Source organism: Panthera onca, chromosome A2 (assembly GCF_046562875.1).
Source record: "Panthera onca isolate mPanOnc1 chromosome A2, mPanOnc1 haplotype 2, whole genome shotgun sequence".
Taxonomy (NCBI): domain Eukaryota; kingdom Metazoa; phylum Chordata; class Mammalia; order Carnivora; family Felidae; genus Panthera; species Panthera onca.
The window spans coordinates 124,873,249-124,945,337 of NC_138340.1; the positions used below are offsets into that span (position 1 = coordinate 124,873,249).

General features: G+C 40.9%; 1 long non-coding RNA gene across 6 annotated transcripts; it reads left to right on the forward strand.

The window, feature by feature from the left end:
* Positions 1 to 1,027: 1,027 nt before the first annotated feature.
* Positions 1,028 to 59,298, forward strand: LOC132679372 (uncharacterized). Of its 6 annotated transcripts, none has more exons than XR_009610120.3 (9): positions 1,028 to 1,809; positions 5,937 to 6,116; positions 7,267 to 7,365; positions 12,410 to 12,716; positions 33,088 to 33,219; positions 40,020 to 40,085; positions 48,911 to 49,087; positions 53,799 to 54,192; positions 55,916 to 59,298. It is a non-coding gene; the product is annotated as an uncharacterized LOC132679372 (long non-coding RNA). The 6 variants fall into 6 exon arrangements; XR_009610115.3 differs by lacking the exon at positions 1,028 to 1,809 and adding an exon at positions 5,157 to 5,601; XR_009610117.3 differs by lacking the exon at positions 1,028 to 1,809 and adding an exon at positions 5,157 to 5,601 and having other exon boundaries at positions 12,413 to 12,716.
* Positions 59,299 to 72,089: the final 12,791 nt, after the last annotated feature.

Sequence of the window (72,089 nt, forward strand, 5' to 3'; positions counted from 1 at the left end):
ACTGACAGCACAGAGCCTGCTTGGGATTCTCTCTCTTCCCCTCCCTCACTCACACTCTCTGTCTCTCAAAATAAATAAACTTTAAAAGAGGGGGAAATAGGGGTGCCTGGGTGGCTCAGTTGGTTAAGGTCCAACTCTTGGTTTCAGCTCAGGTCATGATCTCACAGTTCCTGAGTTCGAGCCCTGCATCAGGTTCTATGCTGACAGTGTAGAGCCTGCTTGGGATTCGCTCTCCCTTTCTTTCTGCGCCTCTCTGTCTTTCTCTGTCTCTGTCTCTCTCTCTCAAAATAAATAAATAAACTTTTTTAAAAAGTTAAAAAAATAAAAGAGGGGACAAAACCCCTAACCTACATGCAGTTACTTTGGAATGTTAAGAGAATAAAGGTTCCACATGACTGCCCTGCCCTTGCACACTGCTCTGTGCTTCTAGTCACGGTTGGGAGGAGGAAAGCCCTCCTACTTTGACCTTAAGCCCAGCCTAAAAACTTAGTCAGAGGCTTGGGAAGTTGTCAAGGCAAAGCTAAAGTGGAGAACCCAGAGACTGCTCATTTGGTCACGGAAAGTGTATTACCAATTCGTTCACTATGGAATGGAAGAGATAGGAGGTGATACAACACAGGAGGCTAAGTTGCTACCAAATAAGTTAATAGGAATTTTGAATGTTTCCTCTGGGCAGCTGACATGACAGGGCTTCAAGACCCTGGGACACGGAGAGAAAGGAAGATAGTAGAAAGATCTTAGCAGAGAGAGGAAAAGTGGGCCCCCAAACAGCAAAGAGGGACAGCTGGGGCCTTAGGAAGAAGATGCCACCAGTAAGAGTCTGTTTGTAAATGTGCATTGTAGTTAAGCTCTTTGTTATGCTACGCTTTTGTAGCATGTATGAATTTTAGAAGTTATAAAGCAAATGTGCAAAATAAATCCTTTAATTTTTTCTAAAATAAAAATTAACTCGTTTTTTTGAACTTCCCTCTCACTGAGGTCCAGAAATGTTGTCTAATTCAATCTGATAATCGAGAGAGAAAAAAACATAGTTTCATCATATCTCTCCATCCCTCTCCCACTGTCTCTCTCTCTCACTCCTGATTGGCATCTAAGTTTCGGGGGGGGGGGGGGTTGGAGCCTCAAGGCATCAGGACAGTAGAGACACTGCGTCTTGTAGGGACTGCATTTGGTTGCAAGTAGGAGACAATGCCTTATATGACAAAGAAAGACTGGAAGTAGAAGTCCAGGGTTGATAGGGTGGTTCTGTGGCCCTAGCAAGGACCCTAGCACTGTCTACCTTTTTCCTAGCATTGTGAATTTTGTCTCCATGCGTGTCTCCTGGTCAGTGCCAGGTAGCTCCTTCACCTTCAGCATCTTGTTTCCATTCCAGAAAGAAAGAAGAGGAAGAGCAGAGGTCAAAAGGCACAGATTAGCTGCACCTTTTGGAAAAAATTTCCCAACTTCTGCTTATGTCTCAGCAGCCTGGATTGTGTCCTACCATCATTCTTAGCTTGAACAAAGTTTGACAATGTAATTTTGTGTTCTTTAACATCTCAGAACAAAACGGCTGTGTGGTACTACAGAAGAGATGATGGCTTTCATCAGGCACCCGGCCGTGTCTCTCACAGATGTCAACTGTCCACACCAGCATCCTTGGAGACACAGTTTCTCCTCAAATCCCTATGAATCATCCTGATTTCCACTGACATTTACCTTCCTTCTTCACAGATTTTATTCAGGAGACGGTGGATGGAAGGGTGACCTTACTGATTTGGGCATCTAACACCAGAGGAGACCCAAATGCTGTTTCAAAAGCTCCTCATTTGGGTAAGTGAATCCGCTGTAGCATTTAGATTACTCTCTTTTATTCTTACTCTTGGGACCTGGGCACTGTGGTAACATCTGCAATTTACTAAAGGCTGGAATAGATCTAAATCCCACAGAAAATAAATGTTTCCATCTCATGCTACTCTCTGATAAATTTCAGTGCTTAATTAACCCCGGAACCTCAACCAACACTCTGTAAATTCTCCGTCTCTGAGCAGTGGAATCTTGACAATGTCCTTTTGTTCTGGAATGTGAGTTTCTTTGGTGAAAAAGACACAAACACATCACCCCTTTTGTCCAGCTATTGAAAAGCAGGTCTCCAGATAATTTAAAGATACAATGAAGTAAGTAGCTTTTGCCTTTTGTCAAGATCAAAAGCTGATTTGAAGATGAATGAATTACGATTCATTCCTAATGACTATCAGTCAGCACATTACCCCAAACTTTCTGTGAGTTATTCTATCTGTTGTGTCAAAGGAACACTTTGGGGTCAACAAGTTTGCACTGTGTTTCATGAGTTTCTCTTGGGTTAGTGATGATTTAGGCTCCTTTAGGATTCTCTGGCAGACTGCCTTTTCAGACATCCAGCATCCTCTTCGCAGAACACTGGATGCGCAGCAACTTTGGGGAATCTTCCCTGAGACACTGGTGTCTGCAGTTCCTGGTCTGACAAAAGGGAAGACTGTCCAGGGAGTCGATAAAAAAAAAAATTGTCACTCTTAGACGTCTGAAAGGAATAAGATCGCTCTGGGAGGGCTTGGGGGAGCAGTGAGGACTGGAGAGACTAGAGCAGCTACTATTCGCTCCTTTTCAGTCACAGACCTCTCCGAGAAGCTCATGAAACCTACAGATCCTCTATTCAGACACACGGCGCTCTGCAGCCCCTTTTTATGTGTGTATTCATTCAGGGGAGGCAAAGAAGGATTTAAGCTCAGGTTAACAGCCTTTACTCCAAGAAGACAATTGTTGTCCTGGCAGAAAGTGTGGCCATGCCTCTCCCATCGTGGTAGAATCTGAGGCGCAGCAAGAGGAAAGGCTGAGAAACAGCAGAAGATACAGCAGGGAGCATCGGATCCTAGCTGATTTCTTCCCACATGGCTACTCATCTTCAAAGCTGGAGATCTCAGCCCCTCCTCCGGTCCTGTCCAATCTCAGATGTATGGACCAAGCCTGGCATTTTTTCAGCTCTGTTCTTTCACTTGCGGGTCTAGATCAAGAAGCCAGGCTTTTGCCATGCTCTTATGAAACAATCCTTGCTATATATTCTATTTTCAGGCTTGGATCTCATCTTTTGCCCTTCTGAGTTTCTAGAGTCCTGTCCCCAAGATGTGAATGGGCCTTGGATTTTTTCTCACAGCCCAGCTCTAACCTTTCTGTGCCGTTGGCCGTGATTACAGGCTGATTATAGTTCATATTATTTCCAGATGACTCCAGGAGAAAGTGTCAGCAATGAGTGATGGGCCTTTCTTAGGTCCTCTGGAGTTTTTCAGGTTCAAGTTCATCAATGAAATAGGTGCCCTTCAATACCTTTGTACCTTCTCTCCTTTCCTTCGTGAAACATTATTTTGTCAGATTCTATTAGATTCAAGGTCATATCTCCTGTCTTCAAGAAGTTTATGCTCTAGGGGCGCCTGGGTGGCGCGCAGTCGGTTAAGCGTCCGACTTCAGCCAGGTCACGATCTCGCGGTCCGTGAGTTCGAGCCCCGCGTCAGGCTCTGGGCTGATGGCTCGGAGCCTGGAGCCTGTTTCCGATTCTGTGTCTCCCTCTCTCTCTGCCCCTCCCCCGTTCATGCTCTGTCTCTCTCTGTCCCAAAAATAAAAATAAAAAAACGTTGAAAAAAAAAAAAGAAGTTTATGCTCTAGTGGGACAAAAAGAGAAATATAATGTGATATGCATCATAAAAGTAAGATAAACAGTGAGGAGACTGTGATACACAATGCTCAGAGGGAAAAAAATACTGGTTTTGATCCAAAGGGTCTAGGAAGTCAGGGATTTGAACAGAGTTCTGATAGATGGTGATGTTTCCTACAGGACAGGCATTCTCAATCTTCTCTTTTATAGACCTTTGAGAATCTCGTGAAATGGGAGAAAAAAAAGGCTAAAAAGGTCTCTGAGAACTGTGGTAAAACTAGCTCAGAATTAGGTCCTGGATTGTGGCCACAAAATTGGAGTGACCTGTACAAGTCCTTCTTCAAGATGCATCTTGATGACTGTATCTATAAAATAGCATTGAAGGACATATGATTAGATGATAATCCACATCTCCATTTACTTTAAAATTATATCACTATATAATTCTATGACCTAGTTCATCACTCTGGATACTTAGGTTATTTTAAAGAAATTATATATTTTCCTAACAAAAGACACAAATATAGCCCTTTTTCCTCATCCAAAAAATCATAAAATTGTTGGAAAGTGCATGATACACACACTGGGATTTTAAAGAACCTGACATTTTACACATGTTTAAAGGGGTTCCTCAGAGTAATAAAGTCCAACCTTTACTGAGTCAATTATGTGTCAGGAAAGTTGCTAAGAGCATTATATACATTGTATCATTTAATCTTTGCATTAAGTCAGTGGATTAAATGCTATGGTTATCATTCCCATTTTACAGATGCAGAAACTGAGGCTTGGAGAGATAAAGTTACTTTCCTAATGAATCTCAGTTGGATCTGAATTTAGACATTCTGACTCTTACAGCTTAAGTACCCTATGGCTGCTGTGGCTAGTGGAGTGAGATTTCCAGTGAAGTGAGATTTTTCATCAGTGTTTTATAACGTTTCTTAGGTCACAGATACTGTGACAAATCTCATGAATTCCCAGTGTGTAAGCTTTCATCCAAAAAGACAAACACATCCACACACACACACTTACAAAAGTGCACTTGTAGATATATTTAGAATCCCAGAAACTCTTTTGAGGGCCATCCGTAGATTCAGGTTTCCCTACTGAAAGTCAAGAATGGCTGGAGCAGACTATGGAAGGGCTGGTCAAGATCAGTCAAGGACATAGATGACTCACCTCATCTATCTTTTAGGAAGAGTAGAGGGCATGGCTATTGGTTCAAACAGAGGTAGAGTTGGCAGAAGAGGCCCATACAAGGACGCCCCATGACAGACTGTCAGTCTGGTGAGGTTACTGACATACCATTGTACAAGGGGCAAGGACATCAGGACTCATACCGTCCATGACAGCAGGATCATCTTTCCCCAATCACTCTTTATTCGCCAGAGACCTCCTTGGCTTGTCCCAGAATATAGCACCCCCTTGGAAGTGACGTAGGCCTTTCAAAACCAATTCTAAAAAAGCGCATTCTCTCTGCTTACCCTTCCTCATGGTGAGGCAGGCAGTCAAATCCAGCTGTTGAATAACTAGCACGCGAAGGGTAAAAATTCTCAAATGGTGTGTAAAAACTCCAACTCAGTTGTGTTTTCCCACCGAAGAGAACCCCTTGGAAATCAAGACTGAAATGTATGTCACAATAACACATTTGCTGCTTCCTTTGCTGCTTCTCTTCCGGATGTTTGTGAATTTTTGTTTCACCCGGACGAGGCGGGCTTGCGAGGGAAAGGTGATGCCGTTCGTCCACTAGGGGGAGACTCGCCCACATTTATAACCTCCACTCCTTGGGGCGGCCTGCCCCTGGCTTTAGGTAAGAATTGGAACTTGATTACCGCAGCAGCTCATTTACTCCGTTTCCTTGGCTGAGCGAGGCATTTGAGTTTGATTAACAAGATTTTCTACTTGACGTTCAACTCTCATTTTCCGAAGCGCTGAGGACGGGAGTAAGGACTAGTATGCAAATAAGCTAGTGACTCCCCCTGCCCCTCCCTCGAGGCGGGGAGTGGGGGGGCGCTCAGAGATGAGTGGCTTTAACTGGACCCTGGGGGTGCCCGCAGCCCGTGCCTTATTTAGGGAAAGCGCAGCTGCCGCACCGGGAGCTCCAACGTGGGCAGGGCTGCGGACCCAAAATACGCACTCTGCACCCGGCCCTACCGGTGCCTTTTATAGCTTGTTTGCGGCCAGGCTGACTCACACAGCCAAGACAGCAAAATGTACCTGACGCGACGTCTGATGGTATTCAAATATCCCTATTTTCTTTTCTATTTTTCTCTCCCAGCTTCCGTCCCTCTCCATCACCTCTGCCAACTTACGCCTCCGCCTCCGGGCCTCGGAGCCGCCTTGGCAATGGCCAGTCCTGCGATTGGTTCCCAGCGGTGAAGGAGCTACTGACTCCGACCTTGTCTGAAGGTTACTTCTCAAGTTCATGCATTTTCTCAGCGATGTGCATTCAAATTAGGTCTGGAATTGTGTGTCTTCTATCAAGATTTGCAACACTCATAAACACACACACCCTTCGCTGAGTTTCATTTTTCTGACTTTGGAAATCATTTGAATCAGAAGAGTTTTCTTTGTTAAACCGGAAGATGGAGGGCCTAAGTGTCATCTAACGTGTCCACCCTTCTTACTCCTCCTTGAATTTGAATTTGTAGTGGGCCTATGCAGTTAAAGAATAGCTAGGGAGCTCAGCTATAGATCTTTATTTTCTTTTATTACCCTTAACATGTACTATTTGATTCAGAAGAGGGACGACCATCCTTACCTGCCACTATTCTCCATATCTGGGGACACCTTCCTAATTTAATATCTACCTAAAAGCAATAAACTAATTTTTTTAAATGTTTTAAACTGAAACCAATGGTAGGTATTTTGCCTTCTAAGAAAAGAAGTATAGTGTATATTGTTGGGGGAAACAAACCCTGTCTGCTGCTACTTTTCCATTGCAGAAGAGAGGGGAGGTTGATAGGGGACAGTTCTAGGAAAATAGGAGCACTGATAAGTGTGGGTATACAAAGGTAAGCCCTGAGCTGAGTGTGGATGTGGGGGGCAGGGAGGAGAGGAGACTGTTCCTCCACAGGATGAATTTGGGTAGTGCCCTGAAGGGAGGTGCTGTGGAGGGGGCTGGAAGAGGAGGGAATGGAGAGTGAATAATACAGTGTCTGAAAGACATAAAGAAGATACGGTCTCTAAGCTGCAAACCTCCTCCGTCTCTCCCACACCATCAGTAAAGTCCATAGGTCCAAAAGAATTCTGTTGATAATTTTTTAAGTGTGGACCAAGAAAATGTCCAAGTCTCATTTTCTTTTAAAAAAAATTTTTTTTTACATTTATTTATTTTTGAGAAACAGAGTGAGACAAAGCATGAGCGGGGAACGGGCAGAGAGAGAAGGAAACACAGAATCTGAAGCAGGCTCCAGGCTCTGAGCAAGAGGTCAGCACAGAGCCTGATGCGGGGCTCGAACCCACAAACTGTGAGATCATGACCTGAGCCGAAGTCGGACACTCAACCGACTGAGCCACCCAGGCGTCCCCAAGTCTCATTTTTACGTGTATTCATTCTTTCCACAAATAGTTCTTGAACATCTACTATGAGGCAGATTTTATTCTAGGTGCTGGTGATACAAGGGTGAAGCTGGCAGTAGAAGAATCCTCCTGTCTCAGTCCTGCCTTCAGAGGGAGGAAGAGAGACAACAAACAAGTGAACAAAAGTAAGCAAGATCATTTCAGAGAGAGCTCAGTCCTGCCAAGACTCACCCAGTGGTACTGGTTACAGAGTAACTGGGGCAGGGAAGAATGTGCATGTCCCTACCCAGTCAGGAAATTGGAAACCACTCCAGGATACTGAAGCAAGGAAACTTTGATACAGAGTATTTATTCCACATTTATTGGAAGGACTGGAGGAGCAAAGGGAAGATTCTGTCCATGGGAGGCAAGGAAGAGATAGGAAGGGAGGGACGGGGAGAAGAAATGCCTTCTCCTGCGTTTGCTGGAGACATTGGCGGTGGCTTGCAGCTTTGTAGACAGCAGTCCTCAGTTCCTGCTCAGGCATCACATGTGCAAAAACCCTCAGAGGCTGTTTACCTTGGCTTCTTCGTCGGATGGGTGATAGCAGCTTCTTGTTCTTAATCTCTAGGTGCCTCCACCCAGAGGTGCCAGACTGGCTTGAAATTCTGTAGACAGCAGGTTCCTCTTCACTTTTCCACACAGCCAGATGACAATTCTAGCCTCCTCCAACATATTCCATAGGAGAAGGGGAATTTTTTGTTTCTAAAAAATAAGACCAAAGAGACTCTAGAATAAGAGACACTAGGCCATGTGAGGGGTTATCATGTTCTCTAAAAACCTGAGCATTCGATACTGACGTCTCAGGGGTCCCCAGTGACAAGACCAGCCCCGACAATTTCTTTACACTATATGCATCTGTTAAATAGGAAGAAGGGATGTAAGGAAGTGGAGACATCGAGGACAGACAAATACTGAATACTTTTCCACGGAGAGGAGCACAGAATAAGCCAGTAGCTGGAGCAAGACATTGGGTGAAGGGTTTTCAAGTATGAAGGGTCTGTAGTATGGTTGGAATAAGGCAGCAGGGAGGGCGAGATTGATGATGCAGGAATGAGTGGAAACTTACAGGAGCCCGCTTCTTGGGGACACGAGAAAGGCTGGGGGAGGGGGGTGGAATACACATAGCAGAATAGCTGGAAGGCGCTATGTGAAAACAAGGATTCAAGGGTGGTGGAAAATCAGAGCCAGAAGTGAAGATGACTAAGTACCCGGGAATTAGCAAACCCCTCGAGAAAGACATGGGACATTTAATAAGGTGTGGAATGATGGCTTGAGCAAATCTTCACTAGATCTTAAGGCACAGGGTGATCTGTTTCACATCATTTCTCGAATAGAGGGTTTATTCATTTCTCAAACAGAGGTGGACTATTTTAAAGCTATTTCTAACGAAAGGTTTGTCTAACCAGTGTTTTCACCTTAGCCTTCCCTTTTGCAGTTTTGTCTTTTACTCTTTTATATGCATACCTTGTGTTCTTGCCAAATTGGCCCATAGGAGGCCCTCAAGTATTTATTGAATTAATAACAAAATTGGACTTACTCTCCCTGTCCCTGCTGGAGCTCCCAGTTCCTGCAGTCCGTGTTTTCCTAGATCTGCACTTTCGTTTATGCATCTTTGTACTGTTCTTTCCTCCCCCGATACCCTCTTCCCCCTCTCCCTTTTCTGCTTCTTGAAATCTTATTCCTGTTTCCTGATCCAGCTAACATGCAACTTTGCCAAGTCCTCTTTGACTTTCTCGCTCAACTATGATATCCCTGCCCCCTTTCCTCCTGTGGAATTTTCTTTATCTGGCAGATGTCTCTTAACATTCTGTGTCCAGGGTGATGGTTATTTGTGGAATTATGTTCCCCACTAGACTGTGAGCGCATTGAGGACAGTAACCATATTTTATTCACCTTGTTCACATTGAGCCGCCCAGCACAGCCTCTGGGAATAGGGAGTATTCAACAAATCATAGTTACGTTTTAATTTGACTTCTTTTCCCAAGTGTTAGGACTCATTAGTACACGGACAGAAACCTACTGGTGCCCTGTTGCACTGGTGCTGCCTCTTTTAGCTGTAGAACAACCTCCTAATCAGCCCAGACTACAAACAGACGGCTTCTTCTTTTCATCACTTCACTTTCATGTTTAAAGACTTTTTTTCAAATACAACCGCCTTCCTCATAGCCTCTGCAGAAAAACACAGAATGGCAAGTGCCCATGGACACAGGCACGTTCATTTGCACACCCGCACGTGTACACTTTCTCTTTACCTCCTACCAACTGAATCCTGATAAATATTGTGAATCAGTTTTTTGAAAACCAGATTCATTGTGATATAATTTGCATACATAGAACACATCATTTAGGTGACTATTTCTATGCATTTGGATAAACACATTGTACGAGTTAGGTCCTTAAGAGAAATAGAATCAGTAGGAAATCACATCGAGAGAGAGAGATGGATAGAGAAATTTATTTCAAGACATTGGCTCACACGATTGTGGGGGCTGACAAGTCCAAAGTCCACAGAAGAAGGCCAGCAGCCTGGAAATCTTGGCAGAAATCAATGCTGCAGTCTTGAGGCAGAGTTTCTTCTTCCTCAGGAAAATCCCTGTTCTGCTCCTAAGGCATTTCAACTGATTGGATTAGGCCCACCCACACTATCAGGGATAATCTCCTCTACTTAAAGTCAAATGGTTGTAGGTGTTAACCATATCTACAAAATACCTTCACAATAACACCTAAGTTAGTGTTTGACCCAATGTCTGGATACTATAGCTTAGCCAAGCCCACACATAAAAAGTACCATAGGAGGCATACAGCTCTATAATCACAACCTTAATGAAGATACGGAATAGTTCAATTATCCCAGAGAATTCCTTCATGCCTCTTTGTGGTCAATACCACCATGCCCCCAGCCCTGTCAAAGCCCTGATCTGCTTTCTATCCCTGAACTTTTGTCTTCTCCGGAACACCATATAAATGCAATCACTCAATATGTGACCTTTTGAAATTTGCTTTTTCTGCTTAATATGATGTATATGAGATTCATCCACGTTGGTGCATGTATCAGTAGATTGTTTCTTTTTATTGCTGAGTATATTGTCTTGTATGGAAGTACCATGATTCTAAATAAGTTTTGTGGATGGGAGAGGTATGCCTCCTACATTGTTCTAAATCACACATTACCAAAGTTTGAAATTTTATAGGCATGCAAATCAAATTAAAAAGACTAGAAAGCCCTCCTAGACATAACTCAATGAGAAGTCAGTTATGAAGTACACTCCCCCAATGCCTGCACAGGTATTTGGCCTTGAAAAAAAAATAAATGATTTCATTGGCCACACAGAGTCAAAGCCAAGGTGTATTTTAAAAGCATCAGTTATCATAATCTTTTTATTGGCCATATGGCACAACGAACTATTTTAGGCTAGACTCCGTTAACTCTGATTTTCATAATGGCTAATGTCTAAGCCACAAAATCAGATCAGGGAAAGGTTGGACTCCCGAAGTAGTCATGAAGAATGCTAAAAGGTATAACACTGATGGTCAGACATGACAGATGGTCAGAAATGACAGAATTGTGTGTTTTGGAGTAGGTGTCAATCACTCTGCATAAAAAGGAAGTGTGACTTCTATCCACTTGATCTGACATAACAAAACTCCCTAGGACCCATGCTTAAGAAGTCAAGTTGAAAGTCTATGATCTGGTCTGGTCCATTTGGGCCAGCCCATCTGGATTTAATGGACCTCAGTCTGCTATGACTAAAATCTCTCCCTCCTCATCTATGATATTCATGACATAGGATGAAGGCTTTAAAAAATTTTTTTTTAAAAAATAGATGGTAGGATCTGGAACAAGATTTGAATGCCTTATAAGCTCAATACCAAAGTTGACCTATTTTCCATCGTCTATTGTGGAAACAGGTAAACAAGTACAAGCAAGTAATTGGACAAAGAACTAAAAAATTATTAATTGTGATAAGTCCAAAGAAGGAAGTAAATAAGGAGCTGAGGTTCAGAACATTCTAGATGGGTGAAAAGGAAGTCTTCTCTAAGACTTTTGAGAAAATACGGCAGGGGGATGAGTTTGGGGAAAGAAGTTACTGACAGAAGGAACAGCATGTGTAGAGGCCCTAACAGAGATTCAGGGTAACTGAAACAGGGTAAGCAAGCAGGTGAGGGACACAGGACAGGGTCAGAGGAGATGTCAGATCACCTGCAGCTTGTGGGCATGATAAGAAGTTTGGGTTTCCTTTAGTGAAAGGGGAAGCTTTTGGAGGGTTCCGAGAACATGGGGGTCAGATGATCCGATTCATGTTTTAATAGGATTATTTTTGCTGCTATGGGACAGCGTTTTGCAATGAGACAGGATTGGGAGAAAGGAGAACAGCAGGATGCAGCTTGCAAAAGTCTAGGTGAGAGAAGATAGTGAGAATGGAGATAAGATGAGAGGCAGATTAGAAGATAGTTGCACTTTTGGAGACGCAAGCAGGCCCTGTTAATGGATTGTGACTAAGGAGTAGAGGTGAAGGGAGAAAACAGGCTGATTTGCAGATTTCTGGCTTGAGTGATGTGGTAAGGGTTTTTGACATTTAATTAAACAGGAAAGACTGGTTCAATATTGGTGCCCGGAGCTCAACAAAGCTGAACTACTATTTGGGGATTTCAATATCACTAATATTTAAAGGTATGGGAATTGCTGAGATTACCTGGGAAGAAAGTGTGAGAGAAGAAGAGCCCCAGACAGAACGTGGAGGAAAGACAACATTTCATTCAAGTGAAGAAGAAAGAAGAGACCAAGAATACTGGGGACAGTGAGATAAAGAAACCCCAGGAAATATGCTGGAAAGGAAGTGGAGAGAGTAGTGCTTTAAGAATAGGGGAGTCATCTGTGGGATGGAGCTCTGTTGAGGGAATAAAAGAAATAAGGGGAAGAAACTGGGCACTAATTTGGGGAATAGGAAAGCAACTGTTGACCTTGACAAGTTTTAATGGAAGGGTCATGGGTGGGACTTCAGAAACTGGGAAGCAGAGAAGCGGAAATATTGTGCATATGGACAACTTCGTTGGAAGTTTTGCTGTGGGGTCGAGCAATGGCATGTCCTCTGAGGGCAGAGGGAGCTGGGAGGGAGAATGTGGGGTTTAACAAGATGGGAGATATTAATTATAATTACAATTATATGTGAAAAGAATGATTCCTAGTAGGTGGCACCGGTGGTGCAGGAGAGTGAAAAGACGATGCCCGAAGGAGGCAGAGGGCATGAACTTGGGGAATGCACCTGCGGCAGGAAGGGAACCATTTCCTCCACTGGGGCCGAAGGAAAGGAGAAAATGGATGCCCGTGCTTCTGATGTGGCACCTGGTAGGATGAATTAAGGACCATGGCCGGCACCTGGTAGGATGAATTAAGGACCATGGCCAGCACCTGGTAGGATGAATAAGGACCATGGCTGTTATCTGAGAGAGGAGGGGAGAAGGGAACCTGGAACACCTCAGCAAAGAGGACAAGGTAGGAAGTCATTTTTTTTTTTCTTTCTTTCTTTCTTTCTTTCTTTCTTTCTTTCTTTCTTCCTTCCTTTCTCTCTCTCTCTCTTTCTTTCTCCTCTCTCTCTCTTCTTTCTTTCTTTCGCAAAATCCAAGCCTGGAGAAACGAAGCATATTGATCAGCACTGTTGAAGGCTCATGTGAGATATGGGCCGTGAATTTATGGTGAAACCAATTGTCTAGTCTGTAAGATTTTGTGCAGCCATAGTATCTAATTTTTTCAGCTGTTTTGTTCAGCTGTTCTGGTGTAGACACGGGAAAGGAGGATGTGGGGTTCAGGTAGGATTGGTGTTTTATTAGGTAGATAAAAAGGAAGGAGAATGAAGGAACGGGATAAGGTTGGAAATGATGAGCCACAGATTCTAGGTTGGACATTGTGGGAAATAAAGCCAAAGCAGTGGCTAAAGAACAGTGAGGAAATGATGGCACTTATTATTCTACTTGGGTAATATCTGCAGCCTAGGAAGCAAAATGAAAGCTGGAGATTTCAGGTTTAAGAGGTCACATTGCCATGCTAAGAGAACAGGGACCACTGCTGTAAGAAATTTATAAGCTTTTAACAACCTCCTGTTAGAAGTGGTCATGAGCTGACTCTTTCTCTGTAAGTTACTCATAGCTTCAGGGAAGAAGAGCCCTGTGTTTGTATTTGGGACAGCAAGGCAGGGGAAACCTGGGGAGAATGTGCATAACAGTGGTGAAGCCCTAAGGGATAGACCAAGGTGGGGTGGGCAGCTTCCTTGAGGAAGAGAGGAATGCCCAGGGCCTGAGAAGGATCCTGGGTCTCAAAGCAGTTGGGTGGAAAATTCCAAGTAAACTTCTCCCACAAGGAACCTGAGACCCTGTGATGGAGGTCTGATTTTGTTATCGTTAAATGTGGATTAAATTAACTCAGTTATATTTAAATAACTCCAGCAATCTCCTCAGGAGCACCTAATGAATGGTATTCGTTTCCCTATTAGAAAGGCAGCATGTCATATTGAAAAAAAGAATGAAATTTAGGGGCAGATGTATCTACCCTTGATTCTTGACCTTGCCACTATTTGGCCATGTGTTCTTGAGCAAATTGTGCCACTTCTCTGAATTTCAGTTCTCTGATCTATAAAGCAAGGCTGATAATAGTGCTTATTCATATATTTATTCTAAGGCGTAAGTAATTAAGGTAAGGAAACAATTTTGAAAGTTGCAAAAGTATGTGCAACGTTAGTGTAGTAGGAATGAATACTAGTCCACAAATATAGATGTGTAAGGAAAATTGTGTTTCATAATTTTCCTTTATATCATTTGTTTAAGTTTAAAAAAATTAATATTTTATTTTATTTTATTTTATTTTATTTTATTTTAATTCCAGTGTAGTTAACATACAGTGTTGTTAGTTTTGAGTGTACAATACAGGGATTCAGCAATTCTGTATGTTACTTAGTGCTCATCATGGTAAGTGTACTCTTAATCCTCTTACCCTATTTTGCCCATCCCCTCACCCACCTCCCCTGTGGTAACCAGTTTGTTCTCTATAGTTAAGAGTCGGTTTTGGGGGGGTGTCTTTTCTTCCTTTGTTCATTTGTTTTGTCTCTTAAATTCCACATATGAGTGCAGTCCTATGGTATTTGCCTTTCTCTGACTGACTTATTTCACTTAACATTATACTCTCTAGCTCCATCCATGTTGTTGCGAATGGCAAGATTTCATTATTTTTTGGCTGAGTAATTCTCCATTGTGTATATTCCTTGCATCACTTCAATTCTGAATCTGAGCTCCACCCACCCCTGAAAGTGCTCAAAATTCAACTTTGACATTATTCAACTGCCATGTCCTCCTACTACCTCCTAATATTCAAGGTTCTTGGTGTTTCCCATGACACCACAACATTGCTTTGGTAGATAGCCCCCACCGGTTACTACAGAGACACCACATGACTCCATCAAGCCCAGCATCGTCTATGGCAAAATTGGTGAGGTCAGCCTTCGCAGATGGACTATGTAGCCATCCTTGCAGAGAGACTCCTACAAGGGAGAAATCCCAGGCCTACTTGAGGGAAGGGGCCTCTTTTCCTCCTCAACCTTGGGTGATTTTTCTTCTCTTTCCTTACCCTCAAAACGAAAACAAAAACAAAAACAAAAATAAAAATCTTTCAATCACTATACTCTCCTTCTGGGACACTTAATGTCATTTTCTCAAAGGGCTTTGGCTTTTACAAGTTTGGGAAAAACCAATACTTGGGAGTCTCTTTGCTTTCAGCTCTACCAAAATTCCTAACATGGGGATATCCCAAAGGACCTGGATACCTCTGTGAAAAGAATTAAGAGGAGAAAGTAGAGAAAAGACAACCAAAGCTCTTTTAATAAATTATATTCTGTAGTGGTTATTTTTATTAATTTATATGCAATCTTGGCATGGCGATCTTGTTGGATAGTTTGCCTCATTAAGGGACTAGCCAATTCAAGAACTTGGAAAACATTGACTTTAGCAGTAAATGAGATACACATGAAAATTTTAATTCTTTCAAGGAAGATGCTATCTAAATACCAGGCACTGAATGAATAGGAAATATTGGCCCATTTGATAATGCAGGTACTACCTTCTCTTAACTGGGAAAAGTATCCATAACTAGGCACCATTTAGGAGATCCGTACATATTAACTGAACACACAAATGGACACTTATAAGCCACCTTTTCCCAGGAATGGCTTGAAGCACTGAAGCAAATTTCCTATTGAGGGTCTGGTTGCCATGTTCAGCCAGCTGGGGAAATGAGACTCACATGGACTGTTAGAGTCAGTCCTATTTGACTAGATAGCGGTCCATCTGGCTGAGCACACAGTTCCATCCCCTCCCATGTTCCTGTGCCTGAAACGGCAACAATAAACACCTCATTTAAGACATTGCCCCTGTGAATCCAGAAGAACAGTGGCAAATTGAATGTCACTACATGATGTGTGCAATTCATCAACAAAAAGGCTCTAAGGAGATGACAGACCCCAGCAGAAATAATGTGCATGAATGAAAATTCTTACTCATTATTCCAAAATCAAAACAAGGAATCTTAAAGTATTATCTAGTTTTATTCCCTGCCTCCACACAGCCTGAACCCACTACAGCATTACCAATGTTTACCCTAAATATCCAGACAAAGGAAATCTGTTGAGGTACAAAACATCCCTCCCTTTGCCTTTTAAGCCATCCTTTTCTACCACATTCTTGTTCACTCAAATGCTGGAGTGAAGGGTCCCAAAACTTAATGTAGGAGATAAGAACAGGTGGATAATGAGATAAAGATCTAATAAACCAGCATTCAGATTTGGAGAACTTAGTTATATTTTGGAGGCAGATTATTTAATTTGCAAAGAGAGCAACAATGTAATACATTTACTTTGCAAAATAATGGAGTGCTCATCTTTCTCTAATTTTTTAAAAGTAATCTCTACTCCCAACATGGGGCTCAAACTCACAACCCCAAGATCAAGAGCTGCATGCTCTACTGACTGAGCCAGCCAGGCACCCCTCTGCCTTATTTTTAAAATATGAAACTGTAAATAATAAAATATTTAAGTATAAAGCCAATAGTACATTTGTCTTATGAACTCCAACACATTTCAAAAGGAAAGTGAAGCCCCAAGTAATAAAGAAAATGGCCCAAGGTCACACAGACAGACGTGGGAAAACCTTGATTTAAACCTAGTGACTAAACGCTCTATGGTGACTGAGCATTTTAAGAATGTTCCAAAATGTTTTCTTTTTCTGTCTCTCCCCCTTTGTCCTTAGTTTTGATTCATCAGAGTTTGAATGTTATAAAGTATTCCCTTTTATTTGCTAAAAGAAAGAATGAATCTCTTGGCTTCCCTTATTGCTCCTGAACTAGTGGCCGGGGTCCTCACATCTGTGCCAGATGTGAGACATGGAAGCCCACCAGGTCTACAACTTTGGCCTAAATCTGACAACGTTTGTTCTCCAATTTACAGAAGTTAATTTTTTAAACCTCAAAACATTTCAGCTGAACCAGTGTGTCAATTCCAACTATGACAGTAGATAAAAACAATGTGAAATGGAATGAATGGGTGAAATGTGGTGTCTGGGTAGGAGGAAAGAAAGCATAGTCAGAACCTGCTTCTAGAAAGAGTAAGGACTCCACACACACACCTAAATCTTTACAACTCTACAGCTCTGGCTGACCTCATTTTGCTCAGTCCGTTAGCACCTCTTCCTACGGCTGAAGACTAGTCTAGTTTAGAACTAGTGGACATCACCAGAACTGTCCTACCACCATCTTGACATCCCTTGATGTCCAAACTTCAGTGACTTGCTTTGCTAAGCCCCAGATCTGTGTTCGTCAATGGACATCTTTCTGCTCAATCATGCGCAGCTCTTTCTACTCCAAGCACACATCGTCCAAGGTGAGACACCTGATGCCTCGGCAATACTTTAAATCACCTCTTGTTGATTCCATGGTTTAATGGTCTTGTTCTCCACCCTATCTCAACCACTCATATCTGAAGATAAACCTTAGACATTGTCCTTAGTAACAACTGTATGATCTCAATTTCCATCATCCCAATTCTGACAATCTCTACTTCCTAAGTTTCCAGCCCACTTCTTCCACTACTCCCACCTTCGTCATTTTTCAACCCTTCAAAGCACTCAATCCATTAACCTGAGCACATTTTCTCGGTTAACGTCCTCATATCCTCGTTTCCCTCATTACTCCACTTAGATTCCATAGCTCATTACACTCACTCTTGTGCACTATCTCAAGAGTATATTACGTTCACTTGGAAAATGCCAGGTGTGGTTCAGTCTCCACCTGCTCTGCACCTGCATCAGTGGGCTGAATGAAAAACATAAAATATTTCACTTTAAATGTATGACCACCAACCTCAGGTAGGCTCTTTTCCTGTCATGTTGTCATTCTCCCAAGGATACTGTACCATTCACGCTTCCCTTCTCAAACCTCCCCAAATTTCTTCTTCCACCTCATTCTTAGATGATGACTTCAGTTTTATTCTATTGAGAAAATAGAATAATTTGGAAAAGGATTTCCATACTCCTGCCTCTGAAACTCTGCACTGCCTCCTTGTTAAAATGGTTGAATTCTAAGGAAATCCCCTCTGCCTGAGATCCATGATCTCTCCGTCGTCCATGGAATTTGCCCCTGCAGTCATCCCCTCTCTGTTCTGCATCATTTAACTCTATAATTTTTTTTGTTGAGATATAATTAAAATACCATAAAATGCACCTCTTTAAAGTCTAAAGTTTGGGGCACCTAGGTGGCTCAGTCGGTTGAGCATCTGACTTTGGCTCAAGTCATGATCTCATGGTTCTTGAGTTCGAGCCCTGCGTCGGGCTCCATGCTAACAGCTCGGGGCCTGGAGCCTGCTTTCAATTCTGTGTCTCCCTCTCTTTCTCTGCCCCTCCCCTGCTCATGCTCTCTCTCTCTCTCTCTCTCTCTCTCAAAAATAAATAAACATTAAAAAAATTTAAAGTCTACAGTTCAATTGCTTTTAATTTACAAAACTGTGCAAACATTACTACTATGTAATTCTAGAATATTTTCTTCATGCCCAAAGAAGCCCTTTACCTGTTACCCCATCCCTCCATCCCCCAGTCCCTAGAAACCACTAACCTACTTTTTGTGTCTATGGATTTTCCTATTATGGGTCCTTAATATAAAGGAAATCATACAACATGTGATCTTTTGTGACTGGTTTCTTTCACTTAACCATAATGACTTCTAGGTCCATCCATAATGTAGTATGAATGAGTACTTCATTCCTTTTTTGGCAAGGTAATATTCCACTGTATGGATATACCACATTTGTTTAACTAATCTTCAACTGATGAGCAATTGGTGGTTTCCACTTATCGGTACTATAAATAACTCTACTATGAATGTTCATGTACAAGTTTTTGTACACATATATGTTTTCAATTACCTTGGGTATATATAGCTAGGAGTGGAAATGCTGGCCTCATTGTAGCTCTGTAACTTTTAGGAACTGCTGAAATGTTTTCGAGTGCAGCTGCACAATTTTGCATTCCCCTCAGCAATGTGTGAGAGTTCCATTTTCTTTGCATTCTTACCAACACCTACTGCCCATCTTTTTTATTATAACCATTCTAGTGGGTGTGAAGTGATATCTTATTGTGATTTTGATTTGCATTTTCCTAATGATTAATTATATCGAGCACATTAAGAAACAATGCATTCTTTCTAGTTCCCTTTTCTCTGGTTCCTTCTCTGGATGCCTTATCTGTCTGTCCTGGGACAATCTGCTGCCCAGAATATTTCTCATCTCCTCCACCCCCACCCAACCCCAGCCAAAGGTCTCTGTCCTATTTGCCATTTCTCTTCATCATGCCATCTCTTTAAGGAATACTGGTAAATGTTGATGTCACATTTCAGGTAACATATCTGCATTTTCCCAGAATTCTTAGATGACATAAAGTTTTACCCTAAAGCAATGGGTATATATAATGATGCTGTAGCAGATTGCTAAGGGAGTTATTTGGGGACAAACAATCCTTTCTTCAATCCTGGATTTGAAAGCCTAGTCAATTTCATCTCAGGAAGCCACTTAAATATGTAAGCTCCATTTTCATGTTCATTCAAAGGAGATATACTAAGTAATCATTAATTCCAATCGAAACATTCTTTCTCTGTGATCCTAGCTGTTTTGTTGTTTTTACCAAAACATGAAGATAAGTTCTAAAAATCATTTAAGCCTGTCAAAGGAAAATTTAATAAACTAGATGAAAGAGGCTTTCTTGGACATATTAATATCTAAAGTCTTCCGAATCCATGCTACTAAATACAAGTTGTATTTCAAACGGCCTCAGGTTATAAGGACGGTGACTAATGAATTACAAAGAAAGGTAATTAACTTCCTACATTCCCTAAAAGCTTGCTTTGTGAGACCCTCTGACACTCTTTTAGTGGAGACTGTAACTTCTGATTAGCATTGTTAGGAAAATTGCCCACTTCTTTTCTATTTTCAGACTCCTTTCAGACTGGGGGTGTAGCTACAGCAGGCTGTGGAAATTTGGGAGCAGATCAGGAAAGGAAGTGTGATGTGTCAGAAGTTGCTTTGCTATTAACTAGCAGTGGTGTTGGGGCAAGTCATTTAAATGCTCTATGCCACGGATTTCCTTATCGGTAAAGTGAGGGATAAGACACGACTTGTGAGTTTCCCTCCACACCTTATGTTCAATGATCCAAGCTGTCTCATCCAAAGGCATATGAAATATTGTAGAATGTTCCATGGCTCATGGGGGTTTAAATAACATTTGAAATAAAAATCAAAGCCAAATAACCTTTTTGACCTGGACAACTTCTTTTCATGACTTACTGGAGCATTAAGAAAGGAGACTGACTGGGGTTCCTGGGTGGCTCAGTTGGTTAAGCGTCTGACTTTGGCTCAGGTCATGATCCCATGGTTCATGAGTCTGAGCCCCATGTCAGACTCTGTGCTGACAGTTCAGAGCCTGGAGCCTGCTTTGGATTCTGTGTCTCTCTCTCTCTTTCTACCCCTCCCCTGATCATGCTGTATCTGTCTCTCTCCTCCCAAAATAAATAACAAAACATTTTAAAAAAAGAAAGGAGACTGACTGATATTCCTTATGCAACTGGCATATCAAACAAGCTCGATGTGTGCATTGGAATCAAAACACAGTTTAATTTTTAGCCCCCTCCCCCCTCCCCATCCTTTAAAATGTTACCCCGTGGTGGTAATCTTTTGCCTGTGGTAAGCTTTTTCCTGCAAACTCCTGACTTTCTCTTCACTCTTAGGAGCTAATGCAACATTTACTTTAAGTGACAAATACCTTCCATTGAGAATATATGAAGTTCAGCTCTTTTTAATCACCAAAATGCCCAAATTAATTTAGTATAACATTTTCTTCCCTCCACTAATGTGGACCTGCTTCTCAGAACAGGGAGCATGGCCTTGGACTTCCTACTGCCTATATTACTCCTCAGAAAGGCCCTAGTGGGAAAGGCCTAGAGGAGGAAGAGGACAATTCTCTCTAGGATGGAGAAATCATGTTTTATGGACCAGGCCCCAGAGTTGGTGAAAGCCGTCTTCTGTTTCTCCCATAAAGTGCTTTGGAGGACTCTTTGGAGGTTCTGTGTCCAGACCCTCTCTCTTGCAGTTTCTTTGACTCAAGCAGAAGAAAATTTAACCTGTGTTGCCAAGTGAGACTCCTTTCTCAGACTTCAATCACTTGGTGTTACGCCCTCCAACTCCCACCATCCCTCCAGCTTCTCTCCTTACCCCCCCAGTTGGCCCTGTAGGACAGGATCCTCAACAATCCCATTCCAACTTAATGTCCACCATTTCTGTCTCCACTGTGGGGAAACTCATGTATCCCTTGCCTCTCTAAACCCTGGGAGACCAGTCTAACCTCAGCAAAGCAACTGTTTGGGCCTTCTCTTTTCCTCAAGATTTCTGTGGCAGGCTCAGACGACATCCCACACTTGGCCTTACTTGCTCACTTGTAAATCAGGAGCTAGTTTTCTGTGTATCCTCATGTCAGGGCACATAATTTCAGTACTTTCTGAGTGGACATCTTAGAGGCAATCTAGCCCAAGGGCTGCTGCCCTGCAGGCCTTTAAGTAGATGGCCCATTTTTTGCCCTCTGACAGTCCCACCTGCTCCCGAAAGACGGGTATGAGGAAGCAGAGCAAGGCAACAGGTCTGTCCAAAAAGAAAACAAAAAATGTTTCACTGAACTCTTCTCCAAAGCTTTTCGCTAATGCTTTATATACCTTGATCTCATTGAACCATCCAAAATTTGAGAGATTTTATTAACTTTATAAATTCTGTGTTTGAGAGTGATGGACAGGTTTATGCCTCCGTTACTAGAATCTAATATTTATTGTGTTGATGCTTCAGTTGAAACCAATTACAGGAAGAGTCTTCTACCATCCTGTGACAGTCACTTTAAACCCATGGGTGACATGCTGTTACAAAAAAACAAACAGCTGGGGCTCCTGGGTGGCTCAGTCAGTTAAGCGTCCGACTTCAGCTCAGGTCACGATCTCACGTTCCGCGAGTTCGAGCCCTGCGTCAGGCTCTGGGCTGATGCCTCAGAGCCTGGAGCCTGCTTCCAATTCTGTGTCTCCCTCTCTCTCTGCCCCTCCCCCGTTCATGCTGTGTCTCTCTCTGTCTCAAAAATAAATAAACGTTAAAAAAAAATTTTTTTTCAAAAAAACAAACAGCAAAACAAAAACCCTCAAAACAAAACAAAACAAAATTTGGAAAGATAACGCAACAAGGGAAAATATTTTAATCGCTCTAACATGAACACATACTTTGATGGTTTTACTTTCGAGTCTATAAAGCCATGGTTCTTTTATAGCTGTAATCTAATTGTACAGACATGTTTGCAATCTATTTTTTCACAACCTATTCCTCACAAACGTTTTGTGAAGTCACGCTTGGAATTTAAATGTGTACAACGTTATTCCCTACATTGACGTGCCATTCGTTCGTCAGAGACTCTGAGGGCCCACTCTGTGCCTGGTGCTGGTTGAGGTGCTGCAGAGTTGCTAAAGTTAAAAGAAGTACTCTGCTTAGGGGAGTGCAGATGATTACAAGGCAGTACTGTATTTGTGACAAGACAGTAGCCCATATGAAGTGGGAGTAGAGAATAACACATATCTGTGTGGGTTTTTTTTTTTTTTTTAAGGAAATTAGGAAGAAACCACACAGGAAGTGTTAATGTGAGATGCTTATGGAGGGCGTGTGGGAGTTTGCTAGGCAGACCAGCAGGGGGAGGGCACCCAGGTGGATGGAACAGCCGTGCAAAGACCCGGGGGTTTATTTCGGTCTTGTAAAAGGTGCGAATGCTTTCTTTTCTTTTCAAAACGGTTACTGAATTATTGGAAATTACTCAATAAGTCTCTTCTCGAGTATAGAGTTCTACTGAAAAGCTTGCTTGATCATTCGGTTTCTGGTGTTTTTTGGTCTACATCCAGTGTCTCCATGCAGTTCCAAGGATTGAGCCATCTTTTGGAAGGGCCACACTCCTTAAAGTATTGTTTCTTTTTAATGGCTTCAAATGTCTAATAAGCTAATCTACTCTCAAAGCTTCTTTGCCAAGCAATTTTTCTCTAAGTTGTTATAAGTCTAATGTTTCCTTAAAGGAACATTAGCTCTCTTTTGATATTTTAAGATGTCAAAACTACTTTTGATATTTAAAACACTCTAAGACAAAATTGCTTCAAATTTTTAGCCGAATCAATCATCAATTTCATCACATTCTCTTTACCTTTGGCTTTAGATAAAAATCTTACGCCAAAGACTTGAGGCTAAATCTTACAGATTGGTGCTGTTTCTGCTGGTGTTTTGTTTAGATGTATTTCTTTACACAACCTCAGGGTGTGTACCTTCATAACCCTTTGGATGATTTCAAAATATCTCTAGTTCCTTAAAAGCATGGGGGTTAGTCTGAATCTGTGTAATTTGTGGAGCAAAATCACCTGATAATTACCTGCTTCTCTACATACAGAGGCGTTCTTAGGAGCATTTGGAGATGGTTGGGCCTCTTACTTTATGCTCAGTGTTAGGTTTGCATCAATTTATTTCCATGGACTTCCTTCTCTCCTTGCTCCTAAAGCTTAGGGAAAAAATATACACAAATATAACACATTCGTAGTAGAGGACCGATTCTGAGCCAAAGGTTAGGTTCCAGTGTGCCCCCAAAGTACCTGATCCACAAGTGGGATGGGTGACTAGTCACTGACCTGCAGGGACTGCAGGCTATAGCAGAGTGAGGCTGGAGGTGGGGAGCATTCCCTGAAGGGATGGCACAGGTAGCCTGGACTCTTCCCCTGATTTTGGAGAGTAGGCGGGATAAGTTTTCCAAAGGTATTACACGTGCAGTATGTGGGCCCAAACAGTACTGCCAGAATGACAGAAAGGCTTTAGAACTTCAACACTGCTGCTGGAGTAATTCTAGAAATAGCATCCTTGGCATAGGCATAGCTTTCCTGAGAGGCTCATGTGATGTGCCATCCTTCAGTTGGCCTTGGATGCAATCATGAGTGTGGCGGAATGGGAGAAAGAACAGGCCACCTGGTAGTGGAGAGCACCCCAAAAACTTGGGTGAGACCAATCTAGGAACTCTGTAGTTTAATTGGATGAGACCTAGAGAGGGCGCATGACCTGGGAATCCCTGTGAGTTAATAACCAGGGGGAAAGGAGCTCTTTAAGCTCCTATTAAAGCTATTATTAAGGGAGTTAATTATATCCATTTATACACAGAGGCTAATGGGATCTGGCAGAAGATGAGTTACACATAAACACTATTTGAATAACTTACAGTTAATAAATGTTAACTGGATGATGTTGGATACTTTCTTCAATTTCTAGGATTATAAAGATTTGGGGACTGTCCTAACACCAAAACAAACAAACAAACAAACATATAATCCTAGAATATTTTGAGACACTGGCAGCATCACATGGTAGGACAGTCATTGAGTTGGAGTCAGAGGGCATTATTTCTAGAAGTTCTCTTACTAATTTGAGACATTCATTCATTTCACCTCTCTGGTCTCATATCCTTTATTCATAAAATGAAGCAGTTAGGAAATGTGCTACAAAATTAAAGAAACTATATGTCAGTCTCATGCATGACCATAAATGGAAAATTCTCCAATAAAATTCTAACAAATGAATCTGCTAGCGTATTGAAGAATGGTGCGCTTTGACCATGGTGGGGAGCGCTATGGCCTGAATGGCCGTATCCCCCTAAAATTCCTATTTGGAAATCCTAACCCCCAAAGATATTAGAATGTGGGACTTCAGGAGCTGCATAGGTCTTGAGTGTAGAACGTCTTTGAAAGAGACTAATTCCCTTATAAAAGAGACCCCACAGACCTCCCTAGTTCCTTCCACCATGTGAGGCCACAGCAGGGAGGCACCATCTAGGAACCAGAAAGTAGGCCCTGACTAGATGCTGAATTTGCCAGTGCCTTGGTCTTGGACTATTCAGACTCTAAAATTGGGGGAAATAAATTTCTTCAGTATAGAAGATACCAGTCTCTGATCTTTCATTATAGCAGACCAAACAGACTGACAGAAGGTTTACCTCAGACATGGAAGAAGTGTTCAAGGTTAGGCATTGTGTCAATTAATGGAAGTCATTACATAAATATTTTAAAGGAGAAAACCACGGGATCATCTTTATAAATTGCAAATTACATTTGACACTATTAAGCATCCATTCTCATAAACCTCTGTGTATGGTAGATCCCTCCTTATCTTGATAAAAGCTAGAAACCAACAACGAATATCTATGGAAAACCCAAGACGTTCTTATTGTGAACAAGACCAAAACCAAGACGAAGATGTCCACTGAGGTAGATAGTCTGTGAAGATACCGCCCAATGGACACATCTCCTGATATGCACCCCCTTGATCAGTCACTTTCACCCTGAATCTATTATAAGCAATCAAAAAAGCTCAGAAACCAAAAAATGAAATGATATGATGAGATTAACTTAATAGAAATAAAATTTAAAACTTGGCATGGTGAAATTTTACTCTAAACAAAATTAAATGACAAACCAACGTGAATGTTTCCAACCTAATGGACAGATAGATGGATAATATCCATTCTGGATAATGTTCTCATAAATCATTATGAAAATGAGAAGTACCCAATAAAAAGTGAGAAAAGGCTATGAATAAACATTTCACAGAAGGTGAATAAAAATATCCAGTAAAATCACTACTAACTAAAAACAAATAAAAATGAGATTTTATTTATGTATTTATTTAAGCATGTATGCCAATGTTGGCCAACAATTTAAAGAATGAGAGCATTTAATTAAGAAATGGTCACTCTCTAATTGTTCTCTGGGGTTCAAGATCTCTTTCTTAAAAATATTTTTTATTGAAGAATAATAAACATAGTGAAAAGTATTCAAAACCTAAATGTAACTCTTCATAGAAAAGTATGAGTTAACATCTGTGTAATCAGCATCAGATCAACAAATAAAACTTTAGTAACATCTCAAAAGCACATTTCATGGCAGCCCCAATTACTACCCCTTCCCTTCTATTCCAAGGTAATAGTATTCTGATGTCTAATACTCTAGTTTAATTTCACCCATCTTTGAACTTCACAAAGGTGGAATCACTCTCCTATGTCTACCTTGTTTTGCTCAATATTGTATTTGTGAGATTTATCTTTGTTATTTCCTGTAATTATAATTCTATTTGTAAAATGCTTCACAAAATTTCACGGTATGAATATGCACAATTTTTCCTTCTACCCTTAACATTCAAGGCGTTTCTAGTTTGGGGCCATTATGAATCATGATTCTGTGATTATTCCTGTATGTGTCTTTTTGTGTATATGTTCAAACATTCCTATCCTTTTTATACCTAGGACTGGAAATGCTTTCTCAAAGAGAACGTGTATGTTCAGCTTGCATAGATAATGCCAGAACCTTTCCCAAAGTTTTACCAATTTACCAGCGATGTATAAGGGTTCAAGTTGCTCCTTATTCTCACTCACACATAGTAATGTCAGTCTCTTTAACTTTAGCTATTCTGGTGTATGCACAGCTTTCATTTTCATATTCCTGATGACCAAGTCCAGCAGCTTTTCATGTATTTATGAGCCATTTGAATAAGCCTTATAAACAAGCACCTATAGTTCAAGTACCTTGCCTCTTTTGCCTTGTCTGTGCTTTTCTGACTGAATTTTAGAAATTCTCTCAATGTTTTGTATAGAAGCCCTTTCCCAGAAAGGTGTTGCAAATTCCTTCTGTTCTGTGGCTTCCTTTCTACTCTTTTAATGGTATCTTGTCATAAAAAGATGTTCTTAATTTTAATATAATAGAAATTATCAACATTTTCTTTTATGCTTCATGCTTTTTGTGTCTTGTTTAAGAAATCTTTTCCCTCCCAGGTCATGAAAATAGTCTTGTATATTATCTTTTAGAATTGGGCCGTCCATTACAGTAGCAACTAACCACGTGCGGCCATTGAAATGTAACTAATTGAAAAAAATTTTTTTAAATGAAAAGTTGAGTTCTTTGTTCATTCTGGTCATGTTTTTAAGGACTCAATAGCCACAGATATAGAACATTTCCATCATTGTAGAGAGTTCTGCCGGTCAAATATGTTCTAGAGTGCCATTTTGTTTTGCCTTATACGGTTCTAGGATATTATTCCCACATAAAATGATAATTAATTATATGACACTTTAGATAAAAACAAAACAAAAACAAAAATGAACTCGTGAATCTTTATTAAAAAAATTTCTAGGGGCACCTGGGTGGCTCAGTCGATTAAGCAGCCGACTTTGGCTCAAGCCATGATCTCACCTTTCATGAGTTTGAGCCCCCAGTCAGGCCCTGTGCTGACAGCTCAGAGCCTGGAGCCTACTTGGGATTCTGTGTCACTCTCCTTTTCAGCCCCTCCCCAATCACACTCTGTCTCTCTCTCTCTCTCTCTCTCTCTCAAAAATAAATAAACATTAAAATTTTTTTTTAATCTCAATGTTATTTTATTACTGGATTAGTAAAAATAAAAAATTCCAAAATGGAGAACTCACAGTAAAAGCTCTGCTCGTGAAAATTCGGATCCACTTGCATATAGACCTAGGTGACATTATTGTGAGAATTAATGATGTAATGGCGGTATGAATGTGGGCAGGAAGACTGTGGGAGGAGATGTGAGAATGCTAATTTCCTCATCTTTAGTGGGAATGTAATCAGTGTTCTCCAAAATGAATCCAAATAGAAAATTTTGGTTTTTTGACTTTTACCACTTTTTACAAAGGCAGATTCCCTTAGCTTTAGGGATCTTTCAGGAAATATTTCTGTTGTGAAGAAATAATGATATAAAGTTTATTAATTGTTTCAGTTTTGCTCATCCCTTTGTCTTCTATTAAATTCAGGTAAAATTACATTTAATAATTGAATAACTTAGGATGAACTCTATAGATGAATTACAACAGGCCTCTGTTTTCCTTGCTTTGACCCTAGCCTCCTTTCCTTCTTTTTACCTTCTATTTCCTTGTGTTTCTTTCCCTACCTCCAAACTTGACAAACCACAAAGCTTGCAAAAATAGCTCTTGAAAGAATTGTTATGACAGTTGCTCGAATGGGATTGCACCAGTGATCCTGAGCAAAAAGCATGAGAAACTAGAACATTCTTTACCTCTTGCAACCACAATTTTTGCAGGAGTTAGAGATTTAAAAAAAAAGAAAAGAAAAGAAAGCAATCCAGGCCACACCACAGGGACAGATATCCCCACCTTTTCCCTCTCCTGTAGAACTTTAGTCATGCTTTGGTCTGGGGATTAACCTGGTTTTAGGTTCTCACTGATGTACATCAACTAATAAAGACTCTGGTTTTTATTTGAATCCCTTAAACTATTTTTTTCCTTGACTTTCCATTTTTTGTTCAAAAAATTTAATGTATGCCTCCATTTGCATATATGCAGAGAGAGAGAGAAAGAGATGGTAACTGACAGTTTTTTCTAAGCAGTTAAATTTTAGGTTTAATTGGCATTTTCCTACATCTTAAAATTCATTATAATCATAAATTACTGAAAGTAAGCATATTTAAAAACAAGAAGATTTAAATCTATATGCTCTGATGTTATACAGAACCCATAGTACATTGTTAAATAAACAAGATTTGGTCTTTAATGCTATTTGTCACTAAAGGAAACAAAGATCCTTGGCGAGTGCCTAACTCCATGTCTTGGGCTTGAAAAAAAAAAAATCAAGTTGGGAGTAGAACATCTTGTTTTGGCCAGAACACAAATATGCTATGAGAAAATGCCCTAGTGTTGCTTATAGGGCACATATTTGCCGAGGTGTGGCAGGTTCATCATCAAAAAGCCTGAATGAAAGCAGATTCCATTTAATAAGATGTATTAAAAGACAGCTGTAAAATAAAAATAGTGCTTATAACAGTATATGCTTATTTGTGTTCATTGTAATGTATATGGGATAGTTGATACAGGTGGGTAAGTTATTTAGATGAAGTATATATTGAATTTTTCTCTGTATAGGCAGGAACAGGTACATTTTGGGAATTATGAGCAAACAAGTTATTTCTGGGAGAAGAAAGGATTTTACTAAAGATAGGAAGGATGGGAACGCAGAGCTCAGGTGGAAAGAGAGTTCCAAAGAATGCATCAAGTTGATGGACCCAAGGGGAAAGTAGATTGCACAGACTAGGTTCTCATCTCTTGAATCACAAAACCATGGATAAGGCTTTTAATTATAATAATATTCGGATAAAGTTATACCCAGATTTTCAAAAATGCTAACGGACTATATCAAAATTGTGAATAAATTTCAGAAGGCAATGGGTTTTGCCATGTAGGCCAGGGTGCAATAAAGTGAAACATTCCTCTTTTTTTTTGGAGGAAGGTGTGATTTGTTTTGTTTAAAGGTATGAATTTGAAAAGTTCCATTTGCAAGGGAGCATTGATCATAAAAAAAAAGAAGTGGGGGGTCTTATGAACACCCTTCTAGTTTGAAAGATCCTAGACACGACCAGATCTCATGTTATGACCAAGAATCAGTTAGTTATTTAATACTCCAGAACTCATCATCCTACCAGATTTGTGGAGATGGTGTTTTCTTTTGAGTCTGGCAGAATCACTACAACCTTGGGGAGGTATAATATAAATATAGAAAAAAGTGAAAAAGTGAATCACAATCACAGTATCATTGCTTTTGTATTAGGGTAAATAAACCTATAAAAATAAACTTCTAAATATTTTGAAATCCAAGGTGATTGAATCAATTAAAAAGTTGACAAATTAGACCGGATTTCATTGAAATGTTTTGGAATACTTTGTTACTTACACTTTAAATCGATGTTTAAATATTTAAGATAATTTGTGAAATGTGTAAATATTTATATATTGTGATGTTTAAAGGTCTAGAAACATGGTATTAAGTAGATGTATAGAATATAATAAGCTAAAGGTTAAATAAAGAAGCACAAATAGAAGAATTCTTCCTGTCCAGGTTCTGAGTATTCATAAAGCACACTGGCTTTCAACAATGGATACAATGAACTACTAACACGGGGCCGTCTCTCTGTGGCGATAAGTCCGTCTGTATCCTGATTGTGGTGATGGTTACTAGGATCTACACATGGGATAAAATTTCATAGCACTATAAATTCCCTCAAAGTAAATAATGTAAGAAGAGAGCCTGTGAAAACTCGTGGCATCCAAATAAGGTCTGTACCTGATAGCATTAGATCAATGCCAAAGTCCTGGTTTTGACATGGCCTGTGGTGATGTAAGATATTATCATTGGAAGAAGCTGAGCGAAGGGTACGTGAAAATTCTTTGTACTGTTTTTGATACTTCTTATGACTCTTAAACTATTTGAAAATAAAATTGTTATAAAGAACATACATAGATATTAGTTATTGCATAAAGGACAGGTGCAGACAGGCGAGTCTGCTGAGCGTATTGTCAGCTGACCATTGTCCCTGAGCCTCATTTGGCCACTCTGTGAACTCAGGTATTGGCACGACATCAGGTAGATCTTTCTGAGTCTGCGAGGCCAGCTTGTGATTTTTTATTGTTATTAATAGTCTTGTAGGATTTAAGGCAACAGGAAGCAGTTATTAGCATAAATACTACAGAAACCATCATATAGAGTAATTCTTCCCTCTGGATGGTGACTCCTTGAAAATTAATCTTTGGGCATCCCCCTAGATCACTTTCCCCACACAAGAACTTTTTGGCTATTAAAGTTGCACTCTCCCATTTAAAACCAGCCAATTGTTTCTCCTGACACTTGGAAAAGAAACGAGTCTCCTTACAGTGTCTGAAGGACTTATAAAATCTGCCTACTATTGGCATTTCTAATCTCATCTTGTACATTCTTCCTCTTCCTCAGAACGCCTTAGCTATATTGTCCACTTGGCTGTTCTAGAACAGCCTACACACTAGGCTACTACACACTAGTAAGTAACTAGCCTACCGAGCACACTCCTGCTTGCTGGACTTAGATCTGCTGTTCCCTTTGCCATGCATTCACATTCTGTCTGAAAAGACTGAACTTGTCCCTCTACATGGACTGTACTTCAGACCACTGTACTTTGCTTTTCTTTGCAGCACTTGTGACTAACTGAAGTCATTTTCTGTATCTATTTATTTTTTTTCTGCCTGTCTTGATTTTCTTGCTTAATATGTAATTCCGTTCTTGATAAATATTTTTTGAATAAATGGATGAATGAATGAATGAATAAAAGCTCCTATTAGTGGTGCTTATTCTGGGAAGTATGAGTAGAAGTGATAAGACTTACATTCTGCTTCTTATACATTAGGGCAATTTGACATTTTTTTTTTTCAATTTGACATACTTATATCAAGTATAAGCTAATTTTGCAACTAAGTTTAGAAAACATAAAAACACATACACGTGTTTATGCTTGGAATAGATTACTATAGAGGTCTTTTCAGCTTTAGCATTCTATGATCTTAGATTTTCCAAATTATTCTGTTAAGATACAAAACAGGGTGCATAGCATAGCTTAGCTCTAAATGATAAGGTATCAAGACAGACTGAATGGATTCCCGTTTTCATTTGAGAATTAATGTAAATGCACGAATCAGTGCCAACATCTAACCCTTACAACATACTTGTACAGGTATCCCTTAATACACAAACTAATATGTGCACCTGTGTTCCCCTTCTTAATTTCTACAAACAGCGGGTCAAGAATATCAGTTCTTTCTGGACACCAGTCATGTGTACGAGAAAACAGAGGTGATATGATTTTGTGTATTGAGGGAGTGTGATGACTGTATGTGGATTGATTCTTCCCTTCTTCCTCTGGTCTCTGCGTACGAGGATGCAAAATACTTGTTCCTATATCTCGGCCCTCACTTTGAGAGTAATTGCCTTTAAGTTTAGATGATTTGACTTATCTACCTTGAGTTCAGAGTGATCTTTAAACTTTTGATATGCCCTTTCCTTTTCCACAAAGTATTTTGACATCCTGCAAAGATACAGAAGATATACCAAGACAAGCTAAAAGCAGAAGGCAAAGAAAAGGGCCAGAGGGACACGAATATAAATGGAACCAGAAATGAGGGTTAAACAAAACTATGTCTCATGGAGACCTACACTCTTGTAAATGGAGTGCAAACACTGGCTGTAACCTTTCTCGGATCCAGTATAGAAGGGGAACACTGCTTGGATGACACCTTTTGCAGTATTTCTAACATAAAATAAATCAAATCCATTGTTTGTCGACCTAAGAAACCCCCATAGCGAAGCAGAAAGGGATTTCTGAAAGTTTCTGTAAAGATGTTATTCTTTGTCTCCTTCTTGCGGTGATGTTCACTCTCATTTCTTTTACTATAGGACAATGGCAGAACTCCAAGATGAAATTAGGTTAAGACAGTTCTATGGCGATGGGAGTGATGGTTGGGTGTGAAGCGGGAGTGGAGGTTGTGAATGACACTTTCATATAAACACATGGACCTTTAACACAACTGCACACATTTTCTTTCTTCAGTCATTCTAGGATGGGAACTGGCAGGCGTACTTCTCATTTTCTTTTCTGTACCAAATTAGAATGTGCCCCTAGGACTAAAGGAAATAGAGCTGGGGAGCCTGGTAGTTAAAAGCCAGTAAGAATCATTATTTCTGCCTCACTGGTCAGGCATATTTTGGGCAAATGAGTCAGCGCAGTGTGAGAGGGATGTTTGGGCTAGACTTTATCAGCAGTTACATACATTTTCCAGAGTTACTAAAAGCTGTCCAGGCTGGTTATTTAGAGCTCTGGGGAAGAGCAGGGCAGAGGAGGTGAGGGAACAGAGTGTATTTTGCGATTGGGACATCTCAGATTGGGCAAGCTCTCTGCTCTAGCTCTCTCTGAAATGCTCTCTTTATGGGGTTTATACTATCACTGTATAAATTGCTCAAATTGGCCAGAACCCCTGGGTTCTCAAGTCTGGAACATCTGACAAAGATTCCAGCCTGTCAAACCATTCTTCCATATCATATCGGTTTCTCGGGGCATTTGCCAGATGGGGGTAAGCTATCCCGGTGGTTCGTTTTGATTCCTCAGACATTAACTAAGAATATATTATGTGCTTGATATGTATGTACGTGGTGCTTAAAGAGATGGGGAAGGTCAAAATGGGTTTGCCATCCTCAGGAAGCTCATAATATAATGGCAAAGACAGGCATGAGAACAACAGTCAGAGTAAAGAGTAGAAGGTCATCCGAGCGGAACAAAGTGCAGGGGTTCTGGAGCCTAAAAGAGAGGAGAGTGGGTTTTTTAGAAAAGGCTCTGGTGTGTCTTTTTTTTTTTTTTTTTTTTTTTTTTGAGGGATCTAGCATTTTGAAGACACAATTTAGCAGACATTCAAATTCGCTGAACAGATGAATTCAGAGGGGAGGTGGAGATCTCAGATGGAAGAGATGTTTGAGGAAGAAACTGCATGGAGGCCTGAAACGCATGGTGAGTAACAGGGTTGGCTGAATTGGGGCAGGGAACAGCCTGGAATGTTGTTGAAACCCAGAAGAACGCATTAAGCTTTGAAGAAACACTCACCTGTGGTTCAATGCTCTTAAAAAATTAGTTTTGAAGCACATATACACCCTCGGAAATAAAAGCAGACAAATTGGAAGGTTGAGGTTCGCTAATGTAATATAATTTAATATTATAATGTGATAGGATATGACATGATATGATATAAAGTCAGGATTTTCTAAGGAAGGTTGTTGTAATTACTAGATCTCCCTTTTCATCGCCACCTACCTTTGCAGGCACACAGTCCTGTGGAGGGGGGGGGGGGTCTAAGGATAATATGTTATATCATATTGTGTTGGTACACTAAAATGGGGGTAAATTGAGAGTTTAATGAAGAGACCCCACGGGACGCCTGGGTGGCTCAGTCGGTTAAGCATCCGACTTCAGCTCAGGTCACGATCTCATGGTCCATGAGTTCGAGCCCCACGTCGGGCTCTGGGCTGATGGCTCGGAGCCTGGAGCCTGCTTCTGATTCTGTGTCTCCCTCTCCCTCTGCCTCTCCCCTGTTCATGCTCTGTCTCTCTCTGTCTCAAAAATAAATAAAAATGTTAAAAAAAAATTAAAAAAAAAAAAAAGAGACCCTGTATACAATTGTGAGTGGGGTTAGAGAAGCCCCATTAACATTTGGGAGCCATGACTATTCTTAGCAGTAACTAGGCAAGGGAATGGAAAGGTCATCAAAACCCAGAAGGAGTTGTGACGGTGAAGGGAGGGGTCACCAACAGGAGCTGTCACCTTCTGTGGAGGAATGTACTCACTGCCAACCTGTGACCTGGGAAGGAGCAGAGAGCATAAACCCCCCAAGCCCTGTCTCCTCCCAATCCCCTGCTGGTGTCTCCTCCCGTGAGAAGTCTCTTCCCAATCAGAAGCCAGAGGGCATGGAAACCTATGAGGTAGCCCTCAGAGCTCAGTATCTTGCAGAGCAGGCCGAGAAAGATGGAGAAGGAACAGAGCCAGAGAAGTCCACATGGGGAAGGCCAAAGCTCGTCTTCCTCACAGAACCTTGGGAGGTCCCATTTTATTCACCTCATGACACCTTTGATTATCATGGCATCACAGGGGTGAATTTATGGGCTGCTCCGTAGAGCTTAAAGGGGCAAACTCCCCACATTGCAATACGCTAGGCTTTCCATCATGCAGAATTATCTGCAACTCGGGCTAACTCATTCTCCATCCTAGGTACTCATGTCCCATAAGCAGCTAGGGCTGTCATCATTTTCTCAAGTGTTGATGACGTGTGTAGGCACAATATCACTAGCTGGTGATAGTAACGGATGACATGGGGGCTCCCAAGACAGGTGGCTCTTGTGAACATGCTGCACATCTATTTGTCTCCTTCATCCAAAACCAATTGTTACCCACCCAAACGCCTAAATCTCATACATCTCATCAAGCTGCAAGGGGGTAAAGAATTATCTATCTTGAATTATAAGGCAGGCTGTAAATAAACCTCCAAGTAAGATACTCAGATGTGTGTTCCCAAGGTCAGTACAATATGCCAGATGTGGGGAACGGCATTTTATATTCAATGTTTTTTTTCTAGGAGAACAAAAGGAGTGGAGGAGGGCTGTCAAGCCTTTGAGAAAGTGTTGCTCATTTCAGAAACCTCTAGCTAGGATACAAAGAGAGAGAGTCACACAGTTAAAGAAATATTCTCACCCTCAGAGAAGTTCACTCTAGTTTGATTTACGTATGAATGTATTAAGGGTAAATCCTCAACCACAAGCTCTCTTATATAAGAAATATTACACTATTGCCTTAAAAATAAATAAAATCTCACTTGGCAACTTCTAAAATTCTAGACTAAGAGGACATAAAATATCAACTCTATTGCTGTGCATTCTCCTCACCTCCAAGAGAACACGTGCTGGACATTAGTCCTCCTCAGCTACCGTGGCAGCCCTCTCCCCATCTGCTGCCAGGGATGGAATCCCAGCCTCCGGTTTTGGGGAAAATCACTGTTTCCATTCTCTTCCACTCACTGGGAATCTTTCAAAGGCACTCTGTCTCTCCCTTTCTCCATTGCATAACTTCAGTGCATTTAGCTTTTATTTTTTTTTAATGTTCGTTTATTTACTTATTTAGAGAGAGGAAGAGCATGCAGAGAAAGAGGAAAGAGAGAGAATCCCAAGCAGTTTCCACGCTAAAGCGTGGAACCCGATGTGGGGGCTCCATCTCTTGACCAGGAGATCATGACCTGAGCCGCAATCAAGAGTCAAATGTTTGAGCTACTCAGGCACCCATAGCTTTTCTTCAATAGTAGGAAGAAAGGTTGCCCTCCAGAAACTGAGACTTTGAGTTCTGCTAAGTGGACCCGAGATAAGTGAAAGTAACGGCAATATAGTAAACAAGATAAAATACCTCTCATCCTTTCCAGATCTTTCAAGACAGAAAGAATCATTCCAAATTAATATGTACCGTTCCTGAAAGCTAGGGAAGTGAGTCCTGAGGGAGGGGATCTGGCCACACCCATCCCATCCCCGGTGGCAGCCACAGTCCAGCATTGCTGTGTCATGTGTGGTGGGGCAAGAGAAGACAAAGTACTAATTAGCACACTAGACTCTGCTGCAGTAACAGAAACTCTCAAGTCTCATGACATAGTAAAGCCTTCTCTTACGCATGGCACTCACCTTGGAGGCTTGTGCAGTTATTTATGGTAACGTGGGGATTCAGGCTCCTTCAGCCTATCCGGAGTTGCAGTAAAAGAAAAAGGAGAGAAGAGGACCATGCAAAGGGGCCTCATGACCTCATCTGCAAGTCACATATGTTGCTTCCTCTGGCGTTCCGCTGTTGAGACCCAGTCACGTGGGCATATTTTAACTGCAAAAGAGACTGGGAAATATGCTTCTTTTATATGCCCGGAAAAAAAGGAGAATGGGGCTGGTGACATCTAGCCCGTCTGTGGCTCAGGTATTCTTGTGTGGTGTTCGGTGTAGAGCAAGATCATTGGGTAGCATGCACTTGGTAACACCAAGTGCTGAACGGAACAATTCAGGATTTTTCCTTTGTCTATAAAAATCAATATCTAAAATTCTTTCAGATTTCTCTTCTCTTCAGCAACATGAAGAATTGCTCTAAAGTTACAGAAGTTATCTTAAAAATAGAAAAAGCTGATCAGGTATACACCGCACATTATTTACTGAAATAAACAAAGCAGTATTTTTAAAGCTATGACCAATGCCTCCTTCCTGGCTCTATTTTGATATTTTTGTGCAGAACACCTGTCGGCGTAGGAGTGCAGAGAGGTAGGAGAGATGCTGGGGAGGGCTCTAGGGGGTGGTGGAAATTCAAACACGGACTCTGGGTCCTTTCCAAGGGGTCTGGACATTAGTTAGAGGGTGAGGAGAAGTCTTATTTCAGGTAGGATGGTAACCTGACTCCTCCTGTCTGGAATATGGTCACCCATAGAAGTAGGCCCCACGTTGGTGAGTAAATGGTTCATCACGTGATCAAGACAAATGTTTGCCAGAAATTTATTTGTGCTTTAAATCAAGATGTCAGGTACGCTGCTATTTATACCAATTCAACTTAATCCACAGGAAAATTCCTGTTGTGTAAACCTCTTCCTTGAGCTATTTCCAGAATTAAATGTGACCAAATGGAACCACCTCCTTTCAAGGGAGCGTTTCGACAGTCGCTGCCTGGCATGGACTCCTAACAAACTTCTCCCTTCATCAGTGGATGTTTCAGCCACTTTTGGGCGGCCTTTAAGAATTTCTTACCCGACTGTAAACCCTGGACAACAGGGCTCTTCCAACAGCGACTTGATGGCAAAGGAGAGCCCACTGAGCCTGTGCCTTGACAAGAGGGAGCAGATTCCTGAATGTGACCGAGACAGAGTCCTTGGTGACCAGCTCATTTCTTCTGCTTATCAGACTGAGCTTGAAATGAACTTCCGATGAGAAGCCGTTCTGTGCCATCTCCCTCCTCCCTCCCATTCCTGGGAGGGCACTTTATTCAGGGACAGCGCTTTATTGCTGTTGATTCTTTCTTTTTCTGTTAACTCTTTAATGACTGCCCAAGAGCAGAGCCCGCCTTCCACATGTTGTATGCACCGTGGTGTCTGGTGGAGCTCCTTGCCCTCTACAGGAGAGAGAGAACTATTTGTTATAAGTACGAGAGCATGACCCAGGCTTCCCCAGTAATGCTCCGTGGGACTCCACTGAGTAAATCAATTAATGTTTTTGGCCCTTGGCTTCCTTATCCAAAAGTTGAAGAGGTTGGATGTCCTTTAGGTACCTTCCAGCTCTCAAGTCCATGAACACACGGGGTCACGTGGGGAGACCCGGTGCGATACCTAGTCTCTGAGTCAGGAGGATGTGTGTTTGAATCCCAACTCTGTTGCCGGCTGGCCAGGTGATCAGGGCAAGTCTTTTAGCTTCCCTAAAGAAAACGTTTTCAATTTCATGACTTCCTGGTGAGGAGCAGAAGACATTGAGGCAAAGGATCCAGCTCCTAGCAGACATTAACCAAACACAGGTTTACTACATGAGACCAGACGTAATTCTAGGCTAATACTAGAGGTCTCCAAGACAGAAGTTCTAAATGCAAATCACGATGTTGGTAAAGCACCTCTGATTTCAGGCACCTACTGTGGCCAGGTCTGGGGCTGATGCTGGGGATAAAAGATGCAAGCATGTACTACGAAACCACACAATTAAGCATATGGATGTGATCAACCATAATGAAGATGCAATAGATTGCTTTTTATTGGGGCTACCTTCTTCAGAAAGCCAACAACATAAGGCAAACAAGAAAACGGTCCTGAAAAGTAGGAACCATTTTATAGAGAGGGAAGCCAGAAAAATACACTTTTAAGTATTTTAACAAGACTTGGTAAGGTTGATCCTGGCCTCGACCTTCACCAACCCTGTGAAACTGCATGTGCTGGTGTCTGTGTCTGTGTCTGTGCCTGTGTGTGACCGTGTGTGCATATATGTGTGTGTGACAGTGTGTGCGTGATTCTGTGTGTGAGTGGTTGTGTCTGTATGTATGTGTGTGTGGGGGGGGTGCATGTACACACGTGTTCACACACTTACCCCTTCCAGAAAGCACTCCCGGGCTCCGCAGGCCTATTCACACACTCAGATGGCAATAGAATCAGCATCTGCTGTCTTTTCACACCAAGAGCAGTCTAGCACATTGATGTGAAAAGAAAACACATCCCTCAGTCAGCTCTGGGTAAAGGACAGAGATCGATAACTAACTATATTTCTCAAGTTGGTAACACTCGGCATCTTCTATGCAATGCTGCTGAAAGTTTTGCTCCCTCCTAAACACATGGGGTCGGCTGGCATAAAGAAGTAGATTTTCCCAGCCAGGTGCTCCCGAAAGGCAGCTGCCTGCTGGAAAAAGGCATGTGAGGCACTGAGTTAATTTAGCCATTGTGGGTACCTTACTTGGCCCCCTCGTTGGGTCTAGCCCTAGAATATAAAGGTGGGCTAGAGGCAGCTGATGAAGATGATGTACGGTGTCTTTGGAAATCATGATTCTCCCCGTGCTCTATCTCCACAGGGTGTCAAGGCCCACATTAACCTCATGCTTTGGGGACTTTGTATGAACGGACAATATTTCCATGCATTCATTTGTTTTATTGGTTTTGTCTTCACTGTGTGATTGCCATTTTTCTTAGTGCAAGCCGTTTGCTCTGTCCTCCATTGGCATAGTTAAGGGACGTGGCAGAGCAGAAAGCAGGAGTCACTGGCCAGAGTACCTGGCTTTTTCTTTCTTTCTTTTTTTAAGTTCATTTATTTATTTTGAGAGAGACAGAGACAGGGTGATTCATGGAGGGGCAGAGAGAGAGAGAGAGAGAGAGTCGGATGCTTAACCAACTGAGCCACCCAGGCGCCCCACTGGCTTTTACTTCACAAGCACTTATGAAGAGTCTAGGGCTTTGTGGAAAAATAAAGAGGTCAAGGGTATTTAGTGGCAAAGGCAGAGTGATCTGCAGAAGTAGAAGGCAGAGAGGGGCTCACGCGTGCCCTCCCACAGTCCACAAAGACCTGGCTGTGGGAAGAGAAAGATGGAGTACAGGCATCCTGGAACAGTGGCGATCAGCCTGGCTTCCCAAAATATCCTGACAAGGAGCCAAGACCCCAGAAAGGAACACTATGTGCAGTGTCCTGGCAAATAAAGCCACAAGTGGTGCTATGAAAGGGTCCTAGCAGGGGCGCCTGGGTGGCTCAGTCAGTTGAGTGTCTGACTCTTTGTTTTGGCTCAAGTCATGATCTCGTGGTTGTGAGATCGAGCCTGCTTGGGGCTCAGAGCTGACAGTGTGGAGCCTGCTTGGGATTCTCTCTCTCTCTCTCTCTCTCTCTCTCTCTCTCTCTCTCCCTCTCTCTCTGCCCCTCCCCGACTTGTGTTCTGCCTCCCTCTCACTCTCAAAATAAATAAATAAACATAAAATTTTTTAAAATTTTTAAATAAACAAAAGGAAGAAATGGTCCAAGTAGATGGGGATAATTGGAGTCTCCAGTGTAACTCAAGTGTGCCTAGCACCAAGACCTTGTTACTCAGGTCAAGAGTAACAAGAGGCCTGGTATGAGGGAAGTGCTAGAATAAAATTGGGCTGGCTTCTATAAAATAAGGAGATGCAGTATTTTTTTTTTTTTTTGGACACCTGAGTTTATGAGCTGTCAGTCCTACTACATATGGAAGACTAATAACATTTTCCAGATTAGCAATTGATTTTTATTGTCTGTTTTGATTCTGCTTCCGGACACTCCAAGGTCCCCTCTACACACCTGAAGAGGAAGCCGTACAAGAGATCCAAGAGTCGTGCTGGGACTGTGTAGGTATGTGAGTTTCACTCTGGTGATGATGACTCTTTCTTTCCTTCCATGAGGTGTTTACTTCTGTTAGTTAGGACTGTACATCCTAAGGGCATGATAAATCTCCAGCTGATGATTTCTGCTGCTTTCTCCTTTGGCTTAATACCTTTGTTTCTACAATATCTGGGTAGCGCAGGTATGTTGGTGTGGGGTACAGTTCCCAAGGACTGCTGTCTCTAGAAAACAGGGCTTGGAATCAACTCTTTGTGTTCCCTTCCTTCCTTCCTTCCTTTCTTCCTTTCTTCCTTCCCCCATTCCTTCTTGCTTTTGTTTTTTCCTCTTTTCACATTCATTGAGTTCCTAAAATAGATCATGTTCTAGGTTCCCTGCTGGAAATCCAATGATGGGCAAGTTTGGCGTAATTTGTGCCCTCTGGACTCTATATTTTAATGGGTAAATACAGCTAAGTGAACAGGCAACTACAGTCCTATACCATGAATGTTCATATATAGCGCTAAGAATATTATTGTAGCACAGCAAACTTGTTCATGAAAAGGGGCGGGGGGGAACCAGGAAAAGCTCCCTAAAGGAAATAATTACTAGAAAATGCTATCCAAGTGTAAGGAAGTCGAGGTAGGAGAGCAGAGTTAGGAGAGAGGGAATGGTGAGCTAGGAAGAGAAAGGGAAGGCATGGAGTGTTAAGGGTATGTCTTTTTAAGTTTATTTATGTTTGTTTGTTTATTTATTTATAAATGTTTGTTTGTTTGTTTGTTTGTTTGTTTAGAGAGAGAACATGAGCAGAGTGAGGGGCAGAGAGAGAAGGAGAGAAAGAGAATCCCAAGCACGCTCCACGCTGTCAGCGCAGAGCCTGACATGGGGCTCAAATTCACAAACCATGAGATCATGATCTGAGCCGAAATCGGATGCTCAACTGAATGAGCTGCCTTTTTAGGTATAGTTAATAAATCGATAGTGTTTACTGTAGCCAACCCTATGGAGTAGATAGCATTATCTACATTTTACAGATAGGGAAATTGAGGCTCCATGACACTAAGAAGTTTGCCCAAGGAGTTCAGTGTGGCTGCTCCTGCATTAAAGCGATTTTCTGTATCATGACTCCACAGGCATTGTCAGGTTAGGAAAGCCAGAGTCCCCAAGAGCAGGAATCTCAGCACAGGGTTCGATGGATTGACTACCAAGACGGCACCTAGGTGGAGAACCAGGGCACTCTGGTTCGAGTGTCACTGAGTGCTGCTCTGTCCTCAGGTGCTGGGCCCAGCCGCAGTCAATTCTCTGCTTTGTTTTCCCCCAAGCATGTCTCATTACCTTGAAACTTATTTTTGTCAACTGTTTGCTGAGTAAGGCCTTTTCACTTAGAGAGTTTAAACAGGAAACTGTCGTCAAGGTTCTACCCAAATTACCATACACTGTGAGGGAAAAAAAAAATCTAAAAAGCAATTCTTAAGTTGCAGATTCATTATGATCCCCTCATGAATTAATTGAATAAAGCATAGTTTGAAGAACAATAACGAAGTTGAAAATAATTTGTTTCAAATTTGGTAATTTTGGTACCCCGCCTTTGGTACCCCTACTTCATTTGAGTGTTTTTGTCTCGTGGCCATGCCCCCACCCCCACTCCTTTATTTCGTTGATGTTTTCTTGCTTTACAATTTCTCTTACTTATTTGGCTTACTTGACAACATTTGGTGAGACAAGGCTAAGAATATCTAAGAATAGCTAATATTTGGGTAGCTTTTGAATTTTATGATCACATGCCTCTCTTGGAATGTTACAATTAAGAAACTTGTAAGTAGCAAAGTCTGCATGGAGCCAAGTCATGCCATGTGCTTCCTACTCCCCTCAACTATCCATGTGGGAGAATTTGGTTTGTAATGACAATCAAGGGCTACCCTGAAGTGTCAGGAGGCAACTGAGAATTATAGACCACAGATGCCCTTTGATGTGATGTGATGTCATTCCTTCATCCATTCATCCAGCATTACTGAGTGCCAGGTCTATGCCAGTCCCAAGTGTACTTAATCTGCCATCAGCCGACACACAGGTCCACAGAGAGACAAGCTCTAAAATAGATGTATGTGTGAAGGGCTCTCTGCGAGTGTGGGCAATGCTTTTTTAGAGAAAGGAAACAGTGCTGGCCCTTGAACATGAAGAAAGAGCAGCAGAAAATTCTAGGCGAAGGGAACGTGCAACATCAGAGGTATGGTCAGGAGGTAACAGGTTATGGGATACTCAGAAATTGTGGTAGCCAGCTTCCAATGATCCTCAACTCCTTGGGGAGATGATTCATGCCCTTGTGTAGTCCCCTCCCACACCAGAGCAAGGCTGGACTATATGGCTAGTAGACTACTATAGATGTAATGGCATGTGACTGACAAGTCTAGTTGTAAAAGACATTGTGTCTTCCACCTCGGTCTTTTGGATTGCTCATTCTGGGAGAAGTCAGTCGCCATATTGTAAGAACTCTGTGGAGAGGGCCATGAGGGAAGGAAGTAAGGTTTCTCACTAACAGCCAGCACCAACTTGTCAGCCATGAGGGTGGGCCACCCTGGAGGAAGCAGATTGTCCAGCCTTCCTCAAGGCTTCAGGTGACTGCAGTCCTAGCTGACCTCTGACTACAACTTTAAAAGGGACTCTGAGCCAGAATTCCCAAGCCAAGCTGCTCCTGAGTTCCTGACAAATAGAAACCGTAAGATAATAAATAATTACTGTTGTTTGAAGCCACTAAGTTTTGGGATGATTTGCTGCACAAAAACAGGCAACACCAAACACTTCAGTGCATTTCAGTCCCACCAGTTGCTCACATGGGTCCCCAACGATTGACCCGATATGCTAGTGCCGATGACCGTTCATAAGTCATGAACCCTTGGGCCATTCATGGGGTGATTCTGCTTGTGTGTTCAATGCCAGAAAAAAGTCATTTCAGATATGGATTAGCATCCCTTCTTTGTTCCAACCTTTATAGAAAATGCAAACTATTTCAGAATATTTCACCTCTTCTTTCCCTTCATTTGTGATTTGGATAAGCAACGGTACCCAGAGGCTGAGCAAAAAAGCAGCAAAAGAGGAAGAAACAATGGCTGTGACTAATCTATAGGCTGGAAAATCCACTCTGAATCACTAAGAAGGAATTAAGGAATCTGTGTGCGTATGGTAGTTCAACCCTAGCACTTTTCCTTCTTGTGTGTTCCTGTGCCATGTCCCCAGACATTCCTGCCTGGTGCCTCAGAGAGTCCGTTTACCAGGCAGTGGTTGTTCCCGAGACAGGCCTGCTTGCTGCTGTTCTTGCATAGTTGTACCTCGCTAGTAGTCTGAGACCATTGCTCCTTTACTCTGACTCTTTCTAGCCCTTCCAGGATATGCCCACTCCCACCAGGGCATGCCCAGACTCAGGCCCACTTATCCCTAAAGATAGTCCTAATCAGAACAGAAATCCTGTTAGAGCTTCCAGCCTACAAGTTCATGAAGTCTGTCAACTCTGAGATCTGTTTTGCATGGGCAGGCTCTGGGCATACCTGAAGTCACTAATATGTATCATCCCAATTTCTCTTCTCTCCTTGCCCTATGCCAGTCTATGTCTCAGGATGTGGCTTGTGCCTCAGTTTCTCTAACAAGCACTCTTGATCTCTACTTAGACTAGCACCGTGTCCCACAATTTAGAGAGAAGTATGCAAGGTCCCCATGTTGCTGTGGCTCTCCATAACCCCTTCCTCTCCTTGAGGACTAGTTGCCGCAGCCCATCACCTCTTTCACAAACTGCTGCCTTGTAAGTAGGAGGAATACCTGGAACCACAATCTGGCTATCTGCCTGACTCTTTTCTGTGCCTTATACCACCCACTGCACAGGATTCTTCTCACAAATAGGAATTTCCTGGGTCATACTTGAGCTCATCAAAATTTTCAGACACTGGACAAGTCCCAGTCCTATCAGGTTTCCTGGCTGGCCCACAAATACACATATTTCCTCTCTTTGTTGCAAGTTGCCCAGACAAACCCTTAGGTGTCCCAGCATGCCCTGCACTGGCACTCCATGAGTGATGACAACATCTTGACTTCCTGGGGTCCTTTGAAAAAGAAAATCGTTGGATTTAGGATTTAGTTCCTACTGCTCTTAACTTACCATCTAAGTAGGGATTTATTATCAAGACCTTTTTCGTGGAAGGTGAAGCAGGAACAGTGGTGATATCAGATGAGGGGATGTGGGACCAGGATCCTTAGTGGCATGTACCCTAATTATCTATCTTGGGGGAGGATGCTTCCAGAACTCTAGAGTACTCTAGTTCTGCGGTGAGCCAAGTCATGGAGAGGGAATAGAGCAGATTTTACTGCCCCCATAATCTCCATTTGCACCTTTATGAAAGCCACACAAAATAAAATCCACATGCAAGTAGTGTTATGGAAACATAACTTCAATACAAATTCCCTTGTTGTCTTTGAAGGGTCAGTTTGTGGTTCTGCTAAGATCCCTAAGCCTCCCCTGAAGAATCCACTGCTCCACACTTTTTTATCTCCTTCAAGAAAATGAGTCTTCCAGTTTCACTGTGCCTGGAATTCAGGACTTCTCCTGAGAAATTCTTCACTTGCCAAGACCCAGGTCAAAAGTCATCTCCTTAAACAACCAGTACCAATCTTAGTTTTCACCTCTTCTTTGGGGCTTCCACAGACCCTTCTTCATATCTCTGTGATGGTGCCTTTTATATTTTATGTTAATTTATTTTGCTACAGAATTATACTTATAAGCTTGCTGAATCATGGAGGGTGAGCTTCATGCCTCATCCGATTTTGAAACCCTAGCAATTCACAAGTACATATTAGGTGCTCAGTTTTTAAAATGGTAATTGACCCTGGACGTTAACTTCAAGCCAGCACTCTTGTGCCTTTTGAAAGGCGGTATGACTTTTTCTTGTGTGCACATGCCACCTCTTACCTCTGTCACTTGACTCATTTAGTACCTGAACCTGGCATGTCTCACACCCCCTTTGCCTGGCTAATGCCTGCTCATTCTTAAGACTTGGCTTAGGTACTACCCGTCAAATTTGGGAAGCCTTCCTTGACCCATTTAGGTTGTTTTTGACAATCCCTCTTAGGAATTGACGTAGAAAATTCCCTCTTAGGAATTGACGTAGAAAATTCCCTGTGAGCATACTTCTAATGCTACGGCCCGTTGTCCTAGATTATCTGTATGTGATCGCTCCTTCGTGAGACTATGAGTCTCTGCGTAGCAATTCCCCACACACAGCTCAGTAACAAGAAAATGTTTATAGAAGAAGCCAATGAATGCATGGAAAATTTTTGCTGACTACCAATCTTGATCCTTACTAACATCTAGGAAAACCTGTCCACTGGGAAGATTAGTATCTAGTGGCAATTTTGTAAACCTCTGATCCTTAAGACCTCCAGATTAGAAACCACAAGAGAAGCTGAAGGGGGGGAGGGTATTCCTCACTCCTGCTTTCCAGCTCCTGCATTCACAGTTCTAGGCTTGAATTTAGAATGAGATGGCAGGAATGAATTGTGTCACACACTGCCTGCTGTCAGTTGAATTCAATTATAATTTATTGATTGCTTAGGTCGTCAGAGGCCATCATCATAACCAAATGCCATGGCCTTATTATGGCCCCTGCACTCATTCATCTTGCACAAATGGACATTCACATACTGAGCAACTGTTGAGAAGGCCATTCCCAAGCTGTGCAGATTAATGCTGATTTCTGATTAGTCCCAGATTATGTCTCTGGGCTGACATTGTAACTGGCATTCTTCATTTAAGGAAAAAATGACAGCACAAGCTGTTATAGGGTTTGCATGACTTTCTTTAACTTTCTCAGTATGTTTCAACATTCTTTTCACTTTCCTCTAAGACTAGGACAATTTTTGCCTTTTTTGCCACATTGGTTTTTCTTCTTTTAAAAGATCTGGTTATAGTTGGGTATCAATCTCTGTTGTCCTCTAAATTTTATTGTCATTTAAAAATGGGAATATTGGGGCACTTGATAGTCGGTAGAGCATGCAAGTCTTGATCACAGAATCATTAGTTCAAGCCCCACGTTGGGCGTACAACTTACTTTTTAAAAAAGGAGATCTTAAACAAACAAACAAATAAATAAAATGGGGTTATTTCTGTTCTTTTTTTCCTTTTAAAAATGTACAATAGCAAATTTGAGATTGTTTAACCACTTTATGACATATAAAAAGCCATACATATTTACTGCAGAAAATTTGATGGGTTTTAGGTAAGTATACACCTTGGAAGCTATCACCACTATCAAGGTTGTACTCATACTCATTGCCTCCCCAAGTTTCCTCCTCCCACAAAAATGAAATTTACGGACTATATAATAACATACATAGATATTATATTTATCTAAAATACCAGTTCTGTATTCACAGAGGGATAAATTCATTTAATTAAGAAATAAGGTCTCTGAGTGATGTTTGTTCTCTGTAAATGTTAACAGATGAATTGGAATTTACATTTTGCAAGTTGATGTTTCTTACTAAGAAGCCTTGCCATCTAAAAAGCATTTCCTGTTCTGTTTCCAGTTAAAGTGTTGCAGTCTGGGGCTCTTCCCGTGATAAGCACTTTCCAATCACAGTGAACATGTTCCAGGTGGCCTTGTTTGGTTGTAAGGGACGGAGGGTAATCTCAGAATAACTCAGATAAAGAAAGCTTTATTTTACTTGGCAGGAAGCTCAGCATCATTGCACCTCATGAGAATAGGGCTGGAACTCACTCAACTGCACGGCACCTGCTTCTCCCTGCACATCTGCTAAATGCTTCTCTCTCTACCAACTGGCATCTTCTTCCCCTGCTCTTCTTTCTTGTGTGTTACATACCGTATTTTGAATTGCTGTGCCCCCAACTCAACATCATGAAGTTTCATTTACCATCTAGCCCTATGTCTCAGGTTCAAAATTGTCTATATCTAAATTCCTAAGAATGGAATCTGACTCACCCAGCCCATCTTTCTGAGCCAGACCTCGTAAGTGATTGGCCACTGGCCAGCTGGTACATACCTCTCTGGGTAAGAGGTTGAGCCTTGCTCCAATCAGCTGTGACAGTAGTGGGGGGTCATCCAATATGAACATGACTTGGTTAGGCAGAGAAATTGAAAATGGAAAAGTGCATCACAAGGAGGTAAGGTTGAAGTATAAATTTATCCGGAGATTTGCTTAGGCATGAAAACAATGTTTCTTTGTGCCTGTATCGTCTATCTGCATGGGATATCAGGACAAGTGTAGTCATCACTCACTCCTCATGACCTGCAAAGACTTAAGATCCTCCTACCAAGAGGTTTCAAGAGACTCGTGCAGAAAAAAAAACAGAACCGGAACCAACGTTGACTTCCTGCCAATACAAAAACTTGCTTGAAAGTGACAGAATCTCATTTCAAACCAGCTTAAGCCAGAAGGTTTGCTGCCCACACAACCCAATTACAGAAAGAAAGGGATTACAGCTGACCTCAGAAACCCATGGAACAGGGCTCCGATGCTCTCTGTCTGCCAGGAATCTCAGTCTCCACCTCTGGCCTCTGCATCCCTCCGTGTGGGTTTCATTGTTTTCAAACCGAACGATCCTACCTAGAGCGTTTGCTCAGGGCTCTACCACATCCTTGAAGATTTGCCATCAGAGGCGAAAGGAGATTTTAAAAATCCTGGAGAAGGATGCTGATTGATGCAGCTTAGTCATAGTTCTTCAGAGAGACAGAACAAGCAGGATGCATATACATGTGTGTGTGTGTGTGTGTGTGTGCATGTATCTCCAGAGTTTTATTTTAAGGAATTGGCTCACCCAACTGTGGGTACTGACGAGTCTAAGATTTGTAGGGCAGGCTGGCAGACTGGAAATTTAAGCAAGAGTTAATATTGCAGTGTTGGGAGAGGATTTCTTCTTTGGAAAACCCCGGGTTTTGCTCTAAAGGCTGATTTGACTGATTCAATGAGGCCCACCTACATTATAATCTCCTTTACTTAAAGTCAGCTGATTTTAGATATCCATCATGTCTACAAAATACCTTTATAGCTACATATAGATTTAACATACAATTTAATAACTGAGTACCATAGGCTAGTCAAGTTGACACATAAAACTAATCATCACACGTGATCATCCCTTGGTCCAAGTACTGGTGCAACAGAGGAATTGGGGACTGTGATTGGAATAGTTTGGGTCATTTTCCTACCCATATGGTGCACATAAGTGGGGACTCAGTTAATAGAAATGGATTTAGTATATATATGAACACCTATAAACCCATTACCCACCCTCAGGGGTTTATCCATGAGTACGCCCTTGTATTCAGGCCCTTAGTGAGTTGGATGATGTCCACTCACACTGGTGAGGGCCATCTTCTTTACTCAGCATACCAACTCAAATGTTAACCTCTTCTGGAAACACTATTACAGACGCACCCCAAAGTAATGTTTTACCAGCTATCTGAGCATCCCTTAGCCCAGTCAAGTTGACACAAAACATTAACCACCACAGCAGTGATAAGTCTCAGAAGAAATTACAAAGGAAGACTATGATGGAGAATGGCTTGTGGGGGTTGAGGAACTTAGACTGAGTGGGAGACTGCTTCCCTGGGGCATGTTTGAGTCATGATGGGAAAAACAAAAAAGAGTTTCCCAAGTAAAGATATGGAGAATCTATGGACAACCGCCTAGCCTATCTCCATTTCCATGTGAATATATATGTATGTAAGCGGATCACTCATTGTTCTGCCTCCTTGTATCTTTTTCTTACATGTTGTCTGGACTTGCAGTTTTTTAGGAACAATAGATTTAGCTCCCATACTGATGGCATTTACTGGGTTCATTTTTTTTTAAAGTTCATACTCCTAAAGGAGATAACCCGATTGGCCCAGCTCCTGCCTCCTCAATATGCTGACTACCCAATGAGTTCACTGCTGTTGGTCATATGCACCACTTTTAGTCTGCTCAGCAATGGAAGATGTGGAGAAGATCTCATGTTCAGAACGGACTGTGCATTCAGCAGGATGGTACAGGTGAGCTGTTTTAGCTGAAGAGTGTTCTTGGGTGCAAGCACCATAACTGAAATATCTGAAGTAAGCACCTACTATGTGTCTGCTACCATATTAGAGATGAATAAGACATGAAGTTCACAAGTTCACATCTAGTGGGAGACTCTACATGGCATCGCTTTCAACACGAATATGTCTTGACCTCCCTAGTTGCCCCAGTGTCTTCTTTATACATTATTATCCTGTTCCCTCTTCCCTTTACTGCTTCTATGTCTGCATATCTATCCTATTCTACTGGAAATGGGATATTCCATGGTATAAGTGAATTGCCCAAAGTCAAGATCTTCTAACTTTTAGCCCAAGGCTATTTAAAGGGTAGTTTACAGACGTGCAACATTGCTTGGGACATGTGAGAAACACAAATTATTAGACTCACTGAATCAAGTTCATCAAGATATGAGACTTACTGAATTATGTTCCCTGGGGGTGGGGCCCAGGAATCTCTTTTACTACGCTCTCCAGGTGACTCAGTCACTGCCAAAGTTGGGGAATCACTGTTTTAGGCTACTCATCTTTGCCTACTCCACAATGCTGGGTATAGGTAAACTTTGGTTTGATCATTTCATTGTCCCAAACTGTCTCAGAAGAACTTCTTCAAAGATTTTGAGTGCTCTGTTCTGGGTTGTAAGGCATTCCATCACACCAGCCAATCAGCATCTGCATTGCCCTAAGCTGATGGTTCTCAGCTGGGGATGATTTTGTCCCACAGGGGACGATGTCGATAAACATTTTTGGTTGTCACAACTTGGGTGTGGGTGACACTACTGGCATCTAGTAAGCCAAGGCCAGAGATGCTGCAAGCATCCTATACAGTGCACAGGACGGCTCCTCACAACAAAAAATTATCCAGCCAAGAATATCAATATTGTTGGGGGTGACAAACTCTGCCCTAGAGGATCCTAAACAATTGATAACCACGATGCCTCAAGATGACATTTTGACCTGTTTTTCTCCTCCTCCACTGCTCAAGTTATTAATAGCCACTTGGAAATGGCTTAGTTTGCTTGCTAGGCAGAGAAGTGTTCTGATTTTGAACTTGATTCAGCAAAAGAAACTGCCACTTGATAGTGGAACCACAATATATCACTCCACAGGCTTCCATCGTCTTCCTCTTCTTTTTTTTTCTCAACATTTGGAATGTGTCAATAGCACTATTAATAGTTCACATAGGCATGTTATACATTTAATAAAATGCATGGCCTTTGAAAGTCATAATGTCCCCACCAGGACTTGTATATGATACCATATAATTTTTCTTGAAACTGGGATCTGGCTTAGAGAATGACTTCAATTTGTTTTCCAGAAACATGTGACACAAATCACTATTTCACTGGCTCTGATCACCAGACCATTGCTGGCCAGCAATAAATGTTTCCCAGGCTATAAACATTTTACTACGGAAAGTTCTTATTTTAAAAGCTATAAACTGACACGGCGACCCTCAACAGGCAATGAAACTTACATTACTTGTTGAAGTTCTAATTTTTACTGTACTTTAGCAATAACACAAATAATTGGATTGAGAAAATATACGTTAAATAATGCCTGTCTTAGCATGGTCTTCCCCAAAGCAGAATCCGAGGTGAAGGTTTATGATGGATGAGTAGTTTTATCTGAGAATTTGATTGCAAGGGATGAGGAAGGGACGGGGGAAGGAGGGAAATCTCACACAAGCCTGCATCAGAAGTTGGCCACCCAATGGACGACCGGTCACTTCATAGCATGAGTCCTTGGGAAAACCTATAAAACGTATCGCAGAATCATTGGTCTAGATAAGCAAGGGGAAAGCTTTTGTGTGCTAGCTGCTGGTCTCATCAGTCAGGGTTGTTTTACAAGATGTCTGCTTCCCCAAATATCATTTGTGAGTGGTAATTGTGAGCTCCACTCGCTCACACTTGCATCCATGCGGCCAGAGGACAGGGAAAGTGTCAGATAAGACAAATCAGAGATGTTCCCTACATACCTACTCACGCTAAGTCCTGTGCTAAGATAGTATGTGCAAAGCTAGGTAGGAGAGTTCCTAACACAAGGAACTCACAGCCTAGTAACCCTGCTACTTTGTGTTTATACCAAAAGTATAAAACAAGTATATGAACCAAATGTACGGACCTGTTTTAGGTTTCAAATGAAACAAAATCAATCAATCAGTAGATGTTTTGTCTAAGTGGTCTCAGTATAAATTTAGCCAAACGAATGACTTGTACGAAAATATGATCCAAGGAGGATTATATGGGGTTTCAGAACTCGTTCTTAAGAATGTCCTGGTTCCAGTTCATTATTAGACATAGAGGGCTATCGGGAGCCATATGTAGGCTATGCTCTGCTCCTACAGAGAAGGAACAATAGTCTAGTCTTAGTTCTTGAGAATGAAGGAGGATGTGAAGAAGATCCCAGAGGGGGATGGGAAAGAGGATTGGAACAGAGTAAAAGTTCTAGGGCCCTTACAACCGAAACACTTACATTCCGTCTGTCTGAGGCAAGAAACATCAAATTAACTGAGTACCTACTATGTGCCAGCTAGCCGACCTCTTTATACATTTCCAAAGTGAGATCTTTAACACTGCAGAAGGTTAAGTCAGCAATCTTTAAGAGATCGATAAGATAATACAATAAGTAGTTAGAGCGGAATTGTAACCCCTGCTTGCCCAACATTCACATCATGAGATTGCCTTTTCTGTAGGCGTGAAAGAGTGAACACCAGCTTGCCAAATACACAACGGCCTTTTAGATCCAGCTGGTCAATGACAGGGTGAGGCCATCAGCAGTGACTTGGGGTCAGCCATTTTTTGAGCCCTGACACTGACAAAAAAATGCGCTGGACGTACCATGAGCTTGACAGGGCACGCAAAACAGCTGAAACCAATTAGAGACATAAACTAGGATTTTCTGGCCAACTCCAAAATAAGTAAATTGTACACATAGCCATCCACAACTTGGAGTGGGAACCATTTATTGAATCAAGTAATTGCCTCTCAGTGTCTGTAGCAAGTTAACTACCTAAGGAAAATGAGACAAAAACCACCCTGAATGAAATGCATCTGTTTATCCCATCAAGCAGACTTTTAATTGTATGTCCCTCTGCCAAATTTCTTTGACATTTAAAGGTTGGTGGTCAATTCTATACTTAAGACTCATGTTCACAAAAGCTTACATAAGACAAAGAAATGAACTACTAATGGTAAATAATGTTAAGAGAAAACAGAAGAGTGGGGATAAGGCAGTGCATATTCTCTCTGTCTTCTATATAATATTGGGCCAAGCCCACAATGCCTTCTTTCCAGAAGTACTGGGGAGGGAACAGAGCTGTTTCATCAGAATCCTAGTCTGTCACTGCTCTGTAACCTTGGGGAGACCCTCAACCTCTCTGCTCCAACTTTCCTCATTCAGAGGTAATTAGTAGTCATTTGTACACTTTGTACATGGCAGAAATTTTTACGTGCATAACCTCATTTACTTACTGTATGCATTCTCCCACAAATTCTGTCACGATGATGATACTGTCCCTGCATTTCAGGTAAAGAAACTAAGGTTTAGAGAATTTTTTGCTCCAGGTTATGATGAGAACCCAGGTCAACCAACCTCAGATTCCATGCACTGCCCATCAGAGTGTGTTGGTTCTCGCCACTCTGATAAAATCCAGTTTTTCTCATTTCAAAGTAAGGAGCAATCAGCTGTTAAGACTGTCCAAACTTGACTTTCTTCTTAGTGAACTTTGCGCCACCAGCATCAGTCAACTATTTTGATTTAACTCCCCCCCCCACCACCACCACCATGATATGGAACATTACAGCCTTTGATTCTATGTTCTAAACTTTCTCTTTTTTCCATTCTGCACCCCACGGCCTTAGTTCTGAGACTGTCTCCTAGATCTATACAAGAGTCTTTCCTGGCCACTGCTCCTTCCACAACCTCCTCTAATCTATTCTCTTCATGCTGCTGACTGCTTGGCTTTCTGGATTAGGACTCTGTCTGCTGTGAGAAACCCTTGAATTACTTTCCTCCACCCTCCCAAGGCAGGTGTCACACAGCCACTTGTCATCTCCTCCCAGCCCCAACAATAAGTCAGCTGCCCCCAGTTCTCCAGGCATCCTGTGCTTCTCCATGCCTCTGGGTGGTTATCTCTGCCTGGAACCCTGGTGTCCCTTTATCCAAGAACAGACTTCATTCTTGAAATCTCAGCTAGTCCTCAGGATGTTCTTTCCCCTCGTTCTCCTCCTTACTAGCACCCCATCTCTCCTTCTGCACGGATCTATTACAGGCCCATGATTGTCAATTCACAAGGGTTACAGCGAAGGGTTCTCTGAAACTGATAAACAAGGGAAGAAAAATGATTCTCTGGGAGTTAGACCTCAAAACCAACACATAAAGGATCAAAGCAGCTAAGTGCAAAGTCATCTTAAGGAAACAAAATATTTCCCAAGCTTGGAAGATTAGGCTATAATAAATCTGAAACCCTAGGGGCAGGATTTGCTTCAGAATTCAGATTGTTTTTTGTGATACAAGACAGACACCACATGTTATATAATACCCTTAGCATAATGCACCATGAACATTTTCAATATTTGTGTAATGGAAGTATGAGTCTCACACTAGGAACATAAATGAAGATTATAAATAGCTTCATGTTATTTCAGGTCATATTCTCCCTAAACTTCCTACACCTTTTGTTTTTCAGAGATTTTGGTATTCCAGAATTGCGGATAATGGAATGCGGATGTGAATATCTCTAAAGAAAGAAAGACTCAATCATAGAGGGGAGAAGTGAGCCATGGAAGTGTAGAAAAGGGAGAAGCGTGGAGAACATGTGAGCAGTGACCAGTCCAGCACTACCCAGCAAGAGGCAGGATTTATTATATTCTGATTCCATTGTCAAGGCCAGCATTGTAAAAAGAAAGAAAGAAGTGCTGAGCTCTCTCAACTGAGATCACTAAACAGTTGGCTCATTTGAACAGTATTTTTCTACTCTTGTACTCCCCAAGCCACTGGACAATTATCAATCTTGGCATATATAAAATATCTGCAGAAGAGAATAATCTTTTCACAACTTTGGGTTCCTACTTCTGTAATATGTATGTGTGTGTATATACATAAATATATATGTATATGTTAAATTAATACTCTGACCCTGTGGTTTTACATATCAGTCCGGCCCTGGGAGATATATTCCTCCCTCTGTTTATTCATTTATTTGTCAAGTATGTACTAAGCCTCTTGATGAGCAGTTGACTCAAAGCCTAGCCTTGGACCACACACAGAAATGTGCTGATGTAATGGATGTGATTGCCCTGTGAGGTTTGCTAAGAGTCATGCTCCTGGTGTTTCCATAACATTTCAGGCTTAGCCTCCCTGGGTGGAGGCACCTGGGAAGTTTCTTCCGCTATTTAACTTTCTACAGTAATCACATTTATTTTCTTTATAATAGGTTAGTAATTATTTCCCAGTTTTCAAAGTGCAAGTAATGTTACTTTTTGTGAAAGTGTCCTTAACTAAGAAGTGATTTGATCTTCACTTCTGCCTTCCCTGGACTGTCAAGAACACAAAACTCGAAACCTTATGTAGTCCACGGTGTCACTGGAGAGGGTTCAGGAGATGAGGGGAGGGGTTTGGCAGTCTGACTTCCAAACCCAAGAATTAAAGATCCCTGTTTGTTATCACTGTCACCACCATATACTGCCACTGTCCCTCTGACTTTTCATTGTCTCTCGGCTGACTGCCAAGGCTTGTGAGGTCCCACGCAGGAGGATGGGTTTCCATTAAGAACATTCTCATTCCTCTTATTTAGGAAGCCAAGTCTGGGACACCAAGTGCCCAGTCCTTGAAGAACCCACCCCCTCACTAGCCATTTAGTCCAAAGTCTGTTAGACTGGATGGAAAAGAAGTTGTAATCTCCTTTGCTCATCTTAATGCTAAGGAGCTACTTTTCTTTGAAATCCTTAAAAACACAAATTTCCCCACCTACCACCCTTGGAAAAGAAATCCAAATTCTCTCAAGGGATCTAGAAGCCTCAAAGACTCAGGGAAATTTCTATATTCAAACATGATCTATTCTTTTCATGTCTTAGGGGAAATAAACCTGAAAAGAGTATTTAATTTATTTATTTGCCTGGAAATATTATTTCTATTTATGATCCCAGCAGGAAACATCTGGCATAGTCAAATCAGGATAATTTGAAGAAGACAATTAAAGGACTGTTTACAAAGGTATAGCCGGTATGTTGGGAAATTACAAGGTGCATTAGTTATTTATTGCTGCATAACAAATTGCCTCCCAAGCTAGAAGCTCAAAACAAGTATTTATTACCTCATAGTTTCTGTGGTCAGGAACTCAGGCACAGTTTAGGTAGTTATCTGTGGCTCAAGGTCTCTTGTGAGATTACAGTCAAGCTATTAGCTAGTACTGTGGTCTCATCTGAAAACTTGACTGGGGACAAACAGGTTCCTTTCAAACTCACATAGTTGTGGACAGGCCTTGCTTCCATGTCGTGACGCCATAAGGCTGTTCTGGGGCATAACAGTTGGCTTCCCCCAGGCATGTGATTCAAGTGAGAATGGCCAAGATAGAATTCATAGCCTTTTCATAACTTCATCTCAAAAGTGTCATCTTAGCTCTCCTGTGTATTCTGGTAGAAGTGAGTCAATAAATCCAGCCCACATTTAAGAAGAGGGGATTATACAAGGGTGTGATTACTGGGAAACAGAATCCCTGGGAACCATCTTGGAGGCTGCCTACCCCAATAAATGGATTGTGAAGTCTTCCAGGGTTAGTTACAGATGAACTGTTTTCATCCCCAGGGCAAAGAGGCAAGGGCAGAGAGCAGTCTACATAACTTGGAAGGATAGTGTCGTGTGGAGAGGGCAGACTTGAGAGACACTGTGCCCTTGGGCCAATGGAACAGACATCTCCAGATGACCCCATAGAGAGGAAGCAGAGGTAATAAATACCTTGACTTCTTGCTTTTCTCTCCTTCCATCTCTTGGTGGGCCACTAGACTAGCAGAACCCAATCAGATGCCATGAAGCAAGGGAGCACATTGATGTGGTCCATACAAGTCAGCCTGCCAGAGCAGAGAGTGCGTCTGGATGGGTAAATAGCAAATATTGTCACATTATGCTCTAGTAGCTGGCAAATTTCCCATCAAGGACTTTCACATTCTGGGGAATCTTTATTTAAAAGGTTCACTTGAAGGGCACCTGGGTGGCTCAGTGGGTTGAGTGTCCAACTCTTGATTTTGGCTCAGGTCATGATCTCAGGGTTCCTGCTCCGAGTTCCTGCTAAGTTTGAGTCCTGCATCTGGCTCTATACTGACAGTGTGGGGCCTGCTTGGGATTCTTTCTTTCTCCCTCTCTCTCTGGACCCCCCCCATGCTCGCTCACACACACACACACACACATACACACACACACACACTCTCTCTCCCTCTTTCTCTCTCTCTCTCTCTCTAAATAAATAAATAAGAAAAAAAGGTTCATTTGAATTATTATTTGTTTTCTAAGCCTGATTGATCTTAACAACTACATTACAGATTTTTAGTCAGTGAGGAAAGGCTCACCTTTGTCTTTGAATACCCTGCATAACTTTGCCTGTGCCGAACAAGGGCTCTTAAAAATCACCGCCATAGTATTTGAGAGCTGGAAAGATCCTTAGATATTATTTAGTAAACACTCATTTTAGGGATGAGAAAATTGCTGAGATGTTAACTGGATTGCTTAAGATCACACAATGCTAAGCCCACATGTCCCAACACTATCTATAATTTACTAATTCCTGAATAGTAATGATAATGACGGTAACAAATTGCAAGTGCACAACATTTTCAAGTTTACAAAGAGCTTCCACCCACATCATCTTATTTGAATCTCACAATAATCCTGAGATACTGGGAAGGTAGATGTTATTATTTCCAATTTACGAGTAAGAAAGTGACCTACATAGATATTAGCTATTTTCAGCAGAGCAAAAAGTGATATAATAGGCATCAAAAACAATCCAGACACTTGAGGCTTTTGGGATTCACCTGTTCAGTCTCATCCGATAGATTCATCTCTTCTAATTGACTAAGACAGGCTACGAAATGAGGGGCTGCTCATTGAGAAACCAAGGTTGGACCTTCCTATATGAAGATGGTGAGTGCAGACTGAGTAGATCTCAGGGAACATTCTAAGAAGAGAAAGGCAGTAAAGCAGCCCCACTAAGGGCCTTCCTTGTCTACCACTGAAGGAGCCGTTCCTGGGCTTCCTGGTGACATCCCTATAGCATTCTCCAAGAAATGGAGCTTCTATCTTTCAGGAGAATCTACACAATGAGCATTCACATAGGAAAAACCCAGGGGGCAAGAGGAGGGTCTTCGGTAGACTTGGGTAAACTAGGTGGAATGTGAAGCCTATACTACTTTGCTAGTTATTATTGCTATGTAACAATTCCCCAAACTTAGTAGGCTTTAAGACAACAACCCTTCATATTACAGCTCACAATTTCATGGGTCAAGAATTCAGTCAAAATTCTGCTGGGCTGTTCTTTTGTTTCACATGGTCATGACGGGGCTGCTCCAGTGATATTCAGCTGGTCTGGTCGGGAAGGGTCAAGAGACTTCAGTCACACAGCAAGGGTTTTGGTGAGGGTGTCTTGAAAGCTTAGCTCACCTCTGCCTCTCTGTAGCTTCGGGGCCCTCTAGGAGATTTCTCCAGTAGGGTAGTTGAGTTTTATACATGCCCACTCACCTTCTGAAGACTTAGAAAGCAGTTTTAGCCTTTTCTTCAAGGCTAGCTCCAGAACTGACGTAGCATTAGTTTGGCTGTCCAGTTTTGGTCAGTGAAGTCAAGGAGTGGTTCAACAGATCTCACCACTTGGTGGGAAAAGAGACAAAGGTTTATTGCCATCTTTAATCTGGCATAATTCTCACACAAACTTCTCTCATTTCCCCACTGTTTTTCATGCTTATTCCCCATTACAACGTTTTTACAATTATAATCTGAAGGAAATATTAAGGACATGGGCTGGAGGTAGTTTTCAACCTGGGGAACATATATTTGATGATGCAAATTGCAACATCACTTGGGGAGACAGGTTGGGATCATTGATCTCTGTAGTGTGACTGGCATGTGTCTTGCTTCACCAACCTGGGTTTAAATGACAGAATGTATTCATAACATTAAATAAGGTGTTCTTGATTCTCCTAACCACCTACTCGTCTTGCAATTGTTTACAGATTTCTCCCTCCCAGATATATTTTTTTAATTTTTTAAGGTTTTATTTATTTTTGAGACAGAGCATGAGCAGGGGAGGGGCAGAGAGAGAAAGGGAGACACAGAATCTGAAGCAGGCTCCAGGCTCTGAGCCATCAGCACAGAGCCTGATGCGGGGCTTGAACTCACGGACTGTGAGATCATGACTTGAGCTGAAGTCGGACGCTTACCCAACTGAGTCACCCAGGCGCCCCCCTCCCAGATATTTTAAGAGTCCCCAGGCCTGCTTCCCTATGTTTGATGCTCACATCTCTGTGCCAGGAGCTGGGGTTTGTCCCTCTGAACAGGATTCTGCAGGAGAGGCTACTGCTGTCTGTCTCTGGTCTCAGTTCTTATTCACCTCCATTCGCCACCTGCCATGGCATCTTGGGACACATTATTAAGGAAATTCATTGCTATCATTTCAATTCCCATGGTGCTGTGAGAGAATGATCCTCCCTCTCCAAGTGCAAAGGACAAAGGTTCCTCATTTTTTATTCTCATACAAGTTGGGTCCCACTGAGAAGTTGCCCAAGTGCCCAGTATTGTCATACATTTTATTCACCTACACAGAGCCAGGTACCGCAGTCACTCAGGTAGCCAGGGAAGCTGGCATTGGATAAGTTCCAGCACCTGCCTGGCCGCATGTCATATCTAGATCCCCAATCCAGCCCATTGCTCAGACAATTGTGCTACCTATGGGACAAAGTATAAATCTCCCTTTTTCTTACGGTATCTTCTCTCCCAGGGTTGCCATGGGCCAGCTCCCCTCCTGGATTCTGCTAGAACTGGCCATCCCCACTTTCTTATTCCTCTCCCTATAATTTACCATGTAGGTCTCCATGCGTTCATAGGGTTCCTGACCTTTTTTTTTCTTTACTTCTCCCTGGGGACTTCTCTCAGGCCCTTAATAAATATAAACAGATACATGATATGTGTATGCATGTTTGGAGGTGAGAAGCATCTTTGCTCCAGTGCCTGTCACCCAAGAACTCTGGATTCCTGGGTTCTAGTCAAACCATATATTTCCCTATTTTCTCTGCCTTCCCCTTGCCTACAAACGTAATTTGGGAGAAAAACAAATTCCGAAAATATCCCAGGTGTAGAGATGTGCTCTTTCCTCTTTATCCCTCAAGGGACTAAACCAAATTGGCTGTCCCCCTGAGTCAATTCTGATTGGTTGGTTATGAACACAGATGGGCCCCTTTTGCTGCTTTTGCCCAGCCTGGGGTGGAAAAAGGGGTACAGGGGAGGAATTGTAGTATTAGGAGCTACCACCACCTCTAAGTATAATCACAGCACCTTGGGGTCCAGAGAATGTGCCAAGAACATGAGTTAGCAGGTGAGCTTGGCCCCTGTTACTTCTATCCCACACATGGAGAGAGCATGAGAAGGGGCCCTAGCACACTGTAAACAGGCTTCTAATGCCAGTAGCCTGATAAATTTTATAAATAAAACCAGAGAATTCTGATTATGCATGAATCATCTGCATCTGATTTGTTTCATCAATATGTCAGTCCATGAGTTAGCTTTCCACGTTTTCGAGCTTTCATAGCACTGTTAATGCACTCAGTATCAGAAACTCTGGCATTCAGCACCCCAAGTCCCTTTTGCCTTGTGTTTATTTTGGTATCTTGCCCCAGCAACATCCTCTCTCACCTACGGGTCACTCAGCCTTGTGCAAACATCCCATCTTGGATGCAAACTAGATTCTGCAGAACTCCCCGGCCGGAAAGGAAGGAAAGAAGGGGAAGCTGGTGGTAGTTTGAAAAGAAATACAAAGGTCTTTAAAACAACCTTGCCATAGCCCTCCCCGAAACCCCCTACTGTCCACCTGCTGAATATTCATTCCCTAGTAGGTTCCAATGAAACTTATCAATGTTGTTTTTACTTTTTTAGAAACAAAACAAATTATGTTCTTCCTTGTTATCAATACATGTTTGCAACAGGAATTGTGGGATTTCCAGATAAGCAAATGGAAAATGAAGAAAATATCAATATATAAATTTTATTAACATTTTGGTAAATGTTCTTCCATTTGTTTCTATGTAAATAACTATGAGTACATATGGTTCACACCATATACGTTTTGTAATGAGCCTTTTCATTTGATAGACTGCCTGAGTATCTTGTGTTTATATAAATAACCTTTAAGATCATCATTTAAAATTGATGTATAGTATTTCATTTTATGAAATAAATACACCATTTATAATCACCATAGATTATTTCACTACTTACGTACTGATAAAAATTTAGGTTGTTTTTATTTTTATACTCTTAAAAAATCCTATGTGGAAAATGTTTATAAATACATCTAAAAATGCATGCATCCATTTTTTCTTAAAATTAACTCCAGTTTCTTAAAACTCCTATCTGTGCTACTATTGAGTCTTAGAGTTTGCACATTTTTAGGAATTTTGATATGTAGTCTGAGTTCCCCTTAAAAGCAGGTTCTGTTTTTTTCTTAGGTAATAATATATACAATGCTCACATGGGCTTAAGGAACTTGATAGCAGTTATCAAACAGGTTCTCTTGCACAAATATCTCTTTAACAATGCTTGAAGAGACTCTTTAACTTTAGGAATTTGTAATAGAACAAAAAGATTAATTGCCAGAGTGGGACTCATATGAAGTTTACTATAGCAATTAAGCAGAGTCATGCAAATTAAGAGAGATATATTTTAAAATATTTATTATATTTATTTTAATCTTATAATGATAATATATGATTACTGTAGAAGATTATTTTATGTATACAGGAAATTATATTAAATTTACTCATAAGCCCATCATGCCTAGAAGACCGCTGTTCAGATCAGATACATGAACTACACATCTTTTATATTTAGCCTTCTATTTTGCTCTTTTTCATTCAATGCTTTAGCAGTAGCATTTTGTCACATCGTCAACTCCATTTGAAAACATGCCGTTGATTGCCAGAAATCATATAAAAAGGACTCTATGGAAAATACCATAATTAAAAAAATCTTTCTCTTACTCTTGGACATCAGGAATGTCTAGAAATTTATCATAAATATCGCTGGGATGAACATCTTCGTACACTGGTCTTTTTTCAGGTCTATGATTATAGCTTTCACCTTGGGTGAAATTATAGGATCAAAGGCATGCTGTTTTTTTTTTTTTTTTTTTTTTTTTTTTTTTTTTTAATTTTTTTTTTTTCAACGTTTTGTATTTATTTTTGGGACAGAGAGAGACAGAGCATGAACGGGGGAGGGGCAGAGAGAGAGGGAGACACAGAATCGGAAACAGGCTCCAGGCTCCGAGCCATCAGCCCAGAGCCTGACGCGGGGCTCGAACTCACGGACCGCGAGATCGTGACCTGGCTGAAGTCGGACGCTTAACCGACTGCGCCACCCAGGCGCCCCAGGCATGCTGTTTTAAAAATCTCTTGGGGGCGCCTGGGTGGCTCGGTCGGTTAAGTGTCCGACTTCGGCTCAGGTCATGATCTCACGGTCTGTGAGTTCGAGCCCTGCGTTGGGCTCTGTGCTGACAACTCAGAGCCTGGAGCCTGTTTTGGATTCTGTGTCTCCCTCTCTCTCTGCCCCTCCCCTGTTCATGCTCTGTCTCTCTCTGTCTCAAAAATAAATAAAAAATAAAAAATAAAAAATCTCTTGAAATACTCATTTAAATTTTTTTTCAGAAAGGTATTACTAATTCACTAAATTGCTTTCCAACAAGGTTTGATCAATTTATACTCCCAACCTCACTAGTGGGTCAACTGCACACAGTTGAATACCCTTGAACTCGTAAATCCAGTACCTCTGCTAGCAAAAAAAAAAAAAAAAAAAAAAAAAGAATTTTGTTTTAATTAGTATTTTTTATTCATACGGATATTGAAAATTTATTTCAAATAAATGTTTCTTTTAAATTATTGGTCAGATTTTCGGCATATAAGCAAATACAATGATCAGTCATATACCCATTGTTTAGATTCAACAATGGCCAACATTTTATCCTTATGTGCTTTATCTACTCTCATGAATGTTCCAAGGTCCTTCATCACAATTCCCCATTAGCCTGAGTTCAGGGCCACCAGATCTCAAGTCTGTTTGCAACGTTTTCCTAGCCAGGTGTGACCGTCTCCTTCTGGTGGATGCCTGGTTGATACGTATGACACGTTCAACCTCCTTCTATGTAGTCCCCGTCCAACTGGATACTGAGGGGAGTGCTCTGGAGTAGTCTGTGCTGTTTTTGGATTTATTTCCCAGCCTCAACGTCAACTGACCTGTGGTTTCAGCATCCTCGTCATGCTGTAGAAGCAGGCCCTGCATGACTCTATTTGTTCTCAATGTTGATTTTTCAAGAATGTGAGAAAAGGTCAAAATTTAAGCAGCCACTATTTTCCTATGAGAACCTGGAAACTAAGATCTTTTTACTGGTTCTTAAATGTCCTTTGCACATGAAGAGGATTGGCCAGACGTAACAAATAGGATTGTGCTTATTGTCTCCTTTTACATTTTGCTAAAATTTTAAGCCATCAGCTTTTTAAATGTTTATGTCAAATTAATGAGCACTTTTTTTTGTGACATTTTCCAGTTTTTACATTGTGGGAGTAAGCATTTCCTATTCAGAGATTGCATAAATATTTGGCTGTAGTATCTGCTGATTTTTATCTATCTGTATTATTTTTAATCATTTAAAGTATCTGCAGTACGTTTGGTCTACAGAGCAGAGTGATAATCTTTAGAGTTTTTTTTCCCCCAAGTAGGTATTTTTTCACACACTTGTAAAATAAACAATTGTTTCTTCAGTGACTTATGATAATCTTTTTACTGTATATGAAGTTCTTATCAATGTGTATCAGGTCTATTTCAGGGACATGCATTCTGTTGCAAAGTTATTGATTATGGCATTGTTTATAATAGTGTAAAGGGGGGGGAACTTCGGTTTTAGCGAAGTAATTATGTTATAGATACATAATGTTAATACTCTATTACAGTTGGTTTGTACACTCAGGAGTTCTTTGGTGCAATCTGAAACTGGTCTGGATGCAGAGGGCAATCTCCCCAATTGCCTGGGCCCAGCTTGCAGTCGGTCAGTCAGAGCCCGTATCCTCTCCGTTACTTCCTCCCATAGTTACAAAGGTGATGTTATTGAAGCATATGTACTGATATAGAAAGTTGTTTGCATTATATTGTCAGAGAACAAATGTAGGTTTTGTATTCATGTCTACATGTCTGTAGGTATAACTATAAATTTTAAAACATTTATTTTTGAATATTAATACACACTGGCAAATATCTGGAAGAATACTTCCACATTGAAACTATTAGGATCTTTGAGAGTTGAAGTTCTGGTTAGAATATTATTTCCTTTTGCTTATACATCTGTATTTCTTGATTTTTTTCTAAACAAATATGCAATACTCTGAAAACAATCTTATTTTGATTTCAGTTGCTTACATTTAAATGGATTAACATTTTGTTTAAGTTTTATTCCAGTTTATAGGATTAGATTTTGCTTTTGACATTTTGATAAATCACATTTAATTAATCTCTGAATCCAAGGGAGGGTTTTTATCTAAGGGCTATTTTTTTTTTGTTTAACAGTAGAGTCATTATGGTAATGAGAAGTGGTAACTCGTGATGAAATCATCTATTTTATAGCCCTATCTTTAAGTCATGGTTGATGTATCCTCACCACTTTCAAGTGAAATAGACACAGACCATCAACTGCCCATGGGTTTGGGGTGACTTGACTCCTATGGAGTTTTCTGGTAAGCCCGGTGCTGGCCTCTTGACTTCCTCACAGGATAAGCACCCAGTTTTCTGATTGCAACAAGTTCCTTTTTTTGGATTTCTTTTCTTTTTTTTTTTTTTTTTAATCTATTTCTCTATCTGTGGAGGCATCTTTTGAAGAATATTTTTTGAAGGTAAATCCCTGCATATGGCTAAGACTATCCTGTAGTCTTCACGTAAGAAAAAGAAACTTAGTTATGTAAATACTTCTTCAGACACAACCTTTCTCCTTCAAAGTTCTGTAGCCGCTGTAGTATTGTCTTCCAGTGAGGTTGACTCTGTTTTTAGAAAACCTGTAATTTCTGCCTGGAAGCTCCTAAGAGTTTTTAAAATTACTCCCTTTAAAAAAATTTTTTTTTTATGTTTGTTCATTTTTGAAAGACAGAGAGAGACAGAACACAAGCAGGGGCGGGGCAGAGAGAGAGGGGGACACAGAATCTGAAGCAGGCTCCAGGCTCTGAGCTGTCTGTCAGCACAGAGCCTGATGCGGGGCTCGAACTCACAAACCGTGAGATCATGACCTGAGCTGAAGTTGGATGCTCAACCGACTGAGCCACCCAGGCGCCTCTAAAATTACTCTATTTTATTCAAATACTCGGCTAGTATATATTTAGGCGTGCATCTATTTTCTTCAGTTTAGTCTGGTACATGCTTAATACTTTCTGTTTGCATATAACAGAATTGGATTTTTTTTTGGGGGGGGGGGAGGTTCTTTTTCTTGACGAATTTTGTCCAATTATGTGCTTATTGCTTCTTTTGCAATGTCCTGGTTAGATCCTGAATTAACACCTATAAGTCTGTATCGAATCTGTGGTTTTTGTTGCCTGCTGTTACTTTCATTGGTTTTGTCTTCCACTTGGGATCTTACCACTTTCCTTGCTTTGTCCTTTCTGCCTTCTTAGAGAACAGTTCCGGCTGTCTTCTGTTTCAACGATTACCTTGTCCTCAGTATCAATTCTACCCTCTACTAGCTGTAATGGTGCTTTTACGGCTTCCTGCTACATATTTACTTCTCTGCCATTAATTCTTTATAGGATCCAGCTCATTTTTTCTATATACTTCATTGCATTTTAATCTTAGTGTGTGGCTTTTTAACCTCTCTTTTCATATGACTGTGCTTTCACCGAAGTCAAGGTTTTTTGATAATATTGAGGAAGTGAAACTTTCCCCCATTCCCATTCTGGTTCCAGTGAGGAATCACATGAGGGATTTTCTCTTAAGTCTCTAGAATGAATTCTGCTTTTTCCTTTTACTGCTTTTTGTTTGCTTGTTTTTTGTTTGTTTGCTGGTAAGCTCCATTTTTCTGTGGTTAATTTACTCATGCTTGTATATGAGGCTTATCCCCTCTTGGAGCTTCCTGCAGAGAGGGTAATTGTTGTTAGCCCTAGCATCTGTTTGCTTATGTGCTACTTGCATACTGCCCTTGGTTCTACTGCTGGATGGAAGACTGATGGCCCAGTTTCTAGTCTAATTCCTGATATCCAGCTGTCTTTGTGTTTTATAGTAGTTCTAAAATGAGGTGAAAAATTCTTCTAGACCACAGATTATAAATAGTTACACCATAGGCTACAGAGATGTGTTATTGGATTAGCACAGTATTTTCGGTTTGTTCTATTTAAAAATATTTGACATCTTTTAAACTTGTTTTATTGTGGTATAGCTTGCGCGAAGGGTGCACACCTTAAGGGCACAACTTTTTGGATTTTGACATTCAGGTATACCAACCAGCTTCATCACTACCCAGACTTCTCTCCTTGGCAGGAGCCTTTGATCTGACATTTTTCTTTGTCAGTTTTTTGCCTGATCTTGAACTTCATGAAATTGGACTCATATAGCATGTCCACTTTTGTGTCTGGCTCCTTTAATTCATCATTACGACTGGGAGATTCACCCGTGTCGGAACATATAAAAATAGTGTGTTCTTTTTATTTTATTGTTGTGTAATATTTTGTATGGATATATTGCAATTTATTTATCTCTCCTACTGCTGATAGGCATTTAGATTGTTTCCAAATGGTGCCCTTATGAAAAAAGATGCTATGAACATTCTTATACACGTCTCTTGTTTGATTTACCTCTCATTTCTTTTAAGTATAGACTTGGGGGAATTGCTGGATTGAGAGTAGGTAAGCACAGTAAATTATTTTTTAATACAACTTGCTATTTTGAGATAATTATAGATCCAGATGCATTTGTAAGAAGTAATAGAGAGAAATCCTAAATACACTTTTACCCAGATTCCCCCAATGGTAACACATTCCAAAAGTATAATACCACAACAGGGATATTGTCACTGACACAGTCAAGATATAGAAAATTTCTGTCACTGCAATGATTCCTCATGTTGCCCTTTGTAACTACAGCAACTTCCCTTCCTAACCTCCAAGAACTATTAATCTGCATTGCTATAATTTTGTGACTTTGAGAATATTATATTAAAGGGTATATAACCTATTAGGACTGGCATATTTTAATTCAGCATAATTCTCCAGAGATTCATCCAAGTGGTTGTGCTTATGAATAACTTGTCCCTTTTTTATTGCTGAGAAGTACTCCTTGGTATGGAAGTCCCGTAGTTCATTAACCATTCACTCATTGAAGGACATCTGGGTTGTTTCCAATTTCTGGCTATTATCAATAAAGCTGTTATGAACATTTGTATACAGGTTTTTGGGTGAACATAAGATTTATTTCTCCGGGATAAATGCCCAGTAGTACAATCACGGGGTCATATGGTACTTGCATGTTTAGTTTACGAAGAAACTGCCAAACTATTTTCCATAGTAGTCGTGTCATTTTACATTCTCATCAGCAATGCATGAGTGATCTAATTTCTGCACATCCTTGCCAGCATTTGATGCTGTCATTATTTTTTATTTGATCTATTCTGGTAGATGTTCAGCAATATCTCATTGTGGTTTTAATGTGAATTTCCCTAATGGCTAATGACATTGAACATCTTTTCATGGGCTTCTGTGCCATCTGCACATCCTCTTCATTGAGATGTCCTTTCATGTCTTTTGCCCATTTTCTTTTTTTTTTTTTTTTTTTTAACGTTTATTTATTTTTGAGACAGAGAGAGACAGAGCATGAACGGGGGAGGGGCAGAGAGAGAGGGAGACACAGAATTGGAAATAGGCTCCAGGCTCTGAGCCATCTGCCCAGAGCCTGACGCGGGGCTCAAACTCATGGACCGCGAGATCGTGACCTGAGCCGAAGTCGGATGCTTAACCGACTGAGCCACCCAGGCGCCCCCTTTTGCCCATTTTCTAATGGGACTGTTTTTCATATTGTTGCTGTTGTTTGAGAATTCTAAATACTAGTCCTTTCTCATATATATGGCTTGCAGATATTTTATCCCGCTCTGTGACTTATCTTTTTATCCTCTTAGCAGGAACTTCACAGAGCGAAAGTTGTTAATATTAATAAAGCCTAATTTACGGATTTTCCCCTGATGGATCATGCTTTTGGTGTCAAGTCAAATAATTATTTGCCTAGCCCTAGGTCATGATGAAAAATTTTATCCTATTTGTAAATAAAAATTTTACATTTTACGCTTAAATCAGTGATTCATTTTGAGTTAATTTTTGTATTAGGTGTGAGCTGTAGATAGAACGTAAATTTGTCACCTAAGGATGTCCCAACAGCTCCGTAATATTTATTTAGAAATTATCATTCCTTGGCTAGCCTTAACAACACAAGAAACAACAGGTGTTGATGAGGATGCAGAGAAAGGGGAACCCTCTTGCACTATTGGTGGGAATGCAAACTGGTGCAGCCTCTCTGGAGAACAGTATGGAGGTTCCTCAGGACACTAAAAATAGAACTACCCTACAATCCAGCAATTGGGCTATTATGTATTTACCAAAAGGATACAAAAATACAGATTCAGAGGGGCACAAGCACCCCAATGTTTATAGCAGCATTATCAACAATAGCCAAACTAGGGAGAGAGCCCAAATGTCCATTGAATGATGAATAGATAAAGGAGATGTGGTATATGTACACAATGGAATATTACTCAAGCATCAAAAAGAATAAAATCTTACATTTGCAATGACATGGATGGAGCTAGAATGTATTGTGCTGAGTGAAATAAGTCAGGCAGAGAAAGACAAACAGCATATGATCTCCCTCATATGTGCAATTGAAAAAACAAAACAGATGAACATATGATAAAGGGCAGAATCAAGAGAAGGGAAACAAACCACAAGAGGCTCTTAATGATAGAGAACAAGCAATGGGTTGACAGAGGGAGATGGGTGGGAGATGGTCTAAATGGGTGATGAGCTCTAAGGAGAGCACTTGTGATGAGCACTGGGTATTGCATGGAAGTGATGAATCACTAAATTCTACTCCTGAAACCGAACCAATATTGCACTGTATGCTAACTGACTACAATTTCAAAAATAAAATAAATAAACTGAAACCTTGAAAAAAATAAAATAAATAAAAATAACAATGATCATTCCTCCACTGAACTGCTGTTGCAACTTTGTCAAAAGCCTATTGAAAATATTTTCTAAGTTTTCTATTCTATTGTGCTCACCTATGTGTCCATTCTTTTGTCAACATCGTGCTGTCTTGATTATTCCAGCTATAGCAGGTCTTGAATTAGGTAGACCAATTCCTCTTCTGTTCTTTTTCAAAAATTGTTAAGCTATTCTACTCCTTTGGTCATTCTATATAAATTTTAGAATACTGTCCATATCTACAAAAAGACTTGTTGGGATTTGGATACGAATGACATTAAACCTATGTATCACTTAGAGGGAAATTGGCATCTTTGCTACATTGAGTCTTCTAACCATGGCCATTTCCATTTCTCCATTTATTTAGCTTTTTAAAAAAATTCTTTCACTAACATTTTATAAATTTTAGTATCTAAGTCCTGTACATGCTTTATTAGATTTACACCTAAGTATTTCTTTTTTTTAGATATCATAGTGAATAGTATTATATTTTTAATTTCAATGTCCAACACACTTGTTTGTTTCTCTCTCCCTTTTTCTTAAATGTTTATTTACTTATTTTGAGAGACAGAGAGAGCACAGGGGAGGGGCAAAGAGAGAGGGATAGAGAGAGAATCCCAAGCAGGCCCACAATCATGGAGCCCTATGTGGGGCTTGATCCCATGACTGTGGGATCATGACCTGAGCCAGAATCAAGACTTGGACACTCAACCAACTAAGTCGCCCAGGTGCCCCTGTTTTTCCTTTCCCTTTTTACCCGGTTTATTGAAATATAATTGACAAATGCCACTATATTAGTTTAAGATGTACAACATCTTAATTTGATATATGTATATATTGTTAAGTGATTACCACAATAAAGTTAGTTAACATCCATCACTTCACATAGTTATGATTTTTTTTTATTGTGATGAGAACTTCTAAGATCTGCTCTCTTAGTAACTTTCCAAACATAGAATATTGTGTGGATAATTATAGTCATTATGCTATACATTATATCCCCAGAACTTATTTATCTTATAAATGGAAATTTGTACCTTTTGACCACCTTTACCTGTTTCCCCCATCCCTTACCCCCTTACCCTTGGCAACCACCAATCTGATCTCTGTTACTATGAGGGTTTTTTTTTTTTTTTCACTTCTACATATAAGTGAGATTATGCAGTATTTGTCTTTTTCTGCCTGACTTATTTCACTTAACATAATGCCCTCGAGGTCCCTCCACGTTGGTGCAAGTGGCAGGATTTTCTTCTTTTCTATGTGACTGAATATACATATACACACATATATGCCACATTTTCTTTAGCCATTCATCTGTCAATAGACACTTAAGTTGTTTACATGTTTTGATTATTGTAAATAATGCTGTAGTAATGTGGAGGTGCAGAAATCTCTCTGAGATAGCAATTTCATTACCTTTGGATATATACCCAGAAGTGGTATTACTGGATCATATGGAAGTTCTACTTTTCAGTTTTCGAGGAACGTCTATACTGTTTCTTATAGTGGCTGCACCAATTGACATTCCCATCAATAGTGCACAAGGGTTCCCTTTTCTCCACATCCCTGCCTTGTTATTTTTTATCTTTTTTGATAATAGCCATTCAAACAGATGTGAGGTGATGTCTTTGCATTTCCTTGCTTGATGATTAGTGATGTTGAACAGCTTTTCATGTGCCTATTGGCCATTTGTATGCTTTTTTGGAAAATGAAATTTTCAAGTTTATTTATTTTGACACGGAGAGAGAGAGAGAGAGAATAAGAGAAAATCCCAAGCAGGCTCCCAGTTGTTAGCGTGGAGTGGTCACAGGGCTCAATCCCATGAACCATGAGATCATGACCTGAACCAAAATTAATAGTTGGGCACTCAACTGACAGTCACCCAGGAACTCCTCTTCTGCTCATTTTAAACTGGATTGCTGCTGCTGCTTCTTCTTCTTCTTCTTCTTCTTCTTCTTCTTCTTCTTTTTTGTTTTTGGATTGCTTATTATTCTTATTGTTTGCTATTGAGTTGCATGAGTTCTTCACACATTTTGGATATTAACCCCTTGTAAGATATATGATTTGCAAATATTTTCTCCCATTTGCCATGCTGCCTTTTCATTTTGTTGGTGGTTTCCTTTGCTGTGCAAAACCTTTTTAATTTGATGTATACTACCATGTGTTTATTTTTGTATTTGTTGCCTGCTTTTGTTGTCAAATGTTAAAAAAAAAAAAAAAAAGTCATTGCCAAGACCAATGTCAAGGAGCTTACCCTCTATGTTTTCTTCCAAGAGTTTATGGTTTCAGGCTTTACATTCAAGTCTTTAATCCATTTTGAGTTTATTTTGTGTATGGTATAATATAGGAGTTCAGTTTCATTGTTTTGCACCTGACTGTCAGTTTTTCCACTGTCCCTTTTCCATTGTACATTCTTGACTCCTTTGTCATAATTTAACTGACCATACAGGCGTGAGTTTATTTCTGGACTCTATTTTGTTCCATTGATCTATGTATCTGTTCTTATGCAAATAACATACCGTTTTGATTGCTAGAGTTTTGTAATATAGTTTGAAATCAATAAGTATGATGACCCCAGCCTAGTTGTTCTTTTTCAAGATTGCTTTGGCTTTTTTATTTCATTTGTGGTTCCATACAAATATTAGGATTGTTTGTTCCATTTCTGTGAAAAATGGCATAGGAATTGCAATGACTCTGTAAATTGCTTTGGGTAATATGGACATTTTTTACAATATTAGTTCTTCTGATTCATGAGCATGGAGCATCTTTCCATTTCTTTGTGTCTTCATCAATTTCTTTCATCAATGTCTTTTGGTGTGTCTTACAGCACATTTGTTTTTAAAAATTGATTTGTATTGGGGCACCTGGGTGGCTCAGTGGGTTAAGTGTTTGACTTCAGCTCAGGTCATCATCTCACTGTGAATTTGAGCCCCACATCAGGGTCTGCTGTCAGCACAGAACCCATTTCAGATCCTCTGTCCCCCTCTCTTTCTGCCCCACTCCCACTCACGCACATGTGCCAGCTCTCTCTCTCTCTCTCTCTCTCTCAGTCAAAATAAATCAACATTAAAAAAAATTGAACTTGTGTTTATGGTCTTGTATGATCTAGTTTGCCACACTTCTCATCACTTCCCACCTAGGCCATGAGGATGTTTTTCCTACATTAATTGTATGAATCTCTGATAATTTCAACAGAAAAAATTCCTGAAAAATCTAAAATCCCAGAATAGCCCTAGTAGCAGATTTTTTTCTGTTTCTTTCACCACCTACTTCACTTTAACTTGAATGTAATCTCCGGGATTTAGCCCAAGAACTTCAGATAATAGAATTAGTATTCAATTTAAGCCTCACTTTTATTTTTAGAGTTTTCTTTCATTTGTCAGCAAAAAATGTGTGAAGGGGTCAGGTGTGTGCATAGATTTTCTTATGCATATGAGTATCTAGTTATTCCAGCACTGGTTGTTAAACAACTGTCTTTCCTTCATTGTATTGCTTTTGCTCCTTTGTCA